At 36.5% G+C, this 58,217-nt stretch overlaps 2 protein-coding genes and 1 long non-coding RNA gene across 7 annotated transcripts; all 3 read left to right on the top strand.

The window, feature by feature from the left end:
• Positions 1-5,433: 5,433 nt before the first annotated feature.
• LOC140145470 (uncharacterized) lies at positions 5,434-11,980 on the top strand. Of its 2 annotated transcripts, none has more exons than XM_072167183.1 (3): positions 5,434-5,862; positions 6,205-7,057; positions 9,934-11,980. In XM_072167183.1, the coding sequence occupies exons 2-3, from the start codon at positions 6,410-6,412 to the stop codon at positions 11,629-11,631; spliced, it is 2,346 nt and encodes a 781-aa protein (XP_072023284.1). In that variant the 5' UTR covers positions 5,434-5,862; positions 6,205-6,409; the 3' UTR covers positions 11,632-11,980. The 2 variants fall into 2 exon arrangements, with proteins under 2 accessions (XP_072023284.1, XP_072023285.1); XM_072167184.1 differs by having other exon boundaries at positions 9,937-11,980.
• Positions 11,981-20,314: 8,334 nt separating this feature from the next.
• Positions 20,315-35,712, top strand: LOC140145472 (uncharacterized). Its single transcript, XR_011858068.1, has 3 exons — positions 20,315-20,552; positions 30,975-31,106; positions 33,607-35,712. It is a non-coding gene; the product is annotated as an uncharacterized lncRNA (long non-coding RNA).
• Positions 35,713-37,071: 1,359 nt separating this feature from the next.
• LOC140145471 (uncharacterized) lies at positions 37,072-44,367 on the top strand. Of its 4 annotated transcripts, none has more exons than XM_072167188.1 (3): positions 37,072-38,334; positions 41,207-42,289; positions 43,235-44,367. In XM_072167188.1, exons 1-3 carry the CDS (start codon positions 37,687-37,689, stop codon positions 43,289-43,291), a joined length of 1,788 nt encoding a protein of 595 aa, XP_072023289.1. In that variant the 5' UTR covers positions 37,072-37,686; the 3' UTR covers positions 43,292-44,367. The 4 variants fall into 4 exon arrangements, with proteins under 4 accessions (XP_072023289.1, XP_072023288.1, XP_072023286.1 ...); XM_072167187.1 differs by having other exon boundaries at positions 43,245-44,367; XM_072167185.1 differs by lacking the exon at positions 43,235-44,367 and having other exon boundaries at positions 37,072-37,133; positions 37,482-38,334; positions 41,207-43,228.
• The last annotated feature ends 13,850 nt before the right edge of the window (positions 44,368-58,217 follow it).

Genomic DNA, 58,217 nt, shown 5'->3' on the forward strand with positions numbered 1-58,217 from the left:
TGCACTTGCAGCTCAGGGGCTATTTTAACGTGCCTCCTGGCACTTTCGTGCAGTGAGATTAAAAAATCCGTGCATTGAGAATTCAAAATCCGTGCTTAAAATATATATACGCCATTAAGATTCAACACTGTGTTTTGGGCCAAAATATTACTTGCTAACTTTTGCACGCTTTGCGCACACTGCTGGTCCATCAAATACCAGTCGTCACCTTCATTTTGAGCTGAAATAGTATGAAATTGAACATTTTTCGTGTGCTTCGCGCGAAAATGTCCCAGTATCATCGGCACAAATTATGCTTGTCCTCGTTAATGCTTCAACATCTTATGTTCCGGTTTGAGGCCAGAATCATGACAATTGTTCAAACTTTTAAACCCATAAAGAGCACACCGCTAAATCAACGCGTCATTCGTGTAACCCTAGTGATTAAAAAAATACAAAAACTGTTTTGAGGTATTTTGGGCTGCTCTTTGGACTAATAAAGGATAACCAGAGAGGGAGTGGCGTGTTATTGCTTAAATAAAAGTGTAAAACCTATGCATGAATTTGAATCGCCATTGCCAAAGTCGCATTTGTACAATTATCGAGAAAATCGGTCCGCGAATTAAAAAGTGGGCAGAAACAGGATTCCAGCCTCGAGTTCAAGCCAAAAACAGTGAGGGTGTTGGTTACGGGCTTGTACCGGAAAACGATAATGTAAAACATTCATCGATTTGTAATTGACTGGTTCATATTATTAAATATCTGAGATATTGCCTAAAAGGCCTCCAAACGAGTGAAAATTGACATTTTTACGTGTATTTCAATGGGGCGATTATTTGTTATAGTGCGCTACCTAGTATCAAATTTGTCACTTTCGCGTCGTGCTTTGCGCGCATTTGTTCCGGTAAAGTAATTGTAGTCCATGAAGTAGGCCATTGGGTCGACTTGGAAATATTATTGTGCTCCCCTTGGCCCAATAGCAAGAAGGTAGCCTGGAATGGCATGTAGGCGATAATGAGGCAAATTGATAACCCCTCCGGCTCAATATCGGGACAAAATCGATCAAACATACAGTACAGTGGATCTGGACCTCTTCTTTTAAATATTCACCATAATTATGGAAAACTTGGTGTGAAAACAGGCAACAATGGCAAATGCGCCTTTTCTAAACCTATGCTCGAGGAATCCTTTTATGATTATTGAAAAATTGAAAGATTTTGTTAATGCGCAAAATTTACCCTCATTATTGCCATATTAAAATTTAGTATTATAATGAGGGAGGGAAGCCTCGAGCGCTAATCGCGTCATAAATTGTAGGGTATGAGCCTCCACCACATGTGTTGATGGATTGTAGACATCCCCGGGGCTCCTAATACCAGGATAAAATTAACCAAAAGCTGTAATGTGCATCTTTTTGGCCAGGTTTTATGTCACAATAATTATCCACATTTGCCTCATTTTAACATTAAAATTGGCGTATTAGCGGGTCAATTTCAAAATGTTGCCGCTCCCCACCTGGCTGGTCAAGATGAGAGACTTTAACGTGTGATTTTTAAAAAATCTCGAGCACAGGCAGCGGAAGCGGGGGGAGGGGACTTCCCCCTAAACATTCTAATAAAAGAAAAATTAAAGCAATATTTGCCCTGTGAATCGTCCCTACTAGTCCGAAAAATACTGTGTTTTGGACCAAAACACAGTATTCGCACGCATTGGCCCCACATGCCAAACTTCACACCTTCAATGGGGGCTAAAAATCAAACCGGCACAAAATATGTTTGCATCTCTAAATTCTAATACTTCCGCCACCACTGCTTACCAACGTGCAGTGACTTTTTTTCGCCTAAAATAGCCCCTGTTGCAGTTGCAGCTGAATTGTACTTAGCTCTGTATAAATATGCACAAATCAAATGTGCGAAATTCAACATACAGTAGTCATATTATTTCAACTTTACTGGATAATAAATTGAGTCATAAAAAGCATTCAAATTTCATAGAATCATTCTTTTTCTAACTTAGCAATGTGGGGCCGGGAGATAGAAATTTAGGGCTCCTTGATAGGAACTTAGTAACTTGGGCCCGACTTAGTAATTTGGGTCACTGACTTAGTAACTCAAGGCCCAAACTTGTGACACAGGGCCCCAACTTAGTAACTCAGGGCCCCTAGTTACTAAGTCGGGCCCTGAGTTACTAAGTCTGGGCCCAAACTACTAATTTGAGGCCAAAACTACTGAATCAGGCCCAAGATATTTTTTCCTTCCATGACACTTTGTGGGCTCAGTAGGTTGTTCAATTTAATATTGGTGAGAAACATGTATTAAATTTAAACATTTTTAATTGATATTTTGGTTTATTTTACAGATAATATTTGTACTGGAACTGGAAGGAACCACCTGCAGCAACACAGCAACAAGCTAAGCAAGAGAAAGATCGAGATGATGATATGTGTAAACTTCCAGGATCTGTGGTGTAAATCGAATTTAAATTTGAGGGAAAAACAATTGACAGAAAAAGACAACTTGTCAACAACTTTGCAGGTAGGGCCTACATGTAGGCCTACCTATCAATTAGGCACTAGTAGACATCACCTGATGAATTTGACCGACAGGGTTCTTCAAAACATTTTGTGCAAGGATGTGCCACTGCCACACAGACTAATGAATGCTGACATTTAAAAAAAAAGCACCAAAATTTGCCTAAATTAGGTGCTTTTAAAATTTGCAATATAATACATTTTATGGCAAATGATTAAAAATTGATATACAACAGTCCTCGAAGTAAACTTTCTAAATCTAATGATATGTACTTAAAGTATATGTAGCTGGGATGAAAAGCCGACGATCCATTGAAAATTTTGACCGTTCGTAAATTTGTATTGAAGATATGGATTTTTTTTCCCAAAACACAAAAAATAGGTCTTTTGGGGAAAAAATGTATACCTTCAATATGAAAGGTCAATATTTTCAACTGTCTCAGCTTTTCATCCCAACTACATACACTTTAAGTACATATCATTAGATTTAGAAAAGTTTACTGAGGAGTGATTCATTAAATATCAGAAATTTAGAAAATATCAAATTTTAATGATTTGTCATAAAATTTGTATTATATCGCGAATTTCAAAAATCAGAATTATTTGATATCAGAAGGACATTCCTCATATCCAGAATGCAATTTAATATGTCTGATGTACTCTCAGCTCCCCACAAATAATACTGTGCAAACATTAATATCCCATTCCTTAAGGGATCTAGAATGAGCGTTTATGGCATTTCGACAGTATTTTTGTGGGACCTGAGAGCACCTCAGATGTATCGAATTGCATTCTGAATACGAAGCATGTCTTTCTGATAAGATGAGTGGCAATCTCGAAACTCTGCTACAGAAGAATTTTAATTCTAAAGAGCTAAAAAGCTGAAAACAGCTAGCAAAAAGCTGAAATCAACCAGCAAAAATCTGTAATTATGGGAAGATCCTATACTTTTGTATTAGCAAGTTAGTGTACCAGGTACAAAAAGTTGAAAATCAAAACCAAAAAAACTGAACTCTCACACATCCTGAAAATAATAAATCACAGTTCTGAAAATAAGAGCCTGGAGGTGTTTGACAGTCTGAGTCTGTCTCCCCTTTAAACCGTTACTCCTTAGCAGGAGCGTAGCCAGCTTTCTTGGTCAGGGGGGGGAGCAAAATAAAATTTTGGGGCACAGACGAAAAAAAATTGCAGTTACATCATACAATACATTAGAGACTGTATGTCTTTGAGCTTCCCGAAAAGGGCTTTATTGGGATGATGTGCGCGCGTTGCGCGAAAAAATGGTAGGCTATTTTACACTATTTTCGCCCATTATCCGGCTAAAAAAAGGGCTTTATTGTTACAATGTGCGCGCGTAGCGCAAACAATTTTGCATTTTACACTATTTTGGCCCTGAATTTTTGCTAGAAAAGGGCCCTTTTCTTTTCCTTTGCCCTCCTGATTTTCTCTTTCATTTTTTTTGTCAGAGGGCACTTTTTCTTTCATTTTTTTTTTTTTTGTCAGGGGGCACTCTGCCCCCCTGTCCCCCCCCCCTGTGGCCTCTCACACCCCTGATAGATAGCAATCAGCATAACATTTTCCATTTTGGGTCCATTTTGATTCCTGTGAGGCTGTGACACACCGCGGTAGGGTGTAGGAATATTTTCTGGAAGAATAGACACCCCCGGGGAGACACCCTGTCCTAAATCAACAAAAACATTGAAAGACGAAAACACCTTTTAATGTTAAGCATGCATATTCAACCAACTGGGGCGCAGCAAGCGGGTGGACAGAAGTCCATGGGCTACGTCCCTGATCTTCAGAATAATACACTGCCAGTAAAATTGGTAACAAATAAATGTTCACTTGTTTTAGGTGTTATACTGTTACATTCAACTTTGGTGTATTTTTGGTTTGAATCATATGCTGATTGCTGACCACATGTTGGAATACTTTGTGCGTGTTTTGGCATCATGTCAATCATGTGTTAGAAAAATAAAAATACACTGAATAAGAATACAAATTTACATAATATGTGTTTGTTTTCGTGGTGACTGTGACTAGAAAATAAAGTGACAATTACCAAATTAAAATGTAATCTATGTGTTTGTTTTCAATTCATGGTAACTGGTGTAAGGACTGATCAATATTGGACTAAATTAATGGGTGAGCTTTTTTTTTAATGGAACGGGTGATCGAACATGAAAAAAAAATATACACGTTTGTAAAAATTTATGGGGAAAACAATTTTAAGCAAAAAATGTCGATGTTTTTGAGCTAAGGCCAAATAAAAAAATAAACATGTTTCACGTCCCCTCCACTTCCTTTTTTTGAGGTTTCTTCAAATATATTTTTATTTTTGAAATTCAGTCATAACTTTTCAATATATATGTCTAGGAAGTACAGATGCTTTCTATATCCTTGATAATATACAAGAAACACTTTTGGAAGGTTTTGTGATCATTAGAGGGGCATACCTCTCAGAACAACAAATAAATAGAGGCCTCCTCTTTTTCCAGCCATTTTGTGTACGCTAAAACAGCTCTAATTATGGGTATTTACACCGATTTTGCGATAAAAAAAATAAAAAGCCCCTCCTCCTCCTTTTTTTCAAAAATCCGGACGTGAAACATGTTTTTTATTTTACTTGGCCTAAAAACAATTGAATTAATAATAGGGATGCCCACTCTCAATACAGTTTCCACTAGAACGATTTTTCATTTACTGTGTGCGTGCACTCACACACGTATTGTCTATGGAGAAACTGATCGATACAAGAAATCCCAGGCCTGTTAAATGGCGTACATACTTGTTTTGATCCAAATGTAGGCCTATATCAGGGTGTTTCAAGAAATTCCTGATTCCACCAGAAAACATTAACCAAACTTTTTCCTGTTTGGTCAGTAAATAGAGAGGACCTTCCTGCATGAAGAGATCAACTTTTTAATGAAAAATTTAATGAGATGAGAACTACAACAGGTTGGAGTGACACCATTCCGTGCATCAGGTGTTCAAACGCAATTATCTCCGAATTTGGAGTGAATCAGACAAGCAAACTTACATACTCATAAAATTTAACTATTTATGAAGACAAAATGTGTAGGATGTTAAGAAATTTAAGAATGTTTAAGCCTACCGCGGCCCATCTCAAATCATGCACTTCTCACTACCATGTCCATTTCATAGGGAGTGTTATGGAGCCCCGTTCCCGATTTCATTATAATCGGATGGAGACACCATGACCTCGTTAACCTAACCTTTTTAACTATTTATGAGTCGGCGCATTGACGACTAAGCCAGCTTGGCAAAGACTGCCCCGCCCTTGTTGAGTCAGTTGATTGCGAGCTGGCTGGTCGACATCACGTCTTTATTTAGTGAGTACATTTTATTCAGAATCAATTTGATTTGTAGTAACTTGAAATAAGAATTAAATATATTGCAAAGAAATTAAATTATTGGTTTCAGCTAGTTATTTTGTGTTAGATCTCGGTTTCCTCTTTTGGCGTTTAACGTCATAATAAATTGGTGGAGTTATCCGTGGTTTTCTTTTCATTAATTCTTAATCGACAGTACCACCTGTCCGCTTGTTTTCGCGCGTTTTGCAGTGAGCTTTGTTCCGTGTACTATCCATTCAGTATTATTATTCAATTCAGTTAACTGCACTATTCATTCATTGCTTGGAAGTATTATTAATATGGGCTATGTTTGTCGTGTAGTACCGGCCAGCTCGCAGTCTACTCAGCATATTTCGGCATATTTGGGTATGTAATTTTATTTATTTTAAATATTGTGTTATACGGGCGTGGCATTATCTTGTAGGCCTTGTTTATCGAAATTATTATACTGGGTATGAGTATAGCCCACAAGAATGTTGGTTATAATTATTTCCATCGTCTGTTGCCACACGTAAATGAAATATAGATGGAAATAATAATTCATTGCAGTGTATTCATTGCTATTTTAGCCGCTTTCCCAGTCTTTTGTTCAGATATTTTGGATAACGCTACGCTTGTTGAACCAATGCCAGAACAAGAGTCACCACCGATAGTCACCATGTCTAAATATGAAGGGCATTTTAAAGAATCGTATTCTGGCAAACCAGAAGAGAATTTAGAATTGTTTTTGGCACGATTTGAATTAAATTCTCAGTTGCGTGATTTCGCAGATGCAAAGAAACACTTGGCCCTTAATCTTAGATTAAAAGGAAATGCATCAATTTGGGTTTCAACTCTGCCAGACGGTCAGAAAGACACATATGAGCATTTAAAGGCAGCATTAATTGAGCATTTTCAGGGTAATGACATGAAATGGGTTAACGAATCGAAATTATCAAGCCGTATTCAAACCGAGGCTGAGTCTCTGGATGACTATTTCTCAGATATCTTGACGCTTTGTCACAGACTAGGTAAATCTGAACAAGAAAAGTTGACTCATTTCATATGTGGTTTAAAACCTAACTTACGTGCTTTTGTTATTTCAAAGGAACCTGAATCTATAGACAAAGCAGTGCATTTTGCACGCCTTGCCCAGACAGTTACGAATCTTCCATCCACCCCATCAGTGAACTTGGTAAGTGAAAATCCCAATGCTATGCAGGATCAGAAAATTGCATCAGTATCCGCTATTGAAAAATTATCAGAACAAGTGGAGCAAATCAAAGTGCAAGTTCATGACATAGCGTCCAGGCCTAAGCCAAGCTCCAATAGACCCTCATTCAAACAATATGGGTCATTTAGAGGGAATCATCAATCTAACAATAGGTCAAAATCCCAACATGACCAAAGGAGACCAAGTTTCAATAGACCCACGTGCTTTCGTTGTGGAAAACTTGGACACAAAAAGTTCGATTGTTATTCAAAATTTCACGTCGAAGGTTATCCTTTAAACTGACAACCCCGCCTACTTCCTATCATGCATCATCTGTAGATAGTAATTCTGGTGTCAAATCTCAGAATGTAGGTGAAGGGGACACAGCTTATATTGACACTTCCTTTCACAATTGTTGTATTAAAGTCAATTTGGGATGTGACCAAATGTCATGTTTAATTGATACTGGCGCAGACATTAATTTGATCAATGAAACTTGCTATCAAAACTCTTCTGTATGCAAAAGCTTGCGCGTATTCAATCCTCGTTATAGTCGTGCAGTTACAGCAAATGGTTCTTGTTTGAATATAGTAGGTCTTGCGTACATTCCTTTGATAATTTCTGGCACAAAATTTTCGGTTCCTATGCATATTACTTCCAATTTGGACCGTGAGCTCATACTTGGTGCAAAATTTCTGAATTCTCAGGATGCAAATTTGAATTTTAAGTCTAAAACACTCAGACTAAATTCTAAAGTTCACCTCAGAACTTCTTCGCGTATTGAAATGCCACCACGTTCTCAATCTGTGTTTTCCGCAAGAATAAAAAACCAAGTGTTTGGTGGAACTTCAGGAGTTTGTACTCCTGGTAGAGCGTTAAACAATTTGGGTTTACAATTAGCCCATACTGTATGTAGAGCAAAATCGCATGGTAATTATTCTGAGGTGCCAGTGCTGTTGTTAAATCCTTCAAACAGTACTGCTGTTATTTACCCTCGGACTAAGTTGGGAACATTTTCTGTAGTAAACGATAGCGAAGTCCATTTTTTTTTTTGCTATTGAGGATGATCCCGTTGTGATGTTTTCAGAAGTTAAACCTGAAATTGTGCAAGAGAAATCAGATGCGCAATCTAAAATTGATGAAGTTCTTAGTCAAGTTGATTTAGCAAATGACAACTTGACTTCGTCTCAGCAACATGAACTTCAATCATTGTTGGCTGATTATGTTGATGTGTTTCAAACTTCAGGTAGTCCTTTGGGTCATTATTCCAAAATTAAGCATGTCATCAACACTGGTGATCATCCTCCTGTGAGGGCTCGTCCATACAGACATCCTCCTCACTTACAGAAAGTTATTAGAGAGCAAGTTGATCAAATGTTAAAAGACGGCGTCATATCTCCTTCTACTTCATGTTGGTCTAGCAATGTAGTCTTAAGTAAAAAGAAAGACTCAAAAGACTTGAGATTTTGTTTGGATTTCAGGCCCTTGAATCTGTGTTCTTTTAGTACCAATTCTCTTATTCCGAACATTCTGGACTCGTTAGACAGTTTAGGTGCTGCAAATCCAGCATTTTTCTCAACTTTAGATATGGCATCAGGGTATTGGCAGATAGGCCTAGAGGAAAGTAGCAAATGTAAGACTGCTTTCATAACTCAGGACGGTCTATATGAATTTAATGTCATGCCATTCGGCCTCCAAAATGCGCCAAGCACGTTTCAGCGCACAATGCAGGAAATTCTTAGAGGCCTACAGTGGAAAATTGCCTTAATATATCTAGATGACGTCATCATCTTTTCAAAGTCTTTTGAGGAACATCTCAGTCATTTGTCTCAAGTTTTAGATCGTTTTAGAACAGCTGGACTAAAACTTAAGCCAAAAAGTGTAGTTTTGGTCATAACAAAGTTCGGTATCTTGGCCACATTATATCACAAGAAGGCGTATCCACAGATCCAGAAAAGACCAAAATTGTTCAGAAATATCCTGTTCCAAAGAAAGTCTCAGAGGTTAAATCGTTTCTCGGTTTTACAGGATATTATAGACGTTTTGTTCCAAAATTTAGTCAAATTGCATATCCACTGATCTGTCTAACAAAGAAAGATGTTCCATTTGTTTGGTCATGTGAGTGTCAAAACGCGTTTGAAACACTCAAACAGAAACTCCTTGAACCGCCCATCCTGGTTTATCCTAGGTTTGATGATTCTCAATTTATCCTCCAAACGGATGCGAGTATTACAGGCTTAGCATTCATTCTTTCCCAAGTTCAAGATGGTAGTGAGAAAGTTATAGCTTATGGTGGAAGATCCTTAACTAGTGCTGAAAAAAATTATTCCATCACGGAATTAGAAGCATTAGCGGTCGTTGAAGGTGTTAAAAAGTACTCTTCTTACCTTCTGCATGGTCCAAAGTTCAAAATTGTCACGGATCATCAAGCTTTGTGTTGGATATTTGGAAGAAAACCTGTCACAGGTCGGTTAGCACGTTGGGCTTTGCTACTGCAATCGTATGACTTTGAAATAATTCATAGGCCAGGTAGTACTATTCAAAATGCCGATGCTTTAAGTAGAATACATCAAAATGTATCATTAAGTTCTAGCCAAATTCCTATTGAATTGCCAAGTAATCATAGCAAAGTAGATGTCAAGTCAGGTCAAAGTAAGGATTGGATTCCTTTAAATTGGATTCCATTTGGGTTTGGTTCACTAGATGATGATATTTTTCCTTGCCATACAAAACCAAATGTCAGTACAATTCGTAATCTTAGGTTTCAACAAGGTAAAAGGTTAAGTGACAGAAATGAGGACAAGTTTGAAACTTATATACCCCACATTCATGATAGTGTTAATTTGTCTGATTTTAAGCAGGAACAAAGAAAAGACTCCTTTGCAGCCAAGATGATCAGATACCTTGAGATAGGCGATCTCCCAGATGACAACAAAGAAGCTCGTAATATACTGCTAGAGTCTGAACATTATTTCTTACATGAAGGTGGGTTATTTCATATCTGGTCCACTCCAGCAAAACGTCATTTTCCTGAAAGGACCACTGTACAATTGTATGTACCGTATAGTTACATTGATACAATTTTGAATGCTCATCATGATCAAGCCCTTGCTGCTCATTTTGGATTTCACAAAACTTATGCCAGTATTCGAAAAAGATATTTTTGGAGAGGTATGTACAAAGATATTGATAATTGGATTAGATCATGCGTTTCATGTGCTAGTAGAAAAACACCTAAGCATAAAGTAATTGCTCCGTTAATGACCATGGAAGTTCCTGGACCATTTGAGAGAGTAAGTGTCGATATTTTAGGTCCACTTCCTATATCTACTTCAGGCAGTAGATACGTCTTGTGTTTCACGGATCACTGCACAAGGTGGCCAATTTTGGTCCCAATAAAAAATATGGATGCTAGTACTGTAGCTCACTGTTTTTACAAAGAGGTGATATGTAATCATGGTTGTCCAAGGTTTCTTCTAAGTGACAGAGGCACAAATTTCCTGTCAAAGCTGATGCTCGAAGTTTGTCGTATCATGACAACAAATAAACTCAACACCAGTTCATATCATCCTCAGTGTAACGCAGTACAAGAACGTTTTAATGCTGTTATACTAGACACTATTTCTCATTATGTCAATAAGTTTCAAACAGATTGGGATGACTACCTGCCATCAATCCAGTTTGCGTACAGAACCAGTTCTACTGACAACAGCGTAGGATTCAGCCCGTTTTTCTTACTCTACGGAAGAGAAGCAATCTTACCAATGGATGTTGCCTTACTGGAGCCAGAACGTTTAACAGATAGAACCGTGAGAGAACACATCAAGCAACTGGTAACTCAGCTGGAAACGACTAGGGAAATCTCCAAGCATCATCTACAGCAAAATCAACAGACCATGAAAAAGCGGTATGATCAACACGCCACTGATGTCCAATATCAGGTAGGAGACAGTGTATTCATATATTTCCCAGTAACACAACCAGGATTGTCCAAGAAACTGTGCAAACATTGGTGCGGCCCATACTTGATTATAAAACAATCAAGTCCGGTGAATTTCATGGTTAGAAATCTTGAGAACAATAAACTCTTGAAGGCGCCTATACATGCAAATAGAATGAAATTTGCATATAACCGGTATGTTCGCCCTGCAAATAATGAACTTCCTGTAGACCTTCAAGCTCAAGCACCTGTAGCAGTATTGGATGACACAGATCTTCCAAAAGACTCATTTGAGCCCTTACTGGCTAAACAAACTGTCAAAGATTCAGTTATTTTACCTGTGCCGGGATTACCTGCACATAAGAAACAAACTGACAAACTGTATGCAGTAGAAAAAGTCATCAGAGGAAAATTCGTCAACGGTAAACTGCATTACCTGATTAAGTGGCAGAACTTTTCAAGCAAGTCTAATTCATGGGAACCTGAAGACCATCTTACTGATGCCACTCTGGACTTTTTGAAGACAAATCCTGTCAGGATAGCAGGAAAAGTGAAATATTTTAACAAATGCCAAAATATGTTTATTGTGTGTATATATTTATTGGTAATGTCGTGAAAATTTAATGAAATGAAATGATTGCCTGCAAGAGGTACCGGAATCGGACATGTTATTCAGGCATTTTGTGTGAACATTTAAGAATAATTTGATGTCAACTTTCAGTATAAAATTGGCAAAATACGCAGATAAGTTGATTGAATTATGTCAGTATTTCAGAATAAGTTGACATTATGAAGATAAAAGTAATGGAGAAACAAATTATGAGATCAAGAAAATATTTGACTCAAGAAAATGTATGTTTCTGAAATGTATGTTATATTGTATTATGTATTGTAAATCATGTTATTGCAAGCTTGCTAATCAATTGTTTGTTTTGTTCTTTATTGAGTTTTATACAGAATGGAATTCAGAGGTACCCTCCCCATGACCTTAGGATCTTCTAGTTCTTTCATCTTACTGGACTTGACGACAGCTACTTGTTCGATTAGCGGAGTATGCATATCCGCGCGGGATGCATATGCTTCTTAGTTAAATGACTCTGTGGAAGGAGAACGGCGACTCTGGTTGCGCGCATTTTGTTATCAAAATTACTAGAGGCCCGTACTCCGGAAGCAAGAGTACCGCTGGTAGGAATATAAGGTCTTGGCAATTCAAACTCAATAGGAATTATTAAATTAAGTAAGTTTCATAAATGATGTCAATTAAAAAGTAAGTGTAGTGTAAAATAATGTGTTGATTAATTTAAAAAAATCAAATCGTATGAGACGATTCAAAAAAAGGGGAGGCGGATGTTATGGAGCCCCGTTCCCGATTTCATTATAATCGGATGGAGACACCATGACCTCGTTAACCTAACCTTTTAACTATTTATGAGTCGGCGCATTGACGACTAAGCCAGCTTGGCAAAGACTGCCCCGCCCTTGTTGAGTCAGTTGATTGCGAGCTGGCTGGTCGACATCACGTCTTTATTTAGTGAGTACATTTTATTCAGAATCAATTTGATTTGTAGTAACTTGAAATAAGAATTAAATATATTGCAAAGAAATTAAATTATTGGTTTCAGCTAGTTATTTTGTGTTAGATCTCGGTTTCCTCTTTTGGCGTTTAACGTCATAATAGGAGTATAAAAACCGGGACCATCATGGCTTCCATGCACACACAGTGTATTGCTCAATGTAGTAAAGATAACCTTTGAGTTGGAGCAAATTTCTCAAAATTGGTAGTGATTAATGTTACCAAACTTATGCCATGATGAAATATAATAATTTTTGAAGATAAAATGTGCTGACCTTAAAAGATTGAACAATGTTTAAGACTACCGCTTTTCATTTGAAATAATGCACTTATTGTTCATCTCCTCTATGGAGATATTTTCCATGGCGGCCATCTATGATCATGCTTGAGGTTTCACCAAACAAACCATGGGTTTTGAGGTCTTATATTTTTTGTTGTATGTCAACAAAATCGATTAAATTTTCAGGATGATCTTATTTTCATGTTGTTATAAGCAAATATAATGTTCCAGATAAGATAGTTAATAAATAAATTAAGAAAAAGTACCTTAAAGTTGCACTTTCTGTTAGTATTCCTTTTGGACTTTAACTTTTAACATGTTCTAGCAGCCCTATATAAAACCGTGACACTCGAAAGGCCATATCTCTGGAATGAAACGTCCGATTAAGATTATTTAAACGCCAAAATGTTTCTTTCATCAATTCCCATCCAATAAGTTAGGTCTGAATCAATTTAAAAGTACTTCAATTTTTAGTGGACATGCCTATTAATAAGTTGCCTCCAAAAATTAATGGATTCCTTTTGTGATGCTTTATTAAAATATTTCACATTCACCCCTTGCACTAACAATGGGTGTCAAATTTGACATTCCGGCAAATACGGTCACCCCTCTACTGCAAGGATCATGATTCCATTATTACCGGCGGAGGAGGAGACTATATGCCACGCTCAGCCTGCCAAAAATTCTTTCCCCTCTCCCTTGCGCATGCCAAATTTTGGGTTCTCAATTTACAAACCTTAATGGTCTAAAAATGATACATGTTGCGGGCGCAGCGAGCAGGAAAATTTGCATAAACGTTTCCGTATTGTTTTCCTTTTACTTTAAAGGCGCCCCCTTGAATGTGTACCCAAAATTGCTTGCCCCCCCCCCCCCTCCTCTCGGCTTGCCAAAAAGTCTCCCCCCCCCCCCATTTTACCCTCCCCAGGGCTCATTGCACAGCCCCTAAGCTGATTTAAAAAGGGGGTCATCGGGTGGCAGATTTGCCTCACTGGAAAAATGGGGGTCTATTGACAGGCACATGACACGTACCAATATTATAGGAGTCCCCCCTCCCCCGGAACAACGGTTTGAACGAGTATGAAGAGTAGACCAACAACTAAGCGTAGGCCTATTAGTAAAATTGCACCAAGCCGAAAGTGCGTTGACCTTTGCTACATTTCTGCGCATGCATAGCGTCGTAACTAAAGGTCCGGCACAGATAGGGCAAACTACATTTTAAATTGGGATATATATTAATTAAAAGCTTATATTAAGGGAAGGGGTATGAACGTTTGGACAGTATTTATTGTGGGACATTAGAGCACATCAGACATATCGAATTGCATTCTGAATACGAAGAATGGCCTTCTGATATCAAATAATTTTGATTTTTTTTAAATTCGCAATGTAGGCCTAATACACATTTTATGTCAACTCATTATAAATTGATATTTAACAGTACTCGAAGGAAACTTTATAAATCTGATGATTTCTACCTAAAGTGTATGTAGGTGGGATGAAAAGCCGACGATCAATTGAAAATTTGACAAATTTGAAACAAATTATGTCTTTTTGGGAAAAAATCCATATCTTCAATATGAAAGGTCAAAATTTTCAATTGATCGTCGGCTTTTCCTCCCAGCTACATACACCGTTAAGACTATATCATTAAATTTATAAAATTTACTTCGAGAACTGTTATATCTCCAAAATGTGAAAAATATCAAATTTTAATAATTTGTCATAAAATTTGTATTATATCGTGAATTTCATAAAATGAAAATTATTTGATATCAGAAAGACATTCTTCGTATTCGGAATGCAATTCGATAGGTCTGATGTGCTCTCATGTCCCACAAAAAATGCTGTCGAAACGCTCAAAACGCTCATTCCAGTTCCCTTAATGAAATATTTGATATATTCAACATCAAATTTGTATTATATCGTGAATTTCATAAAATGAAAATTATTTGATATCAGAAAGACATTCTTCGTATTCGGAATGCAATTCGATAGGTCTGATGTGCTCTCATGTCCCACAAAAAAAATGCTGTCGAAGGGCGCTCATTCCAGTTCCCTTAATTAAATATTTGATATATTCAACATCAATTATGGTCTAAAATATTTTTTGATTCCCCCCTTCATGTCCTAAAAAAGAAACCAAAAATATATTATACATCATTAACAGTGGCATAGATTTCTTTTTGACATTGGGGTTAGAGAAAATTTCTTGAAGTCCAGTGAATCCAGCACCTTTTGCCGCCAAAATAAGTTTGTGGTACAAATGCGCGCGAAGCGAGCAAAAAATATGCCATATTGAAGCTAAACTGGTGAAATATAATACAAAAGTATACCAAAGTATTTATGAACACTCCCTTAATAATATTTTTATACAGTATTGAAATGCCCATGTTTCCATTTTTCACAGTTCCCGAATTGTTAATACTCCGAAGAGTAAACCACTGTTTAGCTTTTTCACAGATTCAAGTTTCTTTACTCCGAAGAGATACCCTGTTTTCATTTTTCACCGTTCTGAGCTTTTACTCCGATTAGCTACACTAGTACCTGTTTTCATTTTTCACCGTTCCGAGTTTTTAATACTCCGATTAGACACCCTGTTTTCATTTTTAACCTTTCCGTTTTTATAATACTATACTCCGATTAGATACCTTGTTTACAAGTTTCACCGTTCCGAGTTTTTTTTCCTTTCTGTGTTTAGACCCCTTTCTAAGTTTTAGACCCTTTTCTTCTTTTACATCCCTTTCTGTTTTTAGCCCCCTTTCTGAGTTATACACCCTTTTCTTAGTTTACATCCCTTTCTGTGTTTAGACCCCTTACTGAGTTTTAGATCCCTTTTCTTAGTTTAAATCCTTTCTGTATTTAGACCCTTTCTAAGTTTTAGACCATTTTTCTTATTTTACACCCTTTCTGTTTTTAGTCCCTTTCTGAGTTATAGACCCGTTTTCTTATTTTACATCCCTTTCTGTGTTTAGACCCCTTTCTAAGTTTTAGATCCCTTTTCTTATTTTACATCCTTTCTGTGTTTAGACCCCTTTCTGAGTTATATACCCTTTTCTTATTTTACATCCCTTTCTGTGTTTAGACCCCTTTCTGAGTTATAGACCCCTTTTCTTATTTTACATCCTTTTGTGTGTTTAGACCTTCTGAGTTTTAGATCCCTTTTCTTTTTACATCCTTTCTGTGTTTAGACCCCTTTCTGAGTTTTAGACCCCTTTTCTTATTTTACACCCCTTTCTGTGTTTAGATCCCTTTCTGTTTTTAGCCCCCTCTCCGAGTTATAGACCCCTTTTCTTAGTTTACATCCCTTTCTGTGTTTACCCCTTTCTATACATCATCCTTTCTGTGTTTAGACCCCTTTCTGAGTTATAGACCCTTTACATCCCTTTCTGTGTTTAGACCCCTTTCTGAGTTTATTTTTTTATTTTACATCCTTTCTGTGTTTAGACCCCTTTCTGAGTTATAGACCCTTTTCTTAGTTTACATCCCTTTCTGTGTTTAGACCCCTTTCTGAGTTTTAGACCCCTTTCCCTCTTATTTTACACCCCTTTCTGTGTTTAGATCCCTTTCTGTTTTTAGTCCCTCTCCGAGTTATAGACCCCTTTTCTTAGTTTACATCCCTTTCTGTGGTTAGACCCTTTCTGAGTTATAGACCCTTTTCTTATTTTACATCCCTTTCTGTGTTTAGACCCTTTCTGAGTTATAGACCCTTTTCTTATTTTATATCCTTTCTGTGTTTAGACCCTTTCTGAGTTATAGACCCTTTTTCTTAGTTTACATCCCTTTCTGTGTTTAGACCCTTTCTGCGTTTTAGACCCTTTTCTTATTTTACACCCCTTTCTGTGTTTAGATCCCTTTCTGTCTTTAGCCCCTCTCCAGTTATAGACCCCTTTTCTTAGTTTACATCCCTTTCTGTGTTTACACCCTTTCTGAGTTTTAGACCCTTTTGAATTAACACCCTTTTTGAGTTTTCAAAAAAGGGTCTTTCTGAAAGGGATGTAAAGAAGGGGTCTGACTCAGTTTTAGGGTCTAAACGCAGGATTTACACCCAAAAGTTTCTGCAGTTTAGAAAGGGGTTTCTGAGTCTTAAAAAGGGGTCCTTTTTGGGGTTGTAAGATACAAAATAGGGTCTAAGACACCGCTAGGTTTAAAATACAAAACCCATGGTCTAAGCCCAGAAAGGGTCTAAACGCAGAAAGGGTGTAAAATCCAAAAGTAGTCTAAAACGCAGAAAGGGGTCTAAACATCAGAAAGGGGTCTAAAACTCAGAAAGGGGTGTAAATTCAAAAAGGGGTCTAAAACTCAGAAAGGGGGCTAAAAACAGAAAGGGGTGTAAAATAAGAAAAGGGGTCTAAAACTTAGAAAGGGGCTAAAAACAGAAAGGGGTGTAAAAGAAGAAAGGGGGTTGTAAAATACAGAAAGGGTCTAAACACAGAAAGGGGTGTAAAATAAGAAAAGGGGTCTAAAACTCAGAAAGGGGTCTAAACACAGAAAGAAAGGGATGTAAAATAAGAAAAGGGGTCTATAACTCAGAAAGGGGCTAAACACAGAAAGGGGTGTAAAATAAGAAAAGGGGTCTAAAACTCAGAAAGGGGTCTAAACACAGAAAGGGGTGTAAAATAAGAAAAGGGGTCTATAACTCAGAAGGAAAGGGGTGTAAAAGAAGAAAAGTGGTCTATAACTCAGAAAGGGGTCTAAACAAAAAGGGTCTAAAACTAAGAAAGGGGTGTAAAATCCAAAAAGGGGTCTAAAACTCAGAAAGGGGTCTAAACACAGAAAGGATGTAAACTAAGAAAAGGGGTCTATAACTCGGAAAGGGGGCTCTAAACAGAAGATGTAAGAAAAAAATAGAAAGGGGTCTAAACACAGAAAGGGATGTAAAATAAGAAAAGGGGTCTATAACTCAGAAAGGGGGCTAAAAACAGAAAGGGGTTTAAAAGAAGAAAAGTGGTCTATAACTCAGAAAGGGGTCTAACCACAGAAAGGATATAAAATAAGAAGGGGGTCTAAAACTCAGAAAGGGGTCTAAACACAGAAAGGGATGTAAACTAAGAAAAGGGGTCTATAACTCGGAAAGGGGGCTAAAAACAGAAAGGGGTCTAAACACAGAAAGGGATGTAAAATAAGAAAAGGGGTCTATAACTCAGAAAGGGGGCTAAAAACAGAAAGGGGGGCTAAAAACAGAAAGGGGTGTAAAAGAAGAAAATGGGTCTAAAACTTAGAAAGGGGTCTAAACACAGAAAGGGATTTAAACTAAGAAAAGGGATCTAAAACTCAGTAAGGGGTCTAAACACAGAAAGGGGTGTAAAAGAAGAAAAGGAGTCTAAAACTTAGAAAGGGGTCTATACACAGAAAGGGATTTAAACTAAGAAAAGGGATCTAAAACTCAGAAAGGGGTCTAAACACAGAAAGGGTGTACATTTCCATAATGGCTCTAGAACTCGGAAACGGGTCTAAACGCAGTAACGGGATGTAAAACCGGCCGAGAAAGGTGTGCGTCTAATCGGTGTATAAAAATTCAGAAACGGGTGCAAAACCATAAAAGGGCTCTAAAACTGCGATAGGGCTCTAAAACTGCGATAGGGGTCTCAAACTGCAATAGGGGTCTAGAGAACTTAAACTATGAGAGACGACACTCAAAAGTACTGAGTTAGGCTAAATCCTCCAGTCTTGAATACTACGGCATGTTTAGCCGCCATATTAGATATTTGGCGAGTGAGAGGCCGAGGACTCAGGCTAAATACTGAGTCACACTGCTGTCAGCGTAAACAGCTTATGATCCCAAACAAACTAGCAGGCAAATTATAGAATTCCTGAGCATGAGCAACGTAGTATCCGTCTATCTAACATATCTTTTTTTTACTATAAATGTTATTTGCTTATGCACTTAGTAAACAAAAGCCATGGATTAAAAAAATGTGGTTTCAAGCATGCATCAGTTACGTCATCACCCTAATTATTTCGGATTAGGGACCGTTCACAAACATTTGTAGGGGCCTGATGCAAAAAAAAAAAAATTATCGCGAAAATATTTCGGGGCCCCCCTTTACAGGAAAATTTTTCCAGGAAAATTTGTGGTCATTTTTTCAGGCCCCCCCCTTAGGAGGGTCAAAATTGTCAGGCCCCCCTTATGCATCAGGCCCCTCCCCCTTACAAGTGTTTGTGAACGGTCCCTTATTCCCTTTCATTTGTATCATTATCATTTGTTCCTGTGCAAAGATTGGTGAATAAATATGTTTAAATGCATGCTTGAACCATATTTTTTACTACTAGTAGTTATTAGGCAATTCGCGTAGCAGGCTGACGAAATGTATGAGCACCGTCGTACTTTAAAAGTTTACACGGGAGAGGAAAAAATATGAAAATAAATAAATACATGATTAAATGAATAAAACAGACAAATAATAAATAAAATAAAATAAATAAATAAATAAATACAATTAATTAATTAATTAATTAATTAATTAATTAATTAATTAATAATTAATTAATTAATTTAAATTAATTAATTAATTAATTAATTAATTAATTAATTAATTAATTAATTAATTAATTAATTAATTAATTAATTAATTAAAGAAAGAAATAAAGAAATAAAGAAAAAGAAAAGAAAAAAGAAGGAAAGAATGAAAAAGAAAAAAGAAAGAAATGAAAAAAAGGAAAAAAGAAAGAAAAAAAAGAAAGAAAGAAAGAAAGAAAGAAAGAAAGAAAGAAAAAAGAGAAAAAGAAGTAAATAAATAAATAAGTAAATAACCATGGGCTCATTGTTTTAGTCACTTATTTTATTGTTTCCAATTTTTGACAAATTACAAACATTTTGGAACATCTGTCAAATTTTTGGAGTGGGTGTGTTGGGGTGGGTAGGTTTGGTTTGTCGTGATGTCGTCTTTCCCTTTCGATTAGAGATTTCGCTTTTTTTTACAACTTCTGTGTACAATTAATTATATGTTGTTTTCTTATGAATAATGAATCCTCTTCATGTTTTGTGCTTCTTGCCTTGTGCATTCTCTTTACTGGACACAGATCATCTCCAATCTCCATGTATTTTTATTTTAAAATAACTTCCATGATGTGTGATTTGATTGTATGAACAGTAGTTGACTGGTGGTTATTATCTTTGTACCAGAGGATGTAAGTTGTCGGGAAATCTCCTGGGTTTGTTTTGGCTTGGTTCTATCTCCGGGCATTTTCATGCTTTTCACAGGAGTTTTTCGTGGCTTATATCTTTGTAATGTGTTTTTCCCCACCAGACAACATTTTCATGTTTATAGTGTTAGTGACGTAAAAAGTCCGGATAGGCCTATAGGCCGGATTTATTAAAGGAAAAAGCAATTTTCTGGGATAATTTTTTTAGATAAATATTTTTCTGGGATAAATTTTTTTGTGGGAAAATATTGGCCCTCATGGTATACCGTATAATACATCCCGTTTGGCGATTTTGCCGAACTGCACGTTCACCCCGTTTCAGATACAGGCTAACAGGAAGGCCGCGCGATGTCAACCGAGATTATCATGATTATGAGAAAAAGTCGTTCATCATAGAAAAACGGTGGGATTTAATGGCCGTGTGTCCGATTTATTATCGTCTACGACTGTGGAAACTGTCCAGAAACTGCAAGTTCGTGTTAATCCCGTCAATTTACGGGTCTTATCATTCAGAATGAATCGGGTAGGACGTCTACCGTAGGTAAGCTTAAAAGTACTTGTTACTTATCATTGTGTACATTGTATGTGTTGTAGCCTGTAGAATATAGCCTGTAGGATAGAGTCCCATGATAAAGTTTGCACGGGGCCTATACATGTACAGATGCATGCGAGATGCAGATGTTATAATTATTATGCTAGGCAACGGGCTACTAGGCAAGCAGCTTTAGATTTCAAAGTTGCATCAAACTCAGTAGTCATGGACCAGGGCAGGCTAGTACAAGGAACTTATACGATGTCCTCATTCACGTACTATCTGTCCATCGTATTAGTCTTGCCAGCAAGACTTCAGTCTTTATCATAAACATAATGACATCTACGGACCTGAAGTCTTGCAGCGGTACATAGGGATGCACTGTACGTTTAAGAAATCCAAACTTCAAGCATCAAGAAATATATCTTGCATTTGTCAGTTTTACCTCAGAGATTTTGTAGACCCTCTCTACACAGTGCAGAAACATCACAAGGAGAATGCTGCTCAATATGATAAATCCAAATCATGAAAATAAAGCAATTTTGCAGAGCAATATTTTGACCACTTTTGCACTAAGTAAATTACTCCATGAAGATTGCAGGTTTTGCCAACTCAGGGAATGTTGAACACACCCAAAAGATGAGATCAATGTAGATCAATTATCTCAACTTTGGTATGGTAGTATAGTACAATGGGATTAAAATCATCCATGTACGCCCAGACTCTGGTACAATGGGATTAAAATCATCCATGCAGGCCAAAACTGTCCTTGAGAGTTCCTCGTCTACATCCTTGGAGCCCAAAATGAGCCCACATATTGTGATATTTCTTATTTGTGGAAAAGATATAAATAGAGTGCACTATAACTCAGTATGCCGAGTTATAGTTACTAAACTATCCATCGTATAAGACTGTCCCCGTAAGGCAATGTGGTGAAGGAATATTACACAGTCAAGAATAGGCTCCATCATTTTTTGTTCTGATCCCTCCCAGTCTCCCAAAACATCAAAATATCAAAAGCGTTGCACATTTACTTACTTAAGACTGTCCTCGAAGTCCATGTCTGGGTGTGTGTGTGTGTGGGGGGGGGGGTCATTCAACTTATGATGTGTCATGTGTCTGTCTACTGGCATTGCTTAGTATGAGTTATAAAAATGCACTCAAAATGAAAAAGGGATATTTTCAAGGGTATAAAATTCTGGGGTCATTTGGTATAACATTTTGAAAAAATTTGTCATTTTATCCCAAAAATGGAGCAAAATTTTATATCATTTTGTTTCTAAATAAGTTTTTGATGATAAAATTGTAGAAAAAGAAGGTCATTGGCCATAAGTCACTCACTACATTTGTTTTGTACACTACACCACACACCGCTCTCCCTATACACACCCACCCCTGTGTGTGTTTGTCGCCAAGTCCGAGGACATTGTGCTTTGCTATCTAGCCGAGGACGTGTGTATGATGTTTTCATCGCCTAACCGTGGACTAAAATGGCAGATTTGTTGTGTGTATAATACGAAACGGAATTTTAGCCATCACCTACATGTACAGACGGTAGTTTTTACACGTGGGCTGTTTCACAATCAGGGTACACAATCAGAGTATCTTAATGTGATTGTGTTAAGTGTTAAAGTAGTTTAAATATATCAAATTTTCAAGTTCTAACAATTATTTAGCCAGTTAACCACTGGTTTTTTTTCAAATATTATTTTTTAATTGGATATATCAAGGAAAATGGCCAAATACCAAAGTTTACAAACAGCATTACAATGATTTGATGTTGCCTTTTTTCAACTCCAAAGTTGTCTAATAATATTGCTGACAAATAGAGCTTTCAAATGATATACAGATTGTATATTATTTAAACATCAATATTTGGCAGAATCATGTTAACTGATGGAAATGGCTCAAATATTGAATTTGACTAAGGGAAGTTACTTGCAAGTTTACCAAAACAAGTGAAATCTACACAAATATGCATTTACATGAAGCAATGGGTTAGTATCTTGTCTCATGGCAAGTTTGGCGGTGATGCTACCTAGCGTTTTTGAGATATGAAGGAAAATGTGTCAAAAAATGTCCCCTCCTTTACATATTTTTGTTGCCTATTTAGAGCATTAAAATCAAAATAATAACATTGACCAAGTGGATTTTGCTATTTTTATGTCTGCTTGTGTCCATCCCATATTTCTAGGTTCACTTTTCTTTAGTTCAAACAAAGACAATCCTATTATTTGAATAAAATGCAAAAACCATTGATCGTAAAGGAGGGGACACATTTTTTATGACAGGTTGAAATCTTAAAATTGGAATAGCAAATTATTTCTCCACAAATCACACTTAATTATTGTCAGCAGTTCCTATTATGAAATTTAATTAGTTTTCACCACTCTATCAGTATGGGAATATATAAAATTGGACAAAGTCATGATTTTGTATTATCAAGCGTAAAGGAGGGGACATTTTATGATGTGGCAAAAGAAACAAATCTATAGTGAATTTCAAAAATTGGTTCTTATCCCTACAATGGTTGCACCTTAAGCTATTAAAAATGTAATTTAAAAACATGGTACCTAACTGCAAAAATATATTGCAGATAGAATAATGCTGTAAAGGAGGGACATGTTTTTTTGACATCACATGGTAACACTCGTCCCGACTCCGCCACTTGATGTACAATCTTGATTTTTGGTACTTTGAATCACAAGATACACATGAAACTTTTCACCCATTCTGCACAATTTGGAAGGGCTTTAAATTGATTTATAGTGCTTCATAAAATCAAATGTAAAGGAGGGGACATTATTTTGGAGATTTTTGACAAATCTTTCTTTGGGTCACATTTTTTCTGTAATTCAAATATGCAAATGATTTTAATTTCAAAACTTAGGTGCCTATAACTACATTTAGAAAAGTCACCCAGTAGTAAATTTAAAATTCATTTACTGTATAAATTACAGCTTTCCAAATGTGCTTTTTGAAGATGAAACATCAAAATGTCAAAAAAAAGTGAACGTTTCACCATATAATGAAAAAACTAAGGCATTTGTGTGATTTCTTTAATGTGTGATTTTAAGGGGAGCAGACATACTTCATTTATAAATTAAAAGAAATCCTTCAGCTTCTTTCATAAAGCAGTAGGATGCTAAGAAACATGGATTTTGAAATGTGTACCCTGATTGTGAAACAGCCCACGTGTGGTCCTCGGTTTCAGGCAAATAGCGTTATAAAGCATTTAGCATGCATTTGAGGTCTTTTGCAGCAGTTTGAGATTGCGGACTGTCCTCGGTTGGAAGTAAGTCCACAGTTTAGGGTGAAAAATCTTGTGCGTGTCCTCGTTTGCCCGCAAACACGTACGCACCCTACCAAACCCCACCCACCCCACCCTACACTTTTAACAGATCAAAGACTCAACACAACTCAACCAACCAACCAACCAACCGCGCGTACACACACCCCTTCAAAGTTCCATACCCATGAACAGGTAACTCCTGATGGCAAAAACTACTATGTCTAGACCACCTGTATCAGACAGCACTCACAGCAGTCATGTGGGGCTATCTGTGTGTGTGTGGCACACTACATGTAAACGCACAGTGAACTTGCACCCAGGGACTAGAGAAGCATACATGTAAATGAATTGCAATGTATTCAAATATATTATAGAAAATAACATCATCATCATCATCATCATCATCGTTTATCATTCTCGTTATCATCATCGTTATCATCATCGTCATAATATAAATAATAATACTAACATAAATTCACCTGTAATTCTAAACATCTTTTCAAAATTGTCCCACACAAATGTGCACCCTACAGCCATATTTCAATTTACTGAGCTGAGATGTATGGTCCAGTGTGCATGTTTCTCCCTTTCAAGATTGGATTGGAAAGTTCCATGAAAGAACTTTTAGATATTTTTATGTAGTCCAAATAAAAATAAAATTTGCATTTAATTATCAATTATTTCATTAATGATAACAATAATATATGATTCTAATAAGTGACAGATAAATCTAAATAATTTGGTGGATATGCAGGATATATGACAGATCACAGATTTGACAGCCCCAATTAATTTGTAAAATGGCCAAATAAGTAAAGTCTGAGTTTGAGATCTATTTTGACATTTTTAGATAATCATTTCACATTTTACATGGATTTAATTGGACTGGACTCGGACCAGACTCGGCTTCGAGTCCGAGTCCTTTTGTGTCCGAGTGCGAGCCGAGCCGAGTCTTTTGGTGTCAGAGTCCGAGCCAAGTCAGAGTCCAACAAAAAGTGGACTCGAGTCCGAGTCCGGACTCGCACGATACATTATCAGTACCGGTATCCGGTAGTGAGTGGTACATGTTTACGTAGCCAATAGCCATAGAATTGCAACATAATCATGATAATTTAAACGATTACCTGTCAAATGAAAGGGAAAGAGTGATTTGTGAGGTTTGTGGTATATGCATTTACATAGCTGTTAAATATAAAGGGTTCACAAAAATAACTCCCCTAAAATTACAAAACGTTTTTTTGCATAACTTGACATACATTTCGTGGATTTGAAAAAATTTAAAAACCTGCGAATAAAGGAATTGTTTTTCTATCCTCCCAACGTTCTTTCGTCTGACAATCTTTTTGTTTTGGCTAAAAATAATCACATTTTCAAAAAATGATGCTTTCAAAAAAAGTTGCACTTTTCAACATCCTCATTTATGTCAAAATTGGCTTAACAACAAATCATTATTTTGCACTACGTGATGGTTGCATGGGTGACTAAGAGTTCAGAGACAAAAAGGTGAAGGAAAAAAAAATTAAATCAATTGTCACATTGATACCGAGAAAGTTTTGTACATTACATGTTGAAAAGCGCAACTTTTTTTAAAGCATCATTTTTGAAAAAATGTGATTATTTTTGACCAAGACAAAAAGATTTTGAGAAGGGATAACTTTGGTAGGGTAGCAAAAAGATGCCTCTATTCACAGGTTTTTTAATTTTTCAAATCAACAAAATGAATGTTAAGTTATGCAAAGAAATGTTTTGTAACTCCTAAATTGATTTTACCATTTTTGACACACCGGCTCAATAAAATCTTCTAGAAAAACCCCGTACATGTCAATTAGTCATTGTTTTATACTGCAAGATGATTGCATGGGTGACTGGGTAATCGTATACATAAAAATTAAAGAAAACAAAAACACCATTAAATAAATCAAAACAAAGATATCGAGAATGTTTTTGTACATTAAATGTATGTAGGATGTGGAAAAGTGCAACTTTTTCTGAAAGCATCATTTTTGGAAAATGTGATTATTTTTGGCCAAAACAAAAAGATTTTTTAAGGAAAGGGAGAACTTTGGGAGGGTAGGAAAATGATCCCTTTATTCACAGGTTTTTGGATTTTTCAAATCAACAAAATGTATGTCAAGTTATGCAAAGAAATGTCTTGTAATTTTAGAGGGGGAGTTATTTTTGTGAACCCTTTACATGTCAACAATCATTCAGAACGCAAAATATTGTAACAACCCTTTTTACCATACAAAACTGCATCAGGGGTAGCGCTAGAACTAAACACTCCAGTGTCCGCAGCGACCCCCAAACTTGTAGAAAATTAAAAAGTAGGGGCTCTGGAGTACAGTTTGGTGAGTCTGAGTTGCAAAAATGCAGCATAAATAGTATGTCTGCAATAGCGCTAGATTGAAAAACTGGGGGTCTGCAGGGACCCCTGAACTTGTAGAAAATTTTTAAAAAGGGGGTCTGAACTCTATTTTGGTGGGTCCGGGACCCCCAAAAGCAACCTAGCGCTACCCCTGAACTGCATAGACAGTCTTTAAATGCAGTCGAAGACAAATGACTACTTAAATAGGCAGTCGTACCATAGAGTTAAATGCTTCGACTGCCATAGAAAGCAGTTGAAGACATTTAAAATTGGCAGTTGCACTTGCATTAAATTATGCAGTCATGTAGTTTAGCCTGGCCGGGAAAATAAGTAAACTAGAGCAACTGTGCCCTTTGCAAGGGCACGCAAAGGGCACGAGGTAAGTTAGGTGGATGATTGTGACGATCTGATCAAGCAGCAAATGCCAGCAATACTGTGCTGGATAAGATTAATTTTGATAAGACTGTTTCATTAATTGCCATTTTAATACCGTATTCATTCCAATAAGCGCCCATGCCCCAATAAGCGCCCATCTAGGGTATTTCCAATTTGCAATTGGGTACCATTAATGTTGAAGTGACAGATAGACAACAATACGATGTCGATACAGTGAAATAGCTGGAGGACTACAAGTCCTGTGTAAACTTGTACTTATACATATTCTGCATCAGAAAAGCTACTAGTACTAGAATGTCAAGGACCCTTTTGTAACATGCGTAAATTCCTCTCTAATAGACGACGCCCATTACAAAAAACCTGGTAAACCCGCTAAAAATAAGCGCCCACCCAAAATGACTTTGTTAAGCGTCCTGGGCGCTTATTGGAATGAATACGGTACCTTGATCGTGAAAGCTGCCATTTTGAAAACTTGATCTTTGACCTCTGTATAGCCCCTTAATTACCTTAAATGAATTTTAAAATATTTAAAACATGTTAAGAATGTCATAAGGATCATTGCATTTAAATTTCACCTAAATTGAAGCATTTTGAAAACTTGACCTTTGACCCCTATATGACCCCTTAATGACCTTAAATGAATTTAAAAACATCTTTAACATGTTTAGAATGTCATAAAGGATCATTGTGTTTAAATTTCAGCTCAATTGGAGCATTTTTAAAATCTTGACCTTTGACCCCTTTGTTACCCCCTAATGGCCCTCAAACTTGAACAGATTCAAAATAGGCAGTCATGTGGCATGTATGGAAGACAAAATAGGCAGTCGAGAGCTATAATTTGCATACCGGGTACGTCACATGATCACCAACTGCCATTTCAAATTTGCTGAGGCAGTTACAAGCAGTAGGCCTAAGTGTAAGAATATTTTGGATGTTTTGGGGACTATTTTAAATATAATTCAGACATTAATACACTACTAATACAGATGACTACAATAAGTCAATAACTGTATGAATTGGCAAATTTGAGGCTTACAGATATAATGCATGTAGAATAGATGGGTAGAAATTTATATGCTAATGATTATTATTTCTTTCAGATTTCCTTTTATAAATTAAGCGCATACTGCCAGCCGTCCAGTGCATATTATTTTCCACAAGGTCCAATACACACGCTTGTTGTCACGCGTGTATATATGCCATGGTAACAGATATTTTGCAGCAAGCACTTGTACAAGCCTGTACAGTCATTCATGTATGAACTTTATTAGTTTCAGTGGCAACCAGGGGGGCAGATTCCCTCAATTGCCAAAGGCAAAATTCCCACTTTTTTTGACCCAAAAAGAAACAAAAAAGAAAAAATAGAGGTTTTTTTTATGTCTTCAGTCAATCAAAAAGGGTCAAAAAATGCAGACATGTACATGTATGTAACTATGTATCATGGTGCAAATTAATTAATGTGGTGCAGCAGGATAATTAATGTACTCATGTACTCTGGGCATATATTTATTTTGGCAGGCTAAAAGGGAGTGAGCAATAAAGTTTGTTTTTTTTGGGGGGGGGGATCATCAAAATATGGGTTCATCAAGCCTTTTGGCAAAAAATTTTAAGAGCCATTATGGAAATAATACAGCTAATCATCCAAAAAGTAAGATGGGATCTTGTTGGCGCACATTTTTATTGCTGGTCACAGTTCCACTTTTGTGCTGTAGTACACAAAGTATGCACTTTGATCTCTATTGGGCCTGTTAAATTGTCGTAATCATGTCGGACGGAATTTGATAGCAAATATGGCTGTTATTTTTGTTCCAGAAGTACTGGACTGGTTTAATTTTACCTGGGTATGGATATGGTACATACATGTAGCTATCATGCTATGGCAGTATTGTCTGAAAACTCTTTGATGGCTTCGTGTAGGACGGGAAAAAGTGACCATGTCGGACGGAATCGATAGAAATGGGGTTCCCAGGCTTTTGACATTCACATTGATATTCTATCGAAACTTACAACAATATTTTATAAAGTCACTGCCAAATAGTCAAAGGAACATTCATAAATTAAATTTCTCATGCAATCTTTATTCAACAATCATTGTCATGGAAACGGCAACATCTCAAAAATGGGCCATGTCGGACGGAATGCATCATGTCGGACGGAATGAAATGTTGACTTTTTTGGCAACTTCTCAAAATTTAATATTTTTTACCTGCATTATAAAGATAAGGTCATGTATTAATGCTGTGTATACTTATATAAAGTATTGACCTCTATTTATTTAAGATGTAATTATGGAAAAATTGACAAATTCCGTCCGACATAATAATCAATTGAAAATTGGTCCCCAACTTGCGTAATTTTGAAACTTACTTCTTAGAAATGAAGTTACAATACATTTTATGTAAGATTCATATCTATTCTTTCATAAAATAAACTTTTTTTTATGAAAACTACAAGATTTCTTAACTATTTTGACGTTTTTTTCATGGGTATACAAAAACACAAGCATGTCGGACAGATTTTTTGGAAACAAGTAACAAGGGCTCCTTGAGCACTTATAATCTTTCAATTGTTTTATTTTTTTGTACTTACACAATAAATACACACCTTATAAAATAAAAATAAAAATTAAAGCCATATGTCATCATCTTTAGATTTCTTGCCATTTTAAAAATGTAAACACTGAATTTTCCGTCCGACATGCATGAATTTTCTTTTCTAAGAAGTGTTTCCTGTAAAAACTGCACAAAATTGTATTTATTTATTCCTGTGAAGTATCCATGAATTTTTAAAATGTAGAAAATGAATCAATAGTTGTTTTAGTCAATTACCTTTAAAAAAATGGACAAATTAAGGGCTACATAAAAACCAGCATGTCGGACGGAATTGTTTACAAGGGCACATTTTGCATTGCCCCATGCAGGATAATGGCATATTTCACACTTAACAATGACCAGTTTCATCACATGTACTTTCCTGCAGTCTGATTGAACAAAAGTAGGATGTTCTGCTGTACAATGTACTTGTACACAATATGCAAATTAGCCTAGGATAAGGCTAATGAAGTGAAATGATTAGTTTCCAATCACATTTTTTTTCAGTGAAATATGAGGCCATGATTTTAAATTCATTATTTTGGAAAAATTCATTATTGTCAAAACTTTTGTATATGGCTATTACCTATATATTGTTGATGAAAGACCATCTCAAAACGGGTATTAATGCTAAGATCATCATTACAGACATTTTGCAACAGATTCAAAAAAAATATCTGAATTTTTTTTTTAAGTGTTTGCAATTTTGTAGTCACTTGAAACATGACGAGGTAAAACTGCTGATTATGATCAGCAGGGGATGTCAGACATTTTGAGAGTTTCAATTTTGATTATTGCCATCTCAATTTGCAGATAATTGACTTTTTTATGAAAATAATGAAAGTTTCGGTCAAACTGAAAAGGCAATGCGGGCGGGTGACGGGAAACTAAGAATCAACTTTCATTAGCCTAATCTGTGCAGAACAAGGTGTAGCACATATGTGCAGACTGCAAATACATGCTTTGCACAGGGCACTGTGGGATGAGCACAGTCTTTCTGGCTTCTTTTACATTATTTTGTGTAATTGTAAATAGACCAGTATCAGGCAAAATGAGCTTCTGATCGATGTAGAGCGAAAACTATGTTAACAAACAAAAACATACCTGAGACCATAATACCCGCCTCGAGTCTCAGTGCCATACAGAGTGCCTATTTTAGCTACGAGTCATTTAGTCTATAGTGGCATTTATTTCTTCAACATTTACCTTTATAAGGGTTGTTTTACAATCAGGGTACATTTGGGCTGAGCACCATATTGTGCCCTGTTTCAAATATTATTAGATTAACTTATGATTAAAAGTTGCCATGCCTAATTATTTGATATCAGAATGACATTCTTCGTATTCAGAATGCAATTCGATATGTCTGATGTGCTCTAATGTCCCAAAATAAATACTGTCCAAACGTTCATACCCCAGCCCTTAAGATAATGAGTTAAAACAAATTTTGAATGTTTTTATTTGTTCAATGGAAAAATATTTGCATTCTGTGAAATGTGAACTGTTTTATTCAACTCGGTAACAGCCTTGTTGAATGGAACATTCCATATTTCACTTCATGAAGATATTCATACCTTTGAACTTGTAAACGTTCAATGCTTGTATACTAATCATTTATCATGTTTATAGTACTTTAGGCTAGGCCTCCCATGTAATTTTGGGGTAGGATTCTTACATATTATCATGATTATGGTAAGTGCAGCCCAATTTCAGAAACCTAAAAACATGTTTGTTCTTGTAAAATGTTGCCACATTTTAAGATCTTATTTTTGAATTTTCACAACTAGGTTTCAGTGATGTCAACTTGAAGTGAACTGTACAGTTACCACTTTCAGGAGATGTTCATTGTGACTTCAAATCATGGTGTATAGAGAACTCAACTTATTAACTGTGAACCTGACTGAAATATCAAAAATCTGGTATGTACAATGAGTTTAGTAATCTTTTATTGGCTAATAAAAAGGATTAGGCCACAAAGGTCTAATGTAAATGAATGTATACCTCACTTTAAATGGTCTATTGATGGTCCAGAATACTTAGTCATTGATCCCTGTCTAGTCTAGGTTTTCACAAGTTGCACTTGCAGCTCAGGGGCTATTTTAACGTGCCTCCTGGCACTTTCGTGCAGTGAGATTAAAAATCCGTGCATTGAGAATTCAAAATCCGTGCTTAAAATATATATACGCCATTAAGATTCAACACTGTGTTTTGGGCCAAAATATTACTTGCTAACTTTTGCACGCTTTGCGCACACTGCTGGTCCATCAAATACCAGTCGTCACCTTCATTTTGAGCTGAAATAGTATGAAATTGAACATTTTTCGTGTGCTTCGCGCGAAAATGTCCCAGTATCATCGGCACAAATTATGCTTGTCCTCGTTAATGCTTCAACATCTTATGTTCCGGTTTGAGGCCAGAATCATGACAATTGTTCAAACTTTTAAACCCATAAAGAGCACACCGCTAAATCAACGCGTCATTCGTGTAACCCTAGTGATTAAAAATACAAAAACTGTTTTGAGGTATTTTGGGCTGCTCTTTGGACTAATAAAGGATAACCAGAGAGGGAGTGGCGTGTTATTGCTTAAATAAAAGTGTAAAACCTATGCATGAATTTGAATCGCCATTGCCAAAGTCGCATTTGTACAATTATCGAGAAAATCGGTCCGCGAATTAAAAAGTGGGCAGAAACAGGATTCCAGCCTCGAGTTCAAGCCAAAAACAGTGAGGGTGTTGGTTACGGGCTTGTACTGGGAAAACGCTAATGTAAAACATTCATCGATTTGTAATTGACTGGTTCATATTATTAAATATCTGAGATATTGCCTAAAAGGCCTCCAAACGAGTGAAAATTGACATTTTTACGTGTATTTCAATGGGGCGATTATTTGTTATAGTGCGCTACCTAGTATCAAAATTTGTCACTTTCGCGTCGTGCTTTGCGCGCATTTGTTCCGGTAAAGTAATTGTAGTCCATGAAGTAGGCCATTGGGTCGACTTGGAAATATTATTGTGCTCCCCTTGGCCCAATAGCAAGAAGGTAGCCTGGAATGGCATGTAGGCGATAATGAGGCAAATTGATAACCCCTCCGGCTCAATATCGGGACAAAATCGATCAAACATACAGTACAGTGGATCTGGACCTCTTCTTTTAAATATTCACCATAATTATGGAAAACTTGGTGTGAAAAACAGGCTTAACAATGGCAAATGCGCCTTTTCTAAACCTATGCTCGAGGAATCCCCTTTATGATTATTGAAAAATTGAAAGATTTTGTTAATGCGCAAAATTTACCCTCATTATTGCCATATTAAAATTTAGTATTATAATGAGGGAGGGAAGTTTCGAGCGCTAATCGCGTCATAAATTGTAGGGTATGAGCCTCCACCACATGTGTTGATGGATTGTAGACATCCCCGGGGCTCCTAATACCAGGATAAAATTAACCAAAAGCTGTAATGTGCATCTTTTTTTTGGCCAGGTTTTATGTCACAATAATTATCCACATTTGCCTCATTTTAACATTAAAATTGGCGTATTAGCGGGTCAATTTCAAAATGTTGCCGCTCCCCACCTGGCTGGTCAAGATGAGAGACTTTAACGTGTGATTTTTAAAAAATCTCGAGCACAGGCAGCGGAAGCGGGGGGAGGGGACTTCCCCCTAAACATTCTAATAAAAGAAAAATTAAAGCAATATTTGCCCTGTGAATCTTCCCTTCTAGTCCGAAAAATACTGTGTTTTGGACCAAAACACAGTATTCGCACGCATTGGCCCCACAATGCCAAACTTCACACCTTCAATGGGGGCTAAAATCAAACCGGCACAAAATATGTTTGCATCTCTAAATTCTAATACTTCCGCCACCACTGCTTACCAACGTGCAGTGACTTTTTTCGCCTAAAATAGCCCCTGTTGCAGTTGCAGCTGAATTGTACTTAGCTCTGTATAAATATGCACAAATCAAATGTGCGAAATTCAACATACAGTAGTCATATTATTTCAACTTTACTGGATAATAAATTGAGTATCATAAAAGCATTCAAATTTCATAGAATCATTCTTTTTCTAACTTAGCAATTTGGGGCCTGGAAATAGAAAGTTAGGGCCCTGTGATAGTAACTTAGTAACTTGGGCCCGACTTAGTAATTTGGGTCACTGACTTAGTAACTCAAGGCCCAAACTTAGTGACACAGGGCCCCAACTTAGTAACTCAGGGCCCCTAGTTACTAAGTCGGGCCCTGAGTTACTAAGTCTGGGCCCAAACTACTAATTTGAGGCCAAAACTACTGAATCAGGCCCAAGATATTTTTTCCTTCCATGACACTTTGTGGGCTCAGTAGGTTGTTCAATTTAATATTGGTGAGAAACATGTATTAAATTTAAACATTTTTAATTGATATTTTGGTTTATTTTACAGATAATATTTGTACTGGAACTGGAAGGAACCACCTGCAGCAACACAGCAACAAGCTAAGCAAGAGAAAGATCGAGATGATGATATGTGTAAACTTCCAGGATCTGTGGTGTAAATCGAATTTAAATTTGAGGGAAAAACAATTGACAGAAAAAGACAACTTGTCAACAACTTTGCAGGTAGGGCCTACATGTAGGCCTACCTATCAATTAGGCACTAGTAGACATCACCTGATGAATTTGACCGACAGGGTTCTTCAAAACATTTTGTGCAAGGATGTGCCACTGCCACACAGACTAATGAATGCTGACATTTAAAAAAAAAGCACCAAAATTTGCCTAAATTAGGTGCTTTTAAAATTTGCAATATAATACACATTTTATGGCAAATGATTAAAAATTGATATACAACAGTCCTCGAAGTAAACTTTCTAAATCTAATGATATGTACTTAAAGTATATGTAGCTGGGATGAAAAGCCGACGATCCATTGAAAATTTTGACCGTTCGTAAATTTGTATTGAAGATATGGATTTTTTTCCCCAAAACACAAAAAATAGGTCTTTTGGGGAAAAAATGTATACCTTCAATATGAAAGGTCAATATTTTCAACTGATCATCAGCTTTTCATCCCAACTACATACACTTTAAGTACATATCATTAGATTTAGAAAGTTTACTTTGAGGAGTGACTGTTAAATATCAGAAATTTAGAAAATATCAAATTTTAATGATTTGTCATAAAATTTGTATTATATCGCGAATTTCAAAAAATCAGAATTATTTGATATCAGAAGGACATTCCTCATATCCAGAATGCAATTTAATATGTCTGATGTACTCTCAGCTCCCACAAATAATACTGTGCAAACATTAATATCCCATTCCTTAAGGGATCTAGAATGAGCGTTTATGGCATTTCGACAGTATTTTTTGTGGGACCTGAGAGCACCTCAGATGTATCGAATTGCATTCTGAATACGAAGCATGTCTTTCTGATAAGATGAGTGGCAATCTCGAAACTCTGCTACAGAAGAATTTTAATTCTAAAGAGCTAAAAAAAGCTGAAAACAGCTAGCAAAAAGCTGAAATCAGCCAGCAAAAATCTGTAATTTGGGAAGATCCTATACTTTTGTATTAGCAAGTTAGTGTACCAGGTACAAAAAAGTTGAAAATCAAAACCAAAAAAACTGAACTCTCACACATCCTGAAAATAATAAATCACAGTTCTGAAAATAAGAGCCTGGAGGTGTTTGACAGTCTGAGTCTGTCTCCCCTTTAAACCGTTACTCCTTAGCAGGAGCGTAGCCAGCTTTCTTGGTCAGGGGGGGCAAAATAAAATTTTTGGGGCACAGACGAAAAAAATTGCAGTTACATCATACAATACATTAGAGACTGTATGTCTTTGAGCTTCCCGAAAAGGGCTTTATTGGGATGATGTGCGCGCGTTGCGCGAAAAAAATGGTAGGCTATTTTACACTATTTTCGCCCATTATCCGGCTAAAAAAAGGGCTTTATTGTTACAATGTGCGCGCGTAGCGCGAACAATTTTGCATTTTACACTATTTTGGCCCTGAATTTTGCTAGAAAAGGGGCCCTTTTTCTTTTCCTTTGCCCTCCTGATTTTCTCTTTCATTTTTTGTCAGAGGGGCACTTTTTCTTTCATTTTTTTGTCAGGGGGGCACTCTGCCCCCCTGTCCCCCCCCTGTGGCCTCTCACACCCCTGATAGATAGCAATCAGCATAACATTTTCCATTTTGGGTCCATTTTGATTCCTGTGAGGCTGTGACACACCGCGGTAGGGTGTAGGAATATTTTCTGGAAGAATAGACACCCCCGGGGAGACACCCCTGTCCTAAATCAACAAAAACATTGAAAGACGAAAACACCTTTTAATGTTAAGCATGCATATTCAACCAACTGGGGCGCAGCAAGCGGGTGGACGAAGTCCATGGGCTACGTCCCTGATCTTCAGAATAATACACTGCCAGTAAAATTGGTAACAAATAAATGTTCACTTGTTTTAGGTGTTATACTGTTACATTCAACTTTGGTGTATTTTTGGTTTGAATCATATGCTGATTGCTGACCACATGTTGGAATACTTTGTGCGTGTTTTGGCATCATGTCAATCATGTGTTAGAAAAATAAAAATACACTGAATAAGAATACAAATTTACATAATATGTGTTTGTTTTCGTGGTGACTGTGACTAGAAAAATAAAGTGACAATTACCAAATTAAAATGTAATCTATGTGTTTGTTTTCAATTCATGGTAACTGGTGTAAGGACTGATCAATATTGGACTAAATTAATGGGTGAGCTTTTTTAATGGAACGGGTGATCGAACATGAAAAAAAAAAATATACACGTTTGTAAAATTTATGGGAAAACAATTTTAAGCAAAAAATGTCGATGTTTTTGAGCTAAGGCCAAATAAAAAAAAAACATGTTTCACGTCCCTCCCACTTCCTTTTTTGAGGTTTCTTCAAATATATTTTTATTTTTTGAAATTCAGTCATAACTTTTCAATATATATGTCTAGGAAGTACAGATGCTTTCTATAGCCTTGATAATATACAAGAAACACTTTTGGAAGGTTTTGTGATCATTAGAGGGGGCATACCTCTCAGAACAACAAATAAATAGAGGCCTCCTCTTTTTTCCAGCCATTTTTGTGTACGCTAAAACAGCTCTAATTATGGGTATTTACACCGATTTTGCGATAAAAATAAAAGCCCCTCCTCCTCCTTTTTTTTTTCAAAAAATCCGGACGTGAAACATGTTTTTTATTTTACTTGGCCTAAAAACAATTGAATTAATAATAGGGATGCCCACTCTCAATACAGTTTCCACTAGAACGATTTTTCATTTACTGTGTGCGTGCACTCACACACGTATTGTCTATGGAGAAACTGATCGATACAAGAAATCCCAGGCCTGTTAAATGGCGTACATACTTGTTTTGATCCAAATGTAGGCCTATATCAGGGTGTTTCAAGAAATTCCTGATTCCACCAGAAAACATTAACCAAACTTTTTCCTGTTTGGTCAGTAAATAGAGAGGACCTTCCTGCATGAAGAGATCAACTTTTTTTAATGAAAAATTTAATGAGATGAGAACTACAACAGGTTGGAGTGACACCATTCCGTGCATCAGGTGTTCAAACGCAATTATCTCCGAATTTGGAGTGAATCAGACAAGCAAACTTACATACTCATAAAAAATTTAACTATTTATGAAGACAAAATGTGTAGGATGTTAAGAAATTTAAGAATGTTTAAGCCTACCGCGGCCCATCTCAAATCATGCACTTCTCACTACCATGTCCATTTCATAGGGAGTGTTATGGAGCCCCGTTCCCGATTTCATTATAATCGGATGGAGACACCATGACCTCGTTAACCTAACATTTATAACTATTTATGAGTCGGCGCATTGACGACTAAGCCAGCTTGGCAAAAGACTGCCCCGCCCTTGTTGAGTCAGTTGATTGCGAGCTGGCTGGTCGACATCACGTCTTTATTTAGTGAGTACATTTTATTCAGAATCAATTTGATTTGTAGTAACTTGAAATAAGAATTAAATATATTGCAAAGAAATTAAATTATTGGTTTCAGCTAGTTATTTTGTGTTAGATCTCGGTTTCCTCTTTTGGCGTTTAACGTCATAATAAATTGGTGGAGTTATCCGTGGTTTTCTTTTCATTAATTCTTAATCGACAGTACCACCTGTCCGCTTGTTTAAATTTCGCGCGTTTTTGCAGTGAGCTTTGTTCCGTGTACTATCCATTCAGTATTATTATTCAATTCAGTTAACTGCACTATTCATTCATTGCTTGGAAGTATTATTAATATGGGCTATGTTTGTCGTGTAGTACCGGCCAGCTCGCAGTCTACTCAGCATATTTCGGCATATTTGGGTATGTAATTTTATTTATTTTAAATATTGTGTTATACGGGCGTGGCATTATCTTGTAGGCCTTGTTTATCGAAATTATTATACTGGGTATGAGTATAGCCCACAAGAATGTTGGTTATAATTATTTCCATCGTCTGTTGCCACACGTAAATGAAATATAGATGGAAATAATAATTCATTGCAGTGTATTCATTGCTATTTTAGCCGCTTTCCCAGTCTTTTGTTCAGATATTTTGGATAACGCTACGCTTGTTGAACCAATGCCAGAACAAGAGTCACCACCGATAGTCACCATGTCTAAATATGAAGGGCATTTTAAAGAATCGTATTCTGGCAAACCAGAAGAGAATTTAGAATTGTTTTTGGCACGATTTGAATTAAATTCTCAGTTGCGTGATTTCGCAGATGCAAAGAAACACTTGGCCCTTAATCTTAGATTAAAAGGAAATGCATCAATTTGGGTTTCAACTCTGCCAGACGGTCAGAAAGACACATATGAGCATTTAAAGGCAGCATTAATTGAGCATTTTCAGGGTAATGACATGAAATGGGTTAACGAATCGAAATTATCAAGCCGTATTCAAACCGAGGCTGAGTCTCTGGATGACTATTTCTCAGATATCTTGACGCTTTGTCACAGACTAGGTAAATCTGAACAAGAAAAGTTGACTCATTTCATATGTGGTTTAAAACCTAACTTACGTGCTTTTGTTATTTCAAAGGAACCTGAATCTATAGACAAAGCAGTGCATTTTGCACGCCTTGCCCAGACAGTTACGAATCTTCCATCCACCCCATCAGTGAACTTGGTAAGTGAAAATCCCAATGCTATGCAGGATCAGAAAATTGCATCAGTATCCGCTATTGAAAAATTATCAGAACAAGTGGAGCAAATCAAAGTGCAAGTTCATGACATAGCGTCCAGGCCTAAGCCAAGCTCCAATAGACCCTCATTCAAACAATATGGGTCATTTAGAGGGAATCATCAATCTAACAATAGGTCAAAATCCCAACATGACCAAAGGAGACCAAGTTTCAATAGACCCACGTGCTTTCGTTGTGGAAAACTTGGACACAAAAAGTTCGATTGTTATTCAAAATTTCACGTCGAAGGTTATCCTTTAAACTGACAACCCCGCCTACTTCCTATCATGCATCATCTGTAGATAGTAATTCTGGTGTCAAATCTCAGAATGTAGGTGAAGGGGACACAGCTTATATTGACACTTCCTTTCACAATTGTTGTATTAAAGTCAATTTGGGATGTGACCAAATGTCATGTTTAATTGATACTGGCGCAGACATTAATTTGATCAATGAAACTTGCTATCAAAACTCTTCTGTATGCAAAAGCTTGCGCGTATTCAATCCTCGTTATAGTCGTGCAGTTACAGCAAATGGTTCTTGTTTGAATATAGTAGGTCTTGCGTACATTCCTTTGATAATTTCTGGCACAAAATTTTCGGTTCCTATGCATATTACTTCCAATTTGGACCGTGAGCTCATACTTGGTGCAAAATTTCTGAATTCTCAGGATGCAAATTTGAATTTTAAGTCTAAAACACTCAGACTAAATTCTAAAGTTCACCTCAGAACTTCTTCGCGTATTGAAATGCCACCACGTTCTCAATCTGTGTTTTCCGCAAAAATAAAAACCAAGTGTTTGGTGGAACTTCAGGAGTTTGTACTCCTGGTAGAGCGTTAAACAATTTGGGTTTACAATTAGCCCATACTGTATGTAGAGCAAAATCGCATGGTAATTATTCTGAGGTGCCAGTGCTGTTGTTAAATCCTTCAAACAGTACTGCTGTTATTTACCCTCGGACTAAGTTGGGAACATTTTCTGTAGTAAACGATAGCGAAGTCCATTTTTTTTCTGCTATTGAGGATGATCCCGTTGTGATGTTTTCAGAAGTTAAACCTGAAATTGTGCAAGAGAAATCAGATGCGCAATCTAAAATTGATGAAGTTCTTAGTCAAGTTGATTTAGCAAATGACAACTTGACTTCGTCTCAGCAACATGAACTTCAATCATTGTTGGCTGATTATGTTGATGTGTTTCAAACTTCAGGTAGTCCTTTGGGTCATTATTCCAAAATTAAGCATGTCATCAACACTGGTGATCATCCTCCTGTGAGGGCTCGTCCATACAGACATCCTCCTCACTTACAGAAAGTTATTAGAGAGCAAGTTGATCAAATGTTAAAAGACGGCGTCATATCTCCTTCTACTTCATGTTGGTCTAGCAATGTAGTCTTAATTAAAAGAAAGACTCAAAAGACTTGAGATTTTGTTTGGATTTCAGGCCCTTGAATCTGTGTTCTTTTAGTACCAATTCTCTTATTCCGAACATTCTGGACTCGTTAGACAGTTTAGGTGCTGCAAATCCAGCATTTTTCTCAACTTTAGATATGGCATCAGGGTATTGGCAGATAGGCCTAGAGGAAAGTAGCAAATGTAAGACTGCTTTCATAACTCAGGACGGTCTATATGAATTTAATGTCATGCCATTCGGCCTCCAAAATGCGCCAAGCACGTTTCAGCGCACAATGCAGGAAATTCTTAGAGGCCTACAGTGGAAAATTGCCTTAATATATCTAGATGACGTCATCATCTTTTCAAAGTCTTTTGAGGAACATCTCAGTCATTTGTCTCAAGTTTTAGATCGTTTTAGAACAGCTGGACTAAAACTTAAGCCAAAAAAGTGTAGTTTTGGTCATAACAAAGTTCGGTATCTTGGCCACATTATATCACAAGAAGGCGTATCCACAGATCCAGAAAAGACCAAAATTGTTCAGAAATATCCTGTTCCAAAGAAAGTCTCAGAGGTTAAATCGTTTCTCGGTTTTACAGGATATTATAGACGTTTTGTTCCAAAATTTAGTCAAATTGCATATCCACTGATCTGTCTAACAAAGAAAGATGTTCCATTTGTTTGGTCATGTGAGTGTCAAAACGCGTTTGAAACACTCAAACAGAAACTCCTTGAACCGCCCATCCTGGTTTATCCTAGGTTTGATGATTCTCAATTTATCCTCCAAACGGATGCGAGTATTACAGGCTTAGCATTCATTCTTTCCCAAGTTCAAGATGGTAGTGAGAAAGTTATAGCTTATGGTGGAAGATCCTTAACTAGTGCTGAAAAAATTATTCCATCACGGAATTAGAAGCATTAGCGGTCGTTGAAGGTGTTAAAAGTACTCTTCTTACCTTCTGCATGGTCCAAAGTTCAAAATTGTCACGGATCATCAAGCTTTGTGTTGGATATTTGGAAGAAAACCTGTCACAGGTCGGTTAGCACGTTGGGCTTTGCTACTGCAATCGTATGACTTTGAAATAATTCATAGGCCAGGTAGTACTATTCAAAATGCCGATGCTTTAAGTAGAATACATCAAAATGTATCATTAAGTTCTAGCCAAATTCCTATTGAATTGCCAAGTAATCATAGCAAAGTAGATGTCAAGTCAGGTCAAAGTAAGGATTGGATTCCTTTAAATTGGATTCCATTTGGGTTTGGTTCACTAGATGATGATATTTTTCCTTGCCATACAAAACCAAATGTCAGTACAATTCGTAATCTTAGGTTTCAACAAGGTAAAAGGTTAAGTGACAGAAATGAGGACAAGTTTGAAACTTATATACCCCACATTCATGATAGTGTTAATTTGTCTGATTTTAAGCAGGAACAAAGAAAAGACTCCTTTGCAGCCAAGATGATCAGATACCTTGAGATAGGCGATCTCCCAGATGACAACAAAGAAGCTCGTAATATACTGCTAGAGTCTGAACATTATTTCTTACATGAAGGTGGGTTATTTCATATCTGGTCCACTCCAGCAAAACGTCATTTTCCTGAAAGGACCACTGTACAATTGTATGTACCGTATAGTTACATTGATACAATTTTGAATGCTCATCATGATCAAGCCCTTGCTGCTCATTTTGGATTTCACAAAACTTATGCCAGTATTCGAAAAAGATATTTTTGGAGAGGTATGTACAAAGATATTGATAATTGGATTAGATCATGCGTTTCATGTGCTAGTAGAAAAACACCTAAGCATAAAGTAATTGCTCCGTTAATGACCATGGAAGTTCCTGGACCATTTGAGAGAGTAAGTGTCGATATTTTAGGTCCACTTCCTATATCTACTTCAGGCAGTAGATACGTCTTGTGTTTCACGGATCACTGCACAAGGTGGCCAATTTTGGTCCCAATAAAAAATATGGATGCTAGTACTGTAGCTCACTGTTTTTACAAAGAGGTGATATGTAATCATGGTTGTCCAAGGTTTCTTCTAAGTGACAGAGGCACAAATTTCCTGTCAAAGCTGATGCTCGAAGTTTGTCGTATCATGACAACAAATAAACTCAACACCAGTTCATATCATCCTCAGTGTAACGCAGTACAAGAACGTTTTAATGCTGTTATACTAGACACTATTTCTCATTATGTCAATAAGTTTCAAACAGATTGGGATGACTACCTGCCATCAATCCAGTTTGCGTACAGAACCAGTTCTACTGACAACAGCGTAGGATTCAGCCCGTTTTTCTTACTCTACGGAAGAGAAGCAATCTTACCAATGGATGTTGCCTTACTGGAGCCAGAACGTTTAACAGATAGAACCGTGAGAGAACACATCAAGCAACTGGTAACTCAGCTGGAAACGACTAGGGAAATCTCCAAGCATCATCTACAGCAAAATCAACAGACCATGAAAAAGCGGTATGATCAACACGCCACTGATGTCCAATATCAGGTAGGAGACAGTGTATTCATATATTTCCCAGTAACACAACCAGGATTGTCCAAGAAACTGTGCAAACATTGGTGCGGCCCATACTTGATTATAAAACAATCAAGTCCGGTGAATTTCATGGTTAGAAATCTTGAGAACAATAAACTCTTGAAGGCGCCTATACATGCAAATAGAATGAAATTTGCATATAACCGGTATGTTCGCCCTGCAAATAATGAACTTCCTGTAGACCTTCAAGCTCAAGCACCTGTAGCAGTATTGGATGACACAGATCTTCCAAAAGACTCATTTGAGCCCTTACTGGCTAAACAAACTGTCAAAGATTCAGTTATTTTACCTGTGCCGGGATTACCTGCACATAAGAAACAAACTGACAAACTGTATGCAGTAGAAAAAGTCATCAGAGGAAAATTCGTCAACGGTAAACTGCATTACCTGATTAAGTGGCAGAACTTTTCAAGCAAGTCTAATTCATGGGAACCTGAAGACCATCTTACTGATGCCACTCTGGACTCTTTGAAGACAAATCCTGTCAGGATAGCAGGAAAAGTGAAATAATTTAAAAATGCCAAAATATGTTTATTGTGTGTATATATTTATTGGTAATGTCGTGAAAATTTAATGAAATGAAATGATTGCCTGCAAGAGGTACCGGAATCGGACATGTTATTCAGGCATTTTGTGTGAACATTTAAGAATAATTTGATGTCAACTTTCAGTATAAAATTGGCAAAATACGCAGATAAGTTGATTGAATTATGTCAGTATTTCAGAATAAGTTGACATTATGAAGATAAAAGTAATGGAGAAACAAATTATGAGATCAAGAAAATATTTGACTCAAGAAAATGTATGTTTCTGAAATGTATGTTATATTGTATTATGTATTGTAAATCATGTTATTGCAAGCTTGCTAATCAATTGTTTGTTTTGTTCTTTATTGAGTTTTATACAGAATGGAATTCAGAGGGTACCCTCCCCCATGAACTTAGGATCTTCTAGTTCTTTCATCTTACTGGACTTGACGACAGCTACTTGTTCGATTAGCGGAGTATGCATATCCGCGCGGGATGCATATGCTTCTTAGTTAAATGACTCTGTGGAAGGAGAACGGCGACTCTGGTTGCGCGCATTTTGTTATCAAAATTACTAGAGGCCCGTACTCCGGAAGCAAGAGTACCGCTGGTAGGAATATAAGGTCTTGGCAATTCAAACTCAATAGGAATTATTAAATTAAGTAAGTTTCATAAATGATGTCAATTAAAAAGTAAGTGTAGTGTAAAATAATGTGTTGATTAATTTAAAAAAATCAAATCGTATGAGACGATTCAAAAAAGGGGAGGCGGATGTTATGGAGCCCCGTTCCCGATTTCATTATAATCGGATGGAGACACCATGACCTCGTTAACCTAACCTTTTTAACTATTTATGAGTCGGCGCATTGACGACTAAGCCAGCTTGGCAAAGACTGCCCCGCCCTTGTTGAGTCAGTTGATTGCGAGCTGGCTGGTCGACATCACGTCTTTATTTAGTGAGTACATTTTATTCAGAATCAATTTGATTTGTAGTAACTTGAAATAAGAATTAAATATATTGCAAAGAAATTAAATTATTGGTTTCAGCTAGTTATTTTGTGTTAGATCTCGGTTTCCTCTTTTGGCGTTTAACGTCATAATAGGAGTATAAAAACCGGGGACCATCATGGCTTCCATGCACACACAGTGTATTGCTCAATGTAGTAAAGATAACCTTTGAGTTGGAGCAAATTTCTCAAAATTGGTAGTGATTAATGTTACCAAACTTATGCCATGATGAAATATAATAATTTTTGAAGATAAAATGTGCTGACCTTAAAAGATTGAACAATGTTTAAGACTACCGCTTTTCATTTGAAATAATGCACTTATTGTTCATCTCCTCTATGGAGATATTTTCCATGGCGGCCATCTATGATCATGCTTGAGGTTTCACCAAACAAACCATGGGTTTTGAGGTCTTATATTTTTGTTGTATGTCAACAAAATCGATTAAATTTTCAGGATGATCTTATTTTCATGTTGTTATAAGCAAATATAATGTTCCAGATAAGATAGTTAATAAATAAATTAAGAAAAAGTACCTTAAAGTTGCACTTTCTGTTAGTATTCCTTTTGGACTTTAACTTTTAACATGTTCTAGCAGCCCTATATAAAACCGTGACACTCGAAAGGCCATATCTCTGGAATGAAACGTCCGATTAAGATTATTTAAACGCCAAAATGTTTCTTTCATCAATTCCCATCCAATAAGTTAGGTCTGAATCAATTTAAAAGTACTTCAATTTTTAGTGGACATGCCTATTAATAAGTTGCCTCCAAAAATTAATGGATTCCTTTTGTGATGCTTTATTAAAATATTTCACATTCACCCCTTGCACTAACAATGGGTGTCAAATTTGACATTCCGGCAAATACGGTCACCCCTCTACTGCAAGGATCATGATTCCATTATTACCGGCGGAGGAGGAGACTATATGCCACGCTCAGCCTGCCAAAAATTCTTTCCCCCCTCCCCCCTGGCGCATGCCCAACCTTCCGGCTCTCAATTTACAAACCTTAATGGTCTAAAAATGATACATGTTGCGGGCGCAGCGAGCAGGAAAATTTGCATAAACGTTTCCGTATTGTTTTCCTTTTACTTTAAAGGCGCCCCCTTGAATGTGTACCCAAAATTGCTTGCCCCCCCCCCCCCCTCCTCTCGGCTTGCCAAAAAGTCTCCCCCCCCCCCCATTTTACCCTCCCCAGGGCTCATTGCACAGCCCCTAAGCTGATTTAAAAAGGGGGTCATCGGGTGGCAGATTTGCCTCACTGGAAAAATGGGGTCTATTGACAGGCACATGACACGTACCAATATTATAGGAGTCCCCCCTCCCCCGGAACAACGGTTTGAACGAGTATGAAGAGTAGACCAACAACTAAGCGTAGGCCTATTAGTAAAATTGCACCAAGCCGAAAGTGCGTTGACCTTTGCTACATTTCTGCGCATGCATAGCGTCGTAACTAAAGGTCCGGCACAGATAGGGCAAACTACATTTTAAATTGGGATATATATTAATTAAAAGCTTATATTAAGGGAAGGGGTATGAACGTTTGGACAGTATTTATTGTGGGACATTAGAGCACATCAGACATATCGAATTGCATTCTGAATACGAAGAATGGCCTTCTGATATCAAATAATTTTGATTTTTTTAAATTCGCAATGCAATACATGTACACATTTTATGGCAAATGATTAAAAATTGATATTTTTTAACAGTACTCGAAGGAAACTTTATAAATCTGATGATTTCTACCTAAAGTGTATGTAGGTGGGATGAAAAGCCGACGATCAATTGAAAATTTGAAAAATTTGAAACAAATTATGTCTTTTTGGGAAAAAATCCATATCTTCAATATGAAAGGTCAAAATTTTCAATTGATCGTCGGCTTTTCCTCCCAGCTACATACACCGTTAAGACTATATCATTAAATTTATAAAATTTACTTCGAGAACTGTTATATCTCCAAATGTGAAAAATATCAAATTTTAATAATTTGTCATAAAATTTGTATTATATCGTGAATTTCATAAAATGAAAATTATTTGATATCAGAAAGACATTCTTCGTATTCGGAATGCAATTCGATAGGTCTGATGTGCTCTCATGTCCCACAAAAATGCTGTCGAAACGCTCAAAACGCTCATTCCAGTTCCCTTAATGAAATATTTGATATATTCAACATCAAATTTGTATTATATCGTGAATTTCATAAAATGAAAATTATTTGATATCAGAAAGACATTCTTCGTATTCGGAATGCAATTCGATAGGTCTGATGTGCTCTCATGTCCCACAAAAAAAATGCTGTCGAAGGGCGCTCATTCCAGTTCCCTTAATTAAATATTTGATATATTCAACATCAATTATGGTCTAAAATATTTTTGATTCCCCCCCTTCATGTCCTAAAAGAAACCAAAAATATACATCATTAACAGTGGCATAGATTTCTTTTTGACATTGGGGTTAGAGAAATTTCTTGAAGTCCAGTGAATCCAGCACCTTTTGCCGCCAAAATAAGTTTGTGGTACAAATGCGCGCGAAGCGAGCAAAAAATATGCCATATTGAAGCTAAACTGGTGAAATATAATACAAAAGTATACCAAAGTATTTATGAACACTCCCTTAATAATATTTTTATACAGTATTGAAATGCCCATGTTTCCATTTTTCACAGTTCCCGAATTGTTAATACTCCGAAGAGTAAACCACTGTTTAGCTTTTTCACAGATTCAAGTTTCTTTACTCCGAAGAGATACCCCTGTTTTCATTTTTCACCGTTCTGAGCTTTTACTCCGATTAGCTACACTAGTACCTGTTTTCATTTTTCACCGTTCCGAGTTTTTAATACTCCGATTAGACACCCTGTTTTCATTTTTAACCTTTCCGTTTTTATAATACTATACTCCGATTAGATACCTTGTTTACAAGTTTCACCGTTCCGAGTTTTTTTTCCTTTCTGTGTTTAGACCCCTTTCTAAGTTTTAGACCCCTTTTCTTCTTTTACATCCCTTTCTGTTTTTAGCCCCCTTTCTGAGTTATAGACCCCTTTTCTTAGTTTACATCCCTTTCTGTGTTTAGACCCCTTCCTGAGTTTTAGATCCCTTTTCTTAGTTTAAATCCCTTTCTGTATTTAGACCCCTTTCTAAGTTTTAGACCATTTTTCTTATTTTACACCCCTTTCTGTTTTTAGTCCCTTTCTGAGTTATAGACCCGTTTTCTTATTTTACATCCCTTTCTGTGTTTAGACCCCTTTCTAAGTTTTAGACCCCTTTTCTTATTTTACATCCTTTCTGTGTTTAGACCCCTTTCTGAGTTATAGACCCCTTTTCTTATTTTACATCCCTTTCTGTGTTTAGACCCTTTCTGAGTTATAGACCCCTTTTCTTATTTTACATCCTTTCTGTGTTTAGACCCCTTTCTGCGTTATAGATCCCTTTTCTTAGTTTACATCCCTTTCTGTGTTTAGACCCCTTTCTGAGTTTTAGACCCCTTTTCTTATTTTACACCCCTTTCTGTGTTTAGATCCCTTTCTGTTTTTAGCCCCCTCTCCGGGTTTCCCCCTTTCTTATTTTACATCCCTTTCTGTGTTTCGACCCCTTTCTAAGTTTTAGACCCCTTTTCTTATTTTACATCCTTTCTGTGTTTAGACCCCTTTCTGAGTTATAGACCCCTTTTCTTATTTTACATCCCTTTCTGTGTTTAGACCCCTTTCTGAGTTATAGACCCCTTTTCTTATTTTACATCCTTTCTGTGTTTAGACCCCTTTCTGAGTTATAGACCCTTTTCTTAGTTTACATCCCTTTCTGTGTTTAGACCCCTTTCTGAGTTTTAGACCCCTTTTCTTATTTTACACCCCTTTCTGTGTTTAGATCCCTTTCTGTTTTTAGTCCCTCTCCGAGTTATAGACCCTTTTCTTAGTTTACATCCCTTTCTGTGGTTAGACCCTTTCTGAGTTATAGACCCTTTTTCTTATTTTACATCCCTTTCTGTGTTTAGACCCTTTCTGAGTTATAGACCCCTTTTCTTATTTTATATCCTTTCTGTGTTTAGACCCCTTTCTGAGTTATAGACCCCTTTTCTTAGTTTACATCCCTTTCTGTGTTTAGACCCCTTTCTGCGTTTTAGACCCCTTTTCTTATTTTACACCCCTTTCTGTGTTTAGATCCCTTTCTGTCTTTAGCCCCCTCTCCGAGTTATAGACCCCTTTTCTTAGTTTACATCCCTTTCTGTGTTTACAACCCTTTCTGAGTTTTAGACCCTTTTTGAATTAACACCCCTTTTTGAGTTTTAGACCCTTTTCTGATGTGTATAGACCCCTTTCTGCGTTTTAGACCACTTTTTGGATTTTACACCCCTTTCTGCGTTTAGACCCATTTCTAAGTCGTAGACCCCTTTTTGGATTTTACACCGCTTTCTTAGTTTTAGACCCTTTTTGACCCATGTGGCCGCCCATACCTGTGCCCCTCCCCCCTCATCAGAACCGGATGCAACGCCTTCTATACTTTTTCATTCATTAATTATAGGCGTATTAATAGTAATGCGTCGAGTTTTTAAAAAGTAATATCCGCCTTTTTTTTTTTTCTTTTTTGAAATGACATACGGTACTTGTTACAAAAACAAATCAGCATGGAAAACATTTTTTTTTTTTTCGTCAGAGGCAGATATTTGGCCTATTCAGTGTCATAAAGCTACAAAATAGACGATCTTTTAAAATCATTTTTAAATGGCTATTTATTTTTCAACCTTATTGTTTGTATTTGTAATGTTCACACAATCTGAACATGTGCTTGTAGGACAACGATTTTGAATTAAACATGTTAATTGTGATATTTTAATTCCCCTAGAACACCACAGTTAGGCCTAAGCGTCCAAAATTAGAAGTGGGTTTTCTTTTATTTAACCTCATTATTTCGCTAAAATTACTCGAAAACCCTCCTAAGAGTTGTTGTTACTAATAAACATTTCATAATTTTGGGCAAAGGATAGCCAAATAGTTGACCGAAATCGTATATTTGCACCAATATTTGACTGAAATCGTATATTAACATTACCGCCCCTTCGTGGCTTTATTGCAAGCCAAAGTGTGAAACGAGATTACTTGAAATATATATTTCAGAGTTGAAAGAGTTTCAAACCTACGAATATATTTCTGAAATATGTCTCTCTGATTGGTTGATGGTCAAGAGGATTACGGCATCCTCAAAGCCTCTTGCTGTAATTCTCTAATCGATATCTATTATAGGACCGATCTTCTGAAATCCATACAACCGTGTCAAATGAAATAGTCTCGAATCATAATTTGTGCACGATACAACGTTGATACGTCAGATTTCGGAATTTTATTAAAATAGGCATAAATCACATTGAACAGGTTGAATGCTGGCAAAAGTAGATAAAATAACTATGGGTCGAATTTACATTAATCAGTGTCCTGGGGCCAGGATAACATTTAGGACTCCTTCGAATTCTAAAACAATACTTCGCCAAATGTCCTTGCTTTCATTTTCTCATTTAATTTGTTTTAATTTTAATTAATTTCTTTATCCACTGGCTCTCTGGTAAATCCGGTATTGCCAAATATTTCTTGTCCATTACCCGTGTTAATCTATTTATTTATTAAAATGAACCATCTATTAAATTCCTATAATACAATGTATAGGCCTAGTGTATTTGATAACAAATTTGTTTTTATTTTTGATTGGAATTTGGGTTCCATTACACGATTTCATAATAAGATATGTTTGGGCATGGCGGAATTAGTATATGATTAAAAATAGACATACTCTTAAGCCCCCTTTTTTAATGTTTGTAGGCCTACATTATTGATATCAATATTTATGTACAAAATGCAAAAGAATGTATATATATTTGATTGTTTTGTAAACATTAAATTTGATGTTTACCAGTGGCGCAACTAGACATTTTCATTTGGGGGGGCAAGCAGGGGCAAACATAATAAATGAGAAAATGCGAAAATTTTTGGCATATTGAAGCTAAACTGGTGACATATGGTAAAAAAAGTTGAATAAATGCGTGCGAAGGGTGCAAATTTGTGTTTTTTAAAGTTAAAATGACCAGATATGAGGTTAATTAATAACTCTCAGAAGTAGGCCTACTTTAACTTTTTCATTTGGGGGGGCAAACAGGGGGCAAGGGTTCAAAATGGGGGGGGGGGGCTCCAGCCCCCCTGCCCCCCCCCCGCTGGTTACGCCACTGATGTTTACTCATAATTATGTCTGGAAAGTCAGGGAAAAACTAAGGAGTATCGGTATTTAGTTTCCTGGGAAAGTGGATCAGATGAGCAGTGAGTAAAAACATTTGCCCTAAATCTTTATTTGATTTTTATTGTTTTATGAATTTATTAGGGCTACTGGTAAAGTGCAGAAAAAACCTCCAAACGCACTCTAGGATTTTTCATCAGCAGCAGTAGAAATTTCTCTTGCATAGATTTTCTGGTGACCTCGCTTGGATTTAGCAAACACAGGGTTATAGCGCGTTATTTAATCTGATTCAACTCGTCGTGGCACGTATATTTATTGCACGTGTAATACTTTTTGACGTCACGAAAAGTATTGTACATACAATATTGTACGTACAATACGGAGTCTGAAGCTAGCCTTACACTGTGTGCTTTATTGATTGGCCTGTGGCGCTTGTGTGCAATACAACGATGCGTTCCCATTGAAAATCGTTGAAAATGCAACTTTTGATTTTGGGGTTTGAGGCTTTGGAGGCGCATATCTTGGTCAATTCAACAGGTTGTCAAATGAGAAAGCAAAGTCCAATTAACAAAATGTATATTTCAGAATAATCCAATATTATCAAGTTATTGAACAGCAAGGATGAATATAACTGAAGAGTTTCTTTTTGTGCCTGGTGTACTCTGGCTATTAAGCATAAAACGCTGATTTGTATTAGTTTGTGTGCAATTGATAGATTTTCACATCTGATATTTTCACTCACCATACGGTACTCCCTATGTTTGTTAGCTTCCCAAGTGGATTTTACTCGGGCTTTCGCGATCAATAAACTGGTATTCCAAAATCATTTTGCTCAATATTAATTATACAAGATATGTTGCATTCAATATAACTTTTAATCATCTAATTATATAAACTCTTTATGACCATTTTACTATTGAACATTTTAATTCTAATAAACATCAGTAGAATTTTGAGTTCAACGGAATGCGTTCATCATGATTAAAAGGGCATTTCGTGATCCACAGCCTCACCCCCCCCCACTTTTCTAAAAAAAAATTTTAGATGGTTGCATTTTAGCAAAAAAGTACTAGTATACCAGATCGAAATTACAACACATTGTCCATGGACATGATGGAGCAGTGCAATACACATTATCATGCATAACTCACAAACGCAAAATCGGAATCAACTGGAATTTTGGGAATAAGCTTTTTTCGTGGATATCTACTAAAAATGTCATAAAAGGAGGATGCTAGGATCACGAAATACTCCTTTAATAATAACATATTTTTTATCAAAATCCGACTATGGCATACTATTAGTGTATAAATTATTGCTTTTAAAAACAAAGCGGATGTGAAAAGGACAACTTCTTTATGCATAATTGTGTAAGGGGTGTCTGAGCTGGTGTTCCCAGGTTTGCAAAATGAAGGCCTATAATACAAACCATTAATTGGTGTTCGATTTTGACACTATCGTTGTGTTAACTAATTAGTTAGAAAAAGTTAGGAAATGTGTAAAAATGAAGGCCCAATTGAAGCCATTTGTAGACCACTTAATTGTTTATGTTGACGTTGGGACATTTTGCAAAATGAAAGTCTAACTGAAGTCATTTGGTGCATCATTTTTACATTATTATTGCTTTAAACAAAAAATGCCCTGAACCTAATTTGCAATATTTTGCTTGAGATTTGAGATTCACAATTGCTAAAGCATGAATGGATTGATGTTGAAGTCACCATTGAGTCCGTCTTAATACTGATTTTGGTGACAAAATGTGACGGGCCCTGTATATCGGCGACCCACAGTAAGTTTTACAGGTTTATGGGCCGAGGAACTGCCTTCAAACAATGCCTAAAATAATCACAGGCCTATGATCGACCAGACTGTGCGGCTGTTTAGGGGAATGGCATGGGAGTTTTTTGAAGAAAAAAAACTTCGCCCACTAGTGAGACGAAAAAAAAATTGCCTCACTGATGAGTGAAAAAAAATTTCCCCCATCCAACTTTGTATAAAAGTATACATTAAAATTGAAAAATAAATACTTCGCCACCGAAGGCGAAAAAAAAATTCTGTCTGACCCAAACTCCCATGTCCCCCTGAGAATCTAATGGTGCGTCCCTTAGGTATGGGCAGTGATGGACCCTCTCAAAACCTTTTCTCTTCTCTTTTTCCCCTTTTCTCTTCTCTTTTTCTCTCTTTCTCTTCTCTCCTTCCCTCTTTTTTTTTTTTGGGGGGGGTAGGAGAAAAATGTGTGTGTGTGGGGGGTTTGATATTATGTCCACCACAGTGGCGTAGCGTGGGTCATCCGATGGGGGGGGGGCACCGACCATATTTGGCCGGGCACCGGGTCTGATGGGGGGCACAAGCCGCTTTTTGACAATTTTCCTATGGGATTTTTTTAATTTTGCAATCGACTTGGGAGCACGTGCCTCCCCCACCCGTGCCACTATGACGCTACGCCACTGCCCCCCCCCACTTTGAAAAGTGAGTCCCCCTGTCCCCACCCGATTTACGCCCTTGCCTCTCGAACAGCGAGTGAAGCGAGCACTTATAGCGAGAGCCTGTGCTAAAGCAGCCTTAAAGTACCTTACCGGTATTTTGAAAGCAGCGCTGAATGAAAGTTGCTGTTAAGGGACCGTTCATAAACACTTGTTAGGGGGCCTGATGCAAAAAGGGGCCCTGAAATTTTTTGACCCTCCTAAGGGTGGCCCTGAAATAAATGTATGCTTTTCTATGGGGTTGACCCATATTTTTCATGTCATAAAGGGGGCCCTGAAATTTTTGAGACCTGTAAAGGGGGGGGGGGCGAAAATTGTTTGCGATAATTTTTTTGCATCAGCCCCCCCCCCACCCACGCTAGGCGTTTAGCCAAATCGTTGTTATTATCTACATGTACCTTTCGAATCATCACAAATCCAAAATAACATCAATACCATCCGTTTGGTTTACAAGTTATTTTACTTTGGATTTGTATCTAAACGCATTTTTGAACACCTATATCCGAAATACTCTAAATGCTATACCGTTTAGCTATAGCGATAATTTAGATATTTTAATATCTAAATAAAAATATAAAGTGCCTGTATAATATTAACACAGACTAAACACAACCGACTGTTTAGCATGTGTTAATAGATTATATACAGGTTGGTGTTTGAGTGTAAACACAAGCTAAACACAGTGTTTACGATGAGTTATAAGTGCTTACGATGCATTTAGATTTAAATTCAAAGTGTGATAACTTGAAACCAAATGGAAGGTTATTTGTGATTTGTGATTCGACCCCGGGATTCGACATTTTGTGTGTTTACTTTCTAAACAATTTTGAAAGTCAAAACACGTTGAATGTTTCTTAATCTGTCTTTATGTATTTACTTTGGTGTTAAGATGTCCTACCTTTACTGTGTAAATGAAAAATTAAACGCCTAGCATTGTTTTAAACGTGTTACAGAAACCAAACACCAGGGTGAGCCTACTAATAATTTTGGACACCTATGTGATGGGCTGTTGTTCGTTCATGGAAGTTCGAGTCATCCATAGAAAGTGTTCATGGTTCTGTCAAACTCTCAATTGTAAACCTTGACTTTTCAATGACTCATGTATCACCAGGCCAATGTAAAAATTTGTACTTGAATTCGGTCTTCAACCCCTCTTGGCAATGATTTATACTGTTCATTTTATAGGCGACGAATAAAAACATGTTCTACGGGCCCGACCGATCCAGAATGTGCGCTTTGGAGAATTATTTAATATTTTATAAATTTTGTTAAATTCATGTAAAATCATCGGTTTCTGGCCCAAATTGATTTTTTTGACTGAACATTTTTGAGAAAATATGTTTGCAAAAATATTTGCAGATATTTTGCAGATTTTTAGGGTAATTTTAGCCTTCAGAAAAAAATACTTGAAAATTCCGTTCGCCCGAAGAACATGTTTTTTTTCGTCGCCTTATGTGGTACATTTACTAATTTCTTTCTATTTCTCAAGTTCAGCTTTTATGTATTATGGTTTTTGCACAAACATTATTTTGATGTAGTCTTCTAAATACAGCTAGCTGTTTCAATTGTGGTAATAACTAAGCAGCTCGTTAAACTATCGGATATCAACGTTTGAGCAGTATTTTTGTGGGACCGGAGAGCGCATCAGATCAGACATACTAAACATGCTAAATTGCATTCTAAATCCAAGGAATGTCCCTCTATTTTGAGTAGGCCTAAAAAATAACAAAGTTTGAAGGAAACCGTACATCTAAAATTTGATTTTTGAAAATCGCGATATAATAAACATTTTAAGGCAAATTATTATAGAAATGATATGTACTAAAAGTGTATGATTTGATATTAGGGACATTCCCCATATTCAGAATGTTCCACAAAAAGGCTGTGCAAACGTTGCTAAATCAAAACACGTTTAGCCTAAAACCTACATTTTAGGCATTATCTAGTATTATCTAGTAGTAACTGGCCATTTACTTTATGAACGAATATGGCCGGACGATAAAGTATAGGGCTATTTTAAAATGTGTCTTTCATTTGGTGAGAAATTTGGCTCCACTTTGAATGGGTGCATTTTGGGTTCTAAATCAAATTTAATTATAAGATCGTGCCTACCATTATGACTATCATGGAATTGTCCTGTTTGTACATATAGTTTCTCTATATAATACAAGTCTTTTGTTTGTTTGCTACGTAATAAATTCTAAACAATTTACCTTTAATTAAAATATAAATAAAAATACATTTTATTATTAACCCATTGCAATATCAACTTGGATATTTAAAATAGATTCAAAAATTGCCGTGAAATGCAGCTGTTTAAAATTGAAACTTATTACTAGGCCCTACGTATGTTCACACGTATGTGTACGTATAAAAATAAACAAATCTAACCAAAAACAACTTATAAAATGTAAGATTCCACTGAATGTTTCCAAAGGCATGGAATCGATGACTCTGGATGACTTTTGTGTAATGATCATGGTTTAGGCTGAGGATTTAGGCCTCGGAGTAAGAATAAACTTATTCTTGAAGGAGAAATGCCATACATCTTCCCTGAGATCACAGATGCTGAGATACAAAATATATACTCATATCACCCAAATTGCATGTTTAAACACAAGCATGATCTGATTTATTAAAATAGCAACGAATAAGTCTACTTTGCCGGGTTTTTTTTATCAAAGCATTGGAATTAATGCAGGGCTATTACTATTATAGTGTTATTAATAGTAGCAAACTTTAAGCATTTTGTTAAGAGAACTAGCGAAGGTCAATTTTACGCTCATGTCCATTTGGCATTCAATTTCATGCGCAAGGCCTATTCAGTGATTTGCTCATCCGGACAATCGTAAAAGTCATCAAAAATCACATTTTGGTACCTTTGTCATTGTCATAGATGCACAAAATAAGACATTTTACATGAACATGATAATTTATATATTGAAACTAGGCCCTATATAAATTATCTACATGTACATGTATTTGAATGGGGCTTCAACTTTGTCAATACTGAAATTTTTCATTTCAAAAATACCAAATGACATTTGAATGACTTATCCTTCATTTTTAAGCAATTTATAAACAATTTTAATTTTTTTTATACTGGCGCTGGAATCACTGAATGGGTCTTTAATAATTATGCCCTGTTCATGCGCGTCCATGATATTTGAACTTGAAATGCTTTATGTGTCCCCGGTATGTGTCAAAATTGTAACAAACAAGCAACAAACATTTGAGGAAGTTTTCATGGAAATACCTGCAATAGAAATGACCAAATGACTTGTATATAAACCATCACAGCAGGGTTACGTTACTTGCATGATATGATTCATATGATAAAACAAAAGCAATTGTTCTGCCGCCTTTCTCGACAAATTAATCGTTGATTGAAGAAAACTCGTTATTTTCATTCAGAACGTTATGATGCGCGAATGATCACATTTTATTATTTTATCAAAATGAGCTAGCGCCTATACGTACTATATATTACACTATTTCAAAAGAAGACTGAAATCGGATGTAATTTATTAAATTTTATGCAGACTGTACTGACTTTCCAACATGCATTATTAAAACATCAATTAATCATGTTAAAAGGCGAGCATAAAATCATTGGAAAGGGGAGCAGTAACAGCAGTTGGCGCTAACATTAAATTGCCAATACGACTGCCAAAGCTATAAAGAAAGACCTGTATGAACAAAATTGTTTTGGATTACCAATAATCATGATAATAATAGATTTTCTTCCGAGTTTACACAAAATCCAGTCACGGATACCGCTGCAGTGGAAAACAAACATGACAAAGTGGGCAAACTAATAAATGCTTATCATAAAATGACCGAGGGCAGCAGGCATATTCAACCCAATTAAATTCACGTGAACTTAATACCCAAATTATATTTTGATTGACAGCATGATAATTCGCTACCGTTCGCTACCATTTCTCTATCACTGCTAATAAAAGCATCCTCCCAAGTCCCATAATGCAAAAATGATTATATTTTTCATGGGTTGAAAATTCACCCCCTAATTTCATGCCCATGAGTCCTTGATAGAGGATTTCATGGCATGTTCATGCCAAATACAAAACAAAAGATTTGGAATGTCTTGCCATGTTCATGCCAAGAACATGCCATGTTCATGGCATGATTTGCATAGCAACCAGTAGCGAATTTTGGGAATACCCATGAATTTTTTTTGCCTGGGGGCCACCTATGGGAGTTTATATGCTGGTATTTCATCAATCCCTTTTTGGGATCTAACAATGTGCATTTGAAGGCCTTATAGTGTTTAAAATTGCAGCAATAATTGATGCGAACCTTTTTCTGAAAGTTAGTCGGAAGTTGAATTAAGGAAGTGTTTATAAATTCTTTGTGAGGAGACACTGGAAAAGTTGGAGTCTTTGACGTCCGTCTAAACGTTCATACGGTCTTAAATTGCTTCGATCCCCTTTATACGATCTGGGGGTAGGCTCTTGAATGTTAAATCTTGATGCGAGGGTCATTCAAAACTAAAAAGTAAAAATTAATGAAATCAGGATTAATGGAGATTATCTGTATTATATCTATGAAGAAGACAAGAAGATATAATTAGACCAAATTGAAGTGACTATAAAATACTATGTGGCTACTTCAGATGGCATTTTAAAGGAAAACGTTAAATTTGATTACAGTTCTTATCTGCTCTTATCTTTTCTTTGCTAAAGCAATACAACATTTTTTGTTTGTTTTTGAGTAAAGTAGTTTTGTTTTTTATTTTACATTAATTTGCAATATTTTTCTTTATGTCAGCTTCAATTTAAGCCCAAAAAGTCTTACTGGAAGCATTTTACATCTGCTATGGGAATGGCACTTGATGTATTCATTGTAAACAAACTTTTATCTCAATCTCCAAAATCCAATTCTGTTAAAATCTATTTTAAACAATTTCATTGGTGCATTTTCCCCAATAAATCAACCTACCAAAACGTAACAACATGAAAGGACTCCCAATTACCAGATAATGTTAAACATGGTATGTACATGCTAGTAACGGTTATGAAAAGTTTTCATAATATTTTACAATAACGTTAACCGATTTTGTTGTACATAGGCCCTACTGTTATTGTGATGTTGAAAAAACATTTAACATTTGGCAAAAAACAGTTACACAACATTTTTATAATATTTTTGATAATTATTATTTTAAAATCTTTCCCAAAGTCCACATTAAAGGCTGAAGTTTTTAAAGCATTATACAAATTTTTGGGAAACTAACATTTCAACATGTTGCGTTTCCTGAGAAATGATCTCACAATATGATGCGAACAACTCAAGTTGAGTGCATTAATTATTTCTTTGGGTGGGAGGATCTATTTTGTTTCAAATTCCCCATATACTTAGGGATAGCAGATAATGTTACATGCAACTTAATGTATCATGATCAAAGGTGCATTGCATCATAGAGCTTTATGAGTATGAGTGCATTCTTTTATAGCTTTTGGACCCAATATCATAGGCGTAGATCTGGGGGTGGGGACAAATCCCCCCAATTATTGGGGGATAATCCCCCCTGTTGACGCCTGTATGTGGGTTTCGTACCAAATTAACCTCATAAATTGTATTTGGCCATTTTATCCCCAAAAGTGCTAATTTTTGCCCAC

Source organism: Amphiura filiformis, unplaced genomic scaffold (genome assembly GCF_039555335.1).
Source record: "Amphiura filiformis unplaced genomic scaffold, Afil_fr2py scaffold_310, whole genome shotgun sequence".
NCBI lineage: Eukaryota > Metazoa > Echinodermata > Ophiuroidea > Amphilepidida > Amphiuridae > Amphiura > Amphiura filiformis.

Coding starts and splice junctions, on each gene's coding strand:
- LOC140145471 (XM_072167185.1), top strand. CDS start 37,687: ATGGAAATAATAATTCATTGCAGTGTATTCATTGCTATTTTAGCCGCT. Junction 38,335..41,206: donor CCACCCCATCAGTGAACTTG/GTAAGTGAAAAT, acceptor TCTGATTTTAAG/CAGGAACAAAGAAAAGACTC.
- LOC140145470 (XM_072167183.1), top strand. CDS start 6,410: ATGGAAATAATAATTCATTGCAGTGTATTCATTGCTATTTTAGCCGCT. Junction 7,058..9,933: donor CCACCCCATCAGTGAACTTG/GTAAGTGAAAAT, acceptor TCTGATTTTAAG/CAGGAACAAAGAAAAGACTC.